Raw genomic sequence first — 64,408 nt, 5'->3', positions numbered from 1 at the left:
TCCACATACAAGGTATACTCTATATATATACTTGTTGAACAGTCCACATACAAGGTATACTCTGTACATTATATATATACTTGTTTAACAGTCCACATACAAGGTATACTCTGTACATTATATATATGCTTGTTGAACAGTCCACATACAAGGTATACTCTGTACATTATATATATTTTGTTTAACAGTCCACATACAAGGTATACTCTGTACATTATATATATATCTTGTTGAACAGTCCACATACAAGGTATACTCTGTACATTATATATAGTTTGTTTAACAGTCCTATACAAGGTATACTCTGTACATTATATATATGCTTGTTGAACAGTCCACATACAAGGTATACTCTGTACATTATATATATACTTGTTTAACAGTCCACATACAAGGTATACTCTGTACATTATATATATGCTTGTTGAACAGTCCACATACAAGGTATACTCTGTACATTATATATATACTTGTTGAACAGTCCTATACAAGGTATACTCTGTACATTATATATATGCTTGTTGAACAGTCCTATACAAGGTATACTCTGTACATTATATATATATGCTTGTTGAACAGTCCACATACAAGGTATACTCTATATATATGCTTGTTGAACAGTCCTATACAAGGTATACTCTGTAAAATTGAGGATAAATCTCTTTAATGGATTTTTCTTCAAACATGTCTTATTTTTGTGTTTTTTATTTGGCCAGGATCAAAGTTCGGGACTCTTCATCGAAGATCAGGATCTCCCTTAGAATGTCAAAGTTGCCGTTTCCCGTAAAATCTCAGTCACGTCTGCAGAACTGACGATCAAGGATCAAGGCATGTCTTTGGAACCAATTGGCGTCAATCATAATAAAGAGCATCAATTTCGCCATAGCTGTAATGAAGCAGCTCTGGATGATGGGCGGATACAAGCGTTTGGCTCTACAGACATTTTTCTCTCTCTCTTTATATATATAAATGTAATACGGACACAGTATTACAAATTATATATATTATATACAGAAAAAATGTCTAAAACCAAACACATGTGTTTGTTCGTTCTAGTTTCGTCGAAGTTCAGACAAGAAGATATTTGAAGCAACATCTTTATAAAACTTAAATTGTTTGTGATCAAGAGAAAATGAAAACGGGTTCACGTACGTCATCAATCGTCTTTTTTTATTCTGCATATTCACAGGAATATTTTCATTGTGGAACGAAAAGATGGAACGAAATAAATTTAATTTAAGGTTGGATACATTATGATTAACGTCCTATGTACAGCAAGGGTCATTTGAGGACGACTTCAACTCTTTTGTGTGGAATTTGTTGGTGTGTGAATGCCTATACTTTTGGAGGCTTATATGGCATTTCTGTGCTTTAGTGAAGCTCTTGCTCGTTTTATAATGCTATTTCACTGAACATGCCATGGAGACAGAGAACAAAACACACTGACGGACAAGGAGTAAAACAAAGACAATTTTCCCGTTGTAGGATAGTCCATGGTGTGCATCATAACTGCTCTTCACCTTGCTCTTGAATTAGATTTTAACACGTCGTCTCCCACTGTGTGGAAGGGATCGATTATGTGGCTGGATCAGTCGGGGGCGGAAAATTGATTGGGGTGAGTCAAGCCTTGAGGCCAACAGGATTTCAATATGACGTGCATCGATATCAGGGTGCAGTCAGGATAGAGCCTTCTCGTCTGATAGTAATGTACCGCTCTCACGCAAATAGCAGGGACTTCTACCGGGACCAAAATAATCGTAGATAAAAAGGTATACCTTACATACAAATTCATAAAATAGCTATTACTAAGCTACAAAATCACCGGATCTAAACAACACAACATTGTCTCAAAAATAGAACACACCACGTGCACAACATCGCCGGAATACTTAACCATAACATCGCCATAATACTTCACCACAACATCACCGGAATACTAAACAACAACACAATGTCGCCGGGATAATAAACCACAACATCATCGGAATACTAAACCACAGCATCGTCAGAATACCAAACCTTAACACAACATCACTGAAATACTAGACCACAACATCATCGGAATACTAAACCACAGCATCGTCAGAATACCAAACCTTAACACAACATCACTGAAATACTAGACCACAACATCGTCGGAATACTAAACCACAGCATCGTCAGAATACCTAACCTTAACACAACATCACTGAAATACTAGACCACAACATCATCGGAATACTAAACCACAGCATCGTTAGAATACCAAACCTTAACACAACATCACTGAAATACTAGACCACAACATCGTCGGAATACTAAACCACAGCATCGTCAGAATACCAAACCTTAACACAATATCACTGAAATACTAGACCAAAACATCGTCGGAATACTAAACTACAACACAAAATCGCCGGAATACAAAAGCACAACACAACATCGCCGGAACACTAAACCACAACACAAAATCGCCGGAATACTAAACCACAACACAGCATCACCGGAATGCTTATCAACAACACAACAACGCCGGAATACTAAACCACAACACAACATTCCCGGAATACTTAACCACAACACTACATCGCCGGAATACTAAACCATAACACAACATCACCGGAATGCTTATCCACAACACAAAATCGCTGGAATACTAAACCATAACACAACATTCCCGGAATTTTTAACCACAACACAGCATTCCCGGAACACTTAACCACAACACAACATCACCGGAATACTTAACCACAACACAACATCGCCGGAATACATCGCAGGAATACTAAACCACAACACGACATCATCGTCATACTGAACCAGAACACAACATCGCCAGAATATTAAACTGCAACACAACATCGCAGAAATACACAACTACAACACAACATCGCCGGAACACTAGACCACAACACAACATCGCCGGAATACTAAACCACAACATAACATTACTGGAATACTAAACCACAACATAACATTACTGGAATACTAAACCACGACACAATATCGCTGGAATACTAAACCACAACATAACATTACTGGAATACTAAACCACAACACAATATCGCCGGATAGTAGACCACAACACAACACCGCCGGCATACTTAATCACAACACAACATCATCGAAATATCAAACCACAACACAACACCACCAGAAAACTAAACAACAACACAACATCACAGAATTACTAAAACACAACACAATATCGCCAGAATATTAAACCAAAATACAACATCGCTGGAATACTAAACCACAACACAACACCACCAGAAAACTAAACCCCAACACAACATCACCAGAATACCAAAACACAACACAAAAAAGCCGGAAAAATAATCCACCATACAACATCGCCGGAATACTTAACCATAACACAATATCGCCGGAATACTAAACCACAACACAACATCATCGGAATACGAAACCACCACACAATGTCACCAGTAAACTTAATCACAATACAACATCCCCAGGATGCTGAACACAACATAACGTCGTCGGAATACTAAACCACAATACAGCATCACATGGATACTAAATCACAACACAACATCGCCAGGATACTAAACCACAATACAACATCGCCGGAATACTAAACCTGAACACAAAATCGCCGGAATACTAAACCTGAACACAAAATCGCCGGAATACTAAATCACAACACAACATCGCCGGAATACTAAACCACAACACAAAATCGCCGGAATACTAAACCACAACACAAAATCGCCGGAATACTAAACCACAACACAAAATCGCCGGAATATTAAACCACAACACAAAATCGCCGGAATACTAAACCACAAGATCGCCGGAATATTAATCCACAACACAACATCACCGTAATACTTATCCACAACACAACAACGCGGAATACTAAACCACAACACAACATCACATGGATACTAAACCACAACACAACATCACATGGATACTAAACCAAAATATCGCAGGAAAACTAAACCACAACACAACATAATCGGAATACTTAACCATAACACACCATCACATGGGTACTAAACCACAACTTCGCCGGAATACTTAACCATAACAAAACATCACATGGATACTAAACAACGACATCGACGGAATACTAAACCACAACACAACATCACCGTAATACTTATCCACAACACAACATCGCGGAATATTAAACCACAACACAACATCACCGTAATACTTATCCACAACACAACATCGCGGAATACTAAACCACAACACAACATCGCGGAATACTAAACCTGAACACAACATCGCCGGAACACTAATCCACAACAATACATCGCCGGAATACTAAACCACAACATCGCCGGAATACTAAACCACAACACAACATCACCGGAATACATAACCATAACACAACATCACCGGAATACTAAACCACAACACAACATCACCGGAATACTAAACCACAGCACAACATCACCGGAATACTAAACCACAACACAACATCACCGGAATACTAAACCACAAGATCGCCGAAACACTAAACCACAACACAACATCACCGGAATACTAAACCACAAGATCGCCGGAACACTAAACCACAACACAACATCACCGGAATACTAAACCACAACACAACATCGCCGGAATACTAAACCACAACACAACATTCCCGGAATACTAAACCACAACACAACATCACCGGAATACATAACCATAACACAACACCACATGGATACTAAACCACAACATCGCCGGAATACTTAACCACACCACAACATCACCGAATCGCCCAAAACCACAATTAAATATTTACATGTCAATCGCTTTATTACTTTACTTGCACTCTGGCGCTTCGAAGAGGAGAAATTGCCGCGCTCAAATTGTCATTCACTAATTTGGCACATCTTGCTTGGCGCTGTTTTTGATGAAACTACGTGTTAAGGAGTCAAAGCACGTAATGACTGAACTTTTCAGATACGAATTGCATTTGCCGACAAAAAATGAAAACCACGAATTCAATTGTAATTCGTATGAAATGTCAGATCCTCTACAGAGAGTGTTCGTACCAATTGCAATTGTTCAGTCACTGACGTCATGAAGGCCAAAAACTTCATAATTTTATTCCAAACAGGATTTGTGAATAGCAGGGCAAGTGTTTATTAACCATGAACCTTGCTACTCCTTTTATGTATCTCAAAAGATAAATTACCGGGAGCATCCCGTTAGAGTATATCGCCTACTACCTTGTAGTTTGGAAATGAACCATGGTAATGCAATATCTTCGTCTGCTTTGATAAAATCGGCCATTATAATTGAAAGTATCTTCACATTCACGGGTCTATATACATTAAAAAAGCCTCGCCGGTACAATAGTGTGTCTGCATATGAACCTAATGTTAACTATAAAATATTGCTCTCGGCTTTTATCCACACCGGAAACCAACAAAATAATATATCCGGTCTGATAAAGTAACTTATCCCGAGGTGTTACGATTAAACCCGTACCAGCCCCAACCGAACCTGTGCAGTACGGTCATCTGTATTCTAAGTGTGTACTTTTCGAATTCTAATTGTTTGTTTTTACTTGAGTAAACATTCATGTGATAGTGACACTTTAGTGGGTTTTTATCTATATATTACGATGTTCTCTCTTTTAAAGATGAAGATTCTCACAAAGATACATCAATCACGCGTCGTCACATTTTTTACTTCTAACGTTATGTCGCGAGTTTGATATGAAGAGCTGTTGTCAACAATATTACCTATCTATAGTCTGTGATTTTCTCGGGGATCTCAGTTTACCTCAACCCAAGCAAGACATTAAATAAAACCAAAGCAAACCAAACAACAATACTATGATAAATTGAGGCATCCATGTAACGAAACTCATGTGGAGCAGTTGCCAGATACAAACCCGTAAGTCGGTCGTTTTGTCTTTGGGTACTCCGGTTTTCGTCCACCTCCTCAACTCGTCCTTAAATGATATTGGATGTTAAGGGACGAAACAGAATCATATTGCCTTAAATGACTGAAAGACAGATGTTCTGCAGATAATAACGCTCTGTTACATACAGTAACACACAAACTTATCAATCTACGATCTGATTAATGTCTCTGTATTGCACGTCTGCTCTGTACACATATTCCCAAGCACGCCTTACAATGCCTCGTACTTATGAATATAAACAGAGTGCATGTAAATGTGGCGATGACCTTTCTCAACTGTCAGTTTCATTTGAAGAGATCTACCCAGTTTCACACCGTTTTTATCCTTCTCCGTTGACAGATATTGAGATGTAACAGCGACAATATGAATCTGGAATACGATACGCTTTACACCAACTTGTTTGTCGCTGGTGTCAGAAGTAATATATGACAATGTTTGTATATCGTTAGGATCCAGAAGTAAGGCGCAATAGTGCACCTTGGATCCCACGTGGCATGATTATCAGAGGTGACTGAATTGTATGTTATTATTTTGATCCTCTTTTCGAAGCGTTCAAAGTTACATAGTTTGGCACTTACTCACTGCTAGCCTTTCCTGAGCGTTCACCCTAACAAGAAAATCTTTATTTCTAATTTATCCAAATTTATCTTCATTTTGTCGCTAGTGAATCTGATTCCTCTCCTTCTGTCAGTTCAGTGTGCCAGCACTATACCATCTGTATCATTTCTATATAATCACAAGGAAACACGTGTACGTTTAGAAACCATTTACGCTTTTCTTATTAAAATTAGATAGCATCGGCCATGTCACGCTGTTGTAATGACGACGCCATGCAAAGAACCAGCGAAAATGCGTCGCAAATACGCATCAGACCCAGAGGGATCTTGGCGCCCACCTAAGAACGATCTTTGTCTGACAAAGGAAAGTAGGATCTTTTCTCTGCTTTTCAAGCTTTTACTACATATTACTACACATGAAATATGAGAAAGATCCTTTGACTACTTTCTGAGATATATAACAGTAACAAACTTCAATTATCAAAATCCAAGATGGCTACCTGCCACCATATGGTTCACTGATCTGTCCTAAAATGCAATATGCACAACTAGACCCCTAGAAGAACCTGCACATACAATTTGAGCCAGATCCCTTCAGTACATTCTTAGATATAGCGGAAAAAACTTCAATAGTCAAAATCCAAGATGGCGGCCTGTCGGCCATCGTGTTCACCGATCGGTACCAAAATGCAATATGCATAACCAGGGACCTTAGGGAACCTGCACATGAAATTTGAGACAGATCCCTTCAGTACTTTCTAAGAAATAGTGGTAACAAGCATTAACTATCAAAATCCAAGATGGCGTCTTGTTCACCGATCGGTCCGAAAATGCAATATGCACAACTAGACCCCTAGGGGAACATGCACATGCAATTTGAAGCAAATCCCTTGAGTACTTTCTGAGAAAAAGTGGTAACAAACTTTAACTATCAAAATCCGAGATGGCGTCCTGTCCGCCATCTTGTTCATCAATCGGTCCCAAAATGCAATATGCACAACTAAGCCCCTAGGGGAACCTGCACATGCAATTTGATACAGATCCCTTCAGTACTTTCTGAGAAATAGCTGTAACAATCTTCAATTGTCAAAATCCAAGATGGCGGCCTGTCGGCCATCTTGTTCACCGATCGGTCCCAAAATGCAATATGCACAACTAGGGCCCTAGGCAAACTTGTACATGAAATTTGAGACAAATTCTTTCGGTACTTTCTGAGAAATAGCGGTAACAAACTTTCAACTATCAAAATGGCGGCCTGTAGGCCATCTTGTTAACCGATTGGTCCCAAAATGCAATATGCACAACTAGGCCCCTAGGGGAACTTACATGTGAAATTTGAGAAAGATCCCTTCAGTACATTCTGAGAAATAGCGGTAACAAACTTTAACTATCAAAATCCAAGATGGCGGCCTGGCGGCTATTTTGTTGACCGATTGGTCCCAAAATGCAATACATGTATGCACAACTAGGGCCCGAGGGGAACCTACATATGAAATTTGAGAAACATCCCTTCAGTACTTTCTGAAAAATAGCGGTAACAAGAATTGTTAACGGACGGAAGGACGGAAGGACGGAAGGACGGACCACGGACAAAAAGCGATTTGAATAGCCCACCATCTGTTGATGGTGGGCTAAAAAAACACACACAAAAAACAGAACAACAAAACAATAATGTCGCTTTGAGTGGCAAAATTTTTGTCGCATGGGGCATTGCACCTTTTTGTTTTGCTCATTGGAACTCTGTCGCACTGTCTCTTCGCATAGCGACGTGAAGTCTAAATCATGAGATGTGCATGGCGCAAAACCGGAAATTATTTCAATGAGGTGCTCAAAAAAATTGGCGGCGGACAAAAGAGCACATTTTGGTTCAGTATGCGTAAATTCATAATGCATGTCGATAATGTGAATATAAATTGACAATTTAACATAAATAATTCTGTAGTGTTTTATTACATACGGTATACACGACAACACCGGTATATTTGTGTCAAATTACTCATTCAAGACGAATTCTGCGATTTCAGTGTAAAATGGTAATTTTAGAGCAATAAATTTAAAACTAATTTACAGACGAGACAGCATTGGCATGACGAGATACAACATGGAAGTAACAACGCCACAACATCATTATACATTGTGTATATGTATAATATATATTTTAATTTTGAATTCTATCTTTGAAGTTTGATTAGGTTTAAATATAACGTCCCAATAATTTGAGGACAACGGAAGTCCGTGTATGTAGTGTGTTGTGTGTGTCATGTGCGTGCGTGTTTTGGAAGGCTGCGGTATGTTCATGTTGTGTTCTTTGTAATTTTGAAACGTTTGTCCTTTTTATAGTGCTATCTCAATGAAGCATACCGCCAGAAATACAAGGTGTTAATAACTGTGCTAGGAAATTGTGATTCCTAATCAATCTGGCGTCACAAAATATCCTGCAGCATTTTCTCCGCAAATGACAGATTTAGATTGTGGCGACGAAATCACAATTGCGGAATTCTATTTCTCTTCTGCACAAAAATTGTCTACTCGCCATGAAAACTGTGCTTGCAGTAAGGAATGAATTTTTCTTTTTTCTTTGAAATACATTTTTATTAGTTTTCAACGATATATGATTTAACGAAAAGATTTTTTTTGTGTTGAGATATCTTGTTAAACCTTTTAAATGAACACAATTTAACTGATAGACGCTAACAAATTTTAATTCAAAGTCGACGTTTTGTTCTGTAAAATATCTTTATACATATCAGGATAGCTTATCCCTTTTCAACAAATACTTTCATTGATGGTTTCAATTGAAATTTCCCCGGTACGTCGCGATCAAGCATTTGATAAATTTATGCCCTGATGAAATCTTTAATCCCTAGTACAAATAGATGCGGTGTTCGACTATTAGATAGGGACGCAACTTTAAGAGACTCTTGTGTAGATTCTGTGGGTCAAGCGGTCAACGTCCGGATTTTCTGACCACAACGTTCTTGACCTAAATCGCCCCTGTCCCCTTTTTGATGTCACTCCTAGTGCATGCCATGGGAGATTATGCAAAGAGCCCCTAAATACATCTAATGTTAGCTTGAACGACCTTAAAGCTAAAATATGTATAGAGATTATGTTGTCGCAAAAATATTTTGAATTTGAATATCCTTGCTATGATACATGAAGATATACATGTAACTATATAGCTTTATCAAAAAAGTACTATTTGAAATAATAGTCAATGATCAGTTACTGCACTTGAGTATAACTCATCTTGAGTGACCAATGGCCTGAATTACTCCACGTGATTATGTGAACTCGTGTGACACCCCTCGGACACTGGTCAAGATTAAACTGGTGCTAAACATAATGGATATTGACACAAGATATTCCACAATAACAAAAGATCAATTTATTCCCCCCTGGCCTGAGTTCTGAGGCCGGACCGGAAGTCAATGTTATAAATCATCACAGGTAAGCGATCATATCCCTTCACGGTATGGGACCGGGTACTACGACTTGTCACAGTGTGAGACCGGGTACTACGACTTGTCACAGTGTGAGACCGGATACTATGACTTGTCACAGTGTGGGACCGGGTATTATGACTTGTCACAGTGGGGGACCGGGTACTACGACTTGTCACAGTGCGAGACCGGGTACAACGACGTGTCACAGTGTGAGACCGGGTACTATGACTTCTCACGGTGGGGGACCGGGTACTATGACTTGTCACAGTACGGCATCGGGTACTACGACTTGTTACAGTGTGGGGCCGGGTACTACGACTTGTCACAGTGTGGGGCCGGGTACTATATCTTGTCACAGTGTGAGACCGGGTACTATAACTTGTCACAGTGTGGGACCGGGTACTATGACTTGTCACAGTGTGGGACCGGGTACTACGACTTATCACAGTGTGGGGCCGGGTACTACGACTTGTCACAGTGTGGGACAAGGTACTACGACTTGTCACAGTGTGGGACAGGGTACTACGACTTGTCACAGTGCGAGACCGGTTACTACGACTTGTCATAGTGTATGACCGGGTACTACGACTTGTCACAGTACGAGACCGGATAGTATAGTGTGGGACAGGGTACTATGACTTGTCACAGTTTGGGACTTGGTACTACGACTTGTCACAGTGTGGAACTGGTTACTACGACTTGTCACAGTGTGGAACCGGTTACTACGACTTGTCACAGTGTGGGACCGGGTACTACGACTTCGCAAAGTGCGGGACAGGGTACTACGACTTGTCACAGTGTTAGACCGGGTATTATAGTGTGGGACAGGGTACTATGACTTGTCACCGTGTGGGACAGGGTACTACGACTTGTCACAGTGTGGGACCGGGTACTACGACTTGTCACAGTATGGGATCGGGTACTTCGACTTTGCACAGTGCGGGACAGGGTACTACGACTTGTCACAGTGTTAGACCGGGTAGTATAGTGTGGGACAGGGTACTACGACTTGTCACAGTGTGGGACCGGGTACTACGACTTGTCATAGTGTATGACCGGGTACTACGACTTGTCACAGTGTAGGACCGGGTACTACGACTTGTCACAGTGTGGGACCGGGTACTACGACTTGTCACAGTGTGGGACCGGGCACTATGACTTGTCACAGTGTGGGGGCAGAGTACTATGACTTGTCACAGTGTGCGACCGGGTACTACGACTTGTCACAGTGAGGGACCGGGTACTACGACTTGTCACAGTGTAGGACCGGGTACTACGACTTGTCACAGTGTGGGACAGGGTAGTACGACTTGTCACAGTGTGGGACCGGGCACTATGACTTGTCACAGTGTGAGACCTGGTACTATGACTTGTCACAGTGTAGGACAACACACTATGACTTGTCACAGTGTAGGACCGGGTACTACGACTTGTCACAGTATGGGACCGGGTAGTATAGTGTGGGACAGGGTACTACGACTTGACACAGTGTGGGACAAGGTACTACGACTTGTCACAGTGTGGGATTGGGTACTATGACTTGTCACAGTGTGGGACCGGTTACTACGACTCGTCACAGTGTGGGACAGGGTACTACGACTTGTCACAGTGTGGGACCGGGTACTACGACTTGTCATAGTGTTTGACCAGGTACTACGACTTGTCACAGTGTGAGACCGGGCACTACGACTTGTCACAGTGTTGGACCGGGTAGTATAGTGTGGGACAGGACACTATGACTTGTCACAGTGTCAGACCTGCTACTATGACTTGTAACAGTATAGGACCGGGTACTATGACTTGTCACAGTGTGGGACAGGGTACTACGACTTGTCACGGTGTGGGACCGGGTACAACGACTTGTGACAGTGTGGGGGCAGGGTACTATGACTTGTGACAGTGTGGGGGCAGGGTACTATGACTTGTCACAGTGTGGGACAGGGTACTACGACTTTACAAAGTGCGGGACAGGGTACTACGACTTGTCACAGTGTTAGACCGGGTATTATAGTGTGGGAAAGGGTACTACGACTTGTCACAGTGTTAGACCGGGTATTATAGTGTGGGAAAGGGTACTACGACTTGTCACAGTGGGGCCCGGTACTACGACTTGTCACAGTGTGGGATTGGGTACTATGACTTGTCACAGTGTGGAATCGGGTACTACGACTTGTCACAGTGTGGGACCGGTTACTACGACTCGTCACAGTGTGGGACAGGGTTCTACGACTTGTCACAGTGTGGGACCGGGTACTACGACTTGTCATAGTGTATGACCGGGTACTACGACTTGTCACAGTGCGAGACCGGTTACTACGACTTGTCATAGTGTGAGACCGGGTACTACGACTTGTCACAGTACGAGACCGGATAGTATAGTGTGGAACAGGGTACTATGACTTGTCACAGTTTGGGACTGGGTACTAGGACTTGTCACAGTGTGGAACTGGTTACTACGACTTGTCACAGTGTGGAACCGGTTACTACGACTTGTCACAGTGTGGAACCGGGTACTACGACTTCGCAAAGTGCGAGACAGGGTACTACGACTTGTCAAAGTGTTAGACCGGGTATTATAGTGTAGGACAGGGTACTATGACTTGTCACCGTGTGGGACAGGGTACTACGACTTGTCACAGTGTGGGACCGGGTACTACGACTTGTCACAGTATGGGACCGGGTACTTCGACTTTGCACAGTGCGGGACAGGGTACTACGACTTGTCACAGTGTTAGACCGGGTAGTATAGTGTGGGACAGGGTACTACGACTTGTCACAGTGTAGGACCGGGTACTACGACTTGTCACAGTGTGGGACCGGGCACTATGACTTGTCACAGTGTAGGACCGGGTACTACGACTTGTCACAGTGTGGGACCGGGTACTACGACTTGTCACAGTGTGGGACCGGGCACTATGACTTGTCACAGTGTGGGGGCAGGGTACTATGACTTGTCACAGTGTGCGACCGGGTACTACGACTAATCACAGTGTGGGACCGGGTATTATAACTTGTCACAGTGTGGGACCGGGTACTACGACTTGTCACAGTGTGAGACCGGATACTATGACTTGTCACAGTGTAGGACCGGGTACTACGACTTGTCACAGTATGGGACAGGGTACTACGACTTGTCACAGTGTGGGACCTGGTACTATGACTTGTCACAGTGTAGGACCGGGTACTACGACTTGTCACAGTGTAGGACCGGGTACTACGACTTGTCACAGTGTGAGACCTGGTACTACGACTTGTCACATTGTGTGACCGGGTACTACGACTTGTCACAGTGTGGGATCTGGTAGTATAGTGTGGGACATGGCACTATGACTTGTCACAGTGTGAGACCGGGCACTACGACTTGTCACAGTGTTGGACCGGGTAGTATAGTGTGGGACAGGGCACTATGACTTGTCACAGTGTGAATCCTGGTATTATGACTTGTCACAGTGTAGGACCGGGTACTATGACTTGTCACAGTGTGGGACCGTTTACTACGACTTGTCACAGTGTGGGACCTGGCCCTATGACTTGTCACAGTGTGAGACCTGCTACTATGACTTGTCACAGTGTAGGACCGGGTACTATGACTTGTCACAGTGTGGGACAGGGTACTATGACTTGTCACAGTGTACGACCGGGTACTACGACTTGTGACAGTGTGGGGGCAGGGTACTATGACTTGTGACATTGTGGGGGCAGGGTACTATGACTTGTCACAGTGTGGGACAGGGTACTACGACTTGTCACAGTGTGGGACCGGGTACTACAACTTGTCACAGTGTGGGACCGGGTACTACGACTTGTCACAGTGTGCGACCGGGTACTACGACTTGTCACAGTGTAGGACCGGGTACTACGACTTGTCTCAGTGTGGGACAGGGTAGTACGACTTGTCACAGTGTGGGACCGGGCACTATGACTTGTCACAGTGTGAGACCTGTGTAACGTTTCTTCTACCCGGTATAATAATAATCGTGTCCGAGTTTCGGGTGAGGACCGTTAACATAAAGTAAAGGTTCGTTCCCAGCCTAGCACTGTGACCAAAAGAAAACCAGAGACAGAAAATACAGTTTACAATTTATTATAAAAACAACATTTACGAAATTCACAATCCTTATTGGTTCCAGCTCACAGTCCGTATGGATCCAGAGATAGAGAATGCTATGCTATGTACAACATTGTATATATTTACCCATATTTGGGTACGGAACTTTTATCAATATTTGATTGAGAAACTTTGTTCATTATTTGATAAAATAATTCAGATATGAAAATGTACCCAGAAATAATTATTGGGTATTACTTTACAAATTTACATTTAACCAAGAAATCTCTAATATTTCCTGCTAGAGCATACTGGGGTATTATCGACCATTTAAGTATTAATTCACAATAATGAAACGATGTACTTCAGCACCACAAAACAAACATTGCTGATCCGATAAATTCATTTAAGATGCATCGTTTTACATCAGTTCCATGCATACAAATATTATGACTTTGAGAAAATCTTCAAGGTCACACAGATTTATCAACTGTATATTATCGACCACATCCGGGTATTATCGACCAACTATAAAGATGCTCCAATAACCTTTATTATTTTTGAAAATATCTATTTTACAAAAACAACTCAATTCAAAATTAACAAATTTATTTAGATCTACTGTTCATAAAATAAATTCTTGAATAATCAACACAAACTGAGGAGCGAAAGAACTGGTATTTTCGGCATTTCAAGTAGGCCTGGTGAAGAACCTGCCGAATTTGTCCGACCTTAAGGTCTTATTTGCAGAAGTCGCATGTAAACCTGTACGCCTCGATATCAGCCTCCCGATGGAGATTGATCAAGGTTATATCGGAGCTGCACAGAATATGCCACCACAAACTACATGTAACACATGCAACCCATTCAGACACTCTTCCACCGGTCGACTGACAGCCAGGGCAGAAATGTGAATCGGCGTCGGACTCGAAGTCTTCAAGAAACTCCTCCTCACTATCCGTGTCGAACAGCTTCTTGCACGATCGCTTTAATGCTCTTTTGCTTTTGTTCCTTTTCTTCTCTAATTCGTTTTCGTTCCTCTGCACGTTCTTGCTTAGCTTTTCTTTCTTCTTCCTTTTTTTGCTTGTTTTCAATTCTCTTTTCAGCCCTTTCTTTCTTTTTGCGTTCCTCCTCAATTTTCTCTTCCTCTTTCTGCTTGAACATTTCAAGTGCCTCATGTCCGGATAAAGCCTTTGGCAGTTTTTTCCGCTTTGACTTGTTTTTTCCTGTTTTAATTTCTGGAATCACAAGCGTTTGGAACGCTGCAGATACGGCATGCTCATTGCGTGTCATATTCCCAACGACGGCTGAAACATGCACATCTGCAATAACACGTTGAACAATAACGTTCTCTTTGTCACAATCCTTGTCGTTTGTGGTTTCTGGCAATATCACGTTGAACAATAACGTTCTCTTTGTCACAGTCCTTGTCGTTTGTGGTTGAGTGTTTTGCCTGACAAGACAAGGCAACAGCGTCAGGCCTATCATCACTCAAATTGATGTCATTGGCACCTGCATCCCCGTTATCAGTTTCTTCTGCTTCTCTTTCTGTGGTTTCTAATTTTTCTTTGGAGATAAGTTTGCAAGGACCCAATTTGCTTTGGTCTATGCCTTCTGGTGTTAAGGGAAATAATCCTGAACGCTTAAACGCATGGGCGGCGTTAGAAAGTGTGGCACATGTCTCCCAAGATTGCTTGAAGACTTTTGGGAAGTCATACTTTGTGAAAGCCTTTCCAAGATTATCCATTTGCCATTGCTTGACATTTCCTCTCCATGCTGATTTCATTGGTGAGAAAAAGCCGACGTCACACGCCTGCATTACATGGGTAGCGTTTGGCAAAAGGCAGTACAGAATAATATGATTTTCAGCACAAAATCTGGCTGCTTCCGCCGTCATATGAGTACTGTGGCCGTCCACAAACAGAATCACAGGCTTTTCAATGGTCTTTTCCTCAACGAAACTGTTGAACACGGCCAGAAAGCTCAGGAAAAGTTCCTTGTCCATCCACCCATTTTCAGAGTGAGCATATATTGCTTCGGGAAACTCTTTTATCCCCGTATCTCTAAATCGTTGTCCCGGGTATACAATTAACGGAGCGACGTAATCCCCGAGAGCATTGAAACATGCCATAACAGTAATTTGTTGTTTGCTGTTAGACACGACTTGGTAAACATGTTTTGCGCCTGTTTGAGATAAAACCTTGCCCGACTTCATGCATAAAGGAAAACCGGACTCGTCGGCGTTGAATAACCGTCTTGGGTTCTTAATAAGAAGTTCCCAGTTTTGAATTTCTTTTTCCAAAAAGGCAAAAAGGCCATCATACCATGCCTGTACCATTGGCATTGAAATTGCAGCGCGCTCGTGTCCAAGTGCCTGTGGAATTCTTTCCGACAGCTCGGAGTGGCGTTTCATGAATGCCGTGTACCAGTCATACCCAGGCAAGTTGTCTTTGAATGGTGTTTTCCTTCCATCCAGATCCATAATTCGTTTAACCTCAAAGCACAGTTCTTTCCTGGTTATAGGATACCCTATTTCCGCCATGAGGTTGGCGTAATTTACCAGAGTGCTCTCTTCTGCCTTCGTTAACACAGGCTTCGGGCCAGGTTTTGTTGGTTCCAAAGGGACCCTGTTTGCCAGCTTGTCTAGAAGGGTTGTTTTAGGAACAGAGTATGTCCTAGATGCCATTGATTTCCCCATCCCGTTTCTTACAGCTTCAATTGCTAAGGCCATATTTTCAGGCGAGTATTGAACCCGTTTCTTCTTCACAGAGAGTTGAGATGCCATTTCTAAGAGAAAGAGAAAATAAAGTTGAAAAGTAAAATTTAAACTAAAACGTTGAATATTTTTATCAGTAAAACACATGCACAAAATCTCTTTGTCTTAATTCGCTCAACACCAGTCAAACTATCCGAACAAATTCACAGATTTAAACATATTTCGTATACTGGTACATGTACATGTACATGCAGACATGTCAGAGGTCACCTGTCCGATCACGTGGGTTTCCCTAGGTACTCTTGTTTCCTAGCACAGTAAAACCACTCGCGCTCTTCCATCCGATCCAAATAGAGTGATTTATTTAAGCTGTATAGCTTGTTTCGCAATTGTTGTAAAATAAATATTTTATATTATACATGCAGACAAAGTTCTTGATAAATATGTAACACGAAGGCAAAACAACAGTTTGGAATTATTAAAATTATTTTTGGAACGTTCAGTATCAAATTATTATACTAACTGTACTAAAGGAAAATTTTAATTAAACGAATATATTCTTTATCTTAAATTTCTATAGCTGTAACGGTTTTCACATATATCAATAAATCAAAGGCCACCTTGTGATGAGCCCCGTTTCAAAAAAAAAGAGGTTTTTTTTTTAAATGTTTACTCATGTCCTTTTCATTAAGGACGTGCCAGTTTGTCGGAAGCCGGAGTATCCAGGGAAAACCACCGCACAACAAGTCTTTATAAACGATATTAAGACAATAAAATATAAATTGATGGGCTAGCATGAGGTTACAACACGGAAAAATGCCCCCTAATGTAATCTATGTTAACAGTGTTCAACTTAATGTCGCTAGTTATCCGTCTGGTGCAGTGATCGTCAACTGTCCTTATAAATATAATTTATTAGGTCGATGCTGGAATCATAATTATGACCCGAATTATTAAAAAAATAAGATTGTTTAATTAAATGAAAAGGATGGTAATAAGTGTATTATTAAACTGAAGCTAAAATATATACATTGTAGTTTACGTCTCTGCAAAATTAGCAATCTCAATTTCCATTTTAAAACTAAAAATTTGTTTCGGATTTGTAGTGGACCTTTACTTGAGAAAAAAAAATGAAGAAAATTAAAAACAAAATTTAACCGGCGTGATTTGAACCCTCCGTGAGACCTACTAAAACTATTCCCTGCTAACCATTACACCAATGTTCACCGGATACTAACTGTAAAGTAAATACATTGTATATATATGTTGCGCAGTACAATCTGAGTCACTAGCCAACGGTCGATAATACACGGAGATTGTGATTTCGTCAGGGTATTATCGACCCTTCTATTTTTTGGTATCTGAGCTACCTGCCCATGTTTTCTTTGAATATTTCAAAAATACCTGTCAGTTATCACTGATTGAACACAAAATTGAAGCTGTAAACGATTATACAGTTTGAAACAAGCATATTTGATTTTATCTTACCTCTTAAATTCTCCTATAACGGTTCGTTATTTTGAATATTGCGCTGCAAGTCACTTCGATCAATCGGACCTCATCGTAGTTTCAAGACTCCCAGGAATGTAAGGGAAAAAGCATGATATTCCGAAAGGAATGGTCTACGTGATGAAAATGATTGAATGACAAGATAACGCTCATTAAGACTTAAATCAAGTTTTAATCAGAAAAATGGTCGATAATACACGGAGGTCGATAATACCCCAGTATGCTCTACTGTCATTTTACCAGACATTGGGTAAACACAATGTCAGAATATCCCGGTAAAATATTAATAAGTAGCTTACAATCCAGTTTTGGGTAAAATATCCAGTTTTTGGGTAAAATATCCTGTTTTGGGTAAAACTTATACATTTAGAAAAATGTACCCAAAACTTACCAATTCCATGTCCATGTTCGGACGAGGGTCAACGCTGGTTTCGGAGGCTGGAGGTAAGCAGACGATGACAACTAATGAGCGGCGAACTCGCCTTTTATACCCTTTTGGAGTAGTTGCACGCGACAACTCCAACCAATTTCTCAAATCCTGATTTGTGATTGGTCCGTATCCGTTACCGGGTCTACACATTGCAATACACTTTCCTCCTCCGACGCTAAAGAGTTCCAAAGCATCAGCGTTGGGCGGCATGACCGTTTCAGAAGTTATTCGGCTAAACTGGCCGTTTATTGACAAAATACGACTTTATTCATTTAATTTATATGAAGTTTCAAGACTCCGGTAACTATTCATAACGTTAATATTCCCGGTTAACCATTTTTACATGTCATTTTAGAATCCCGAGTCATTTTATGCCTGTGTAAACCAGTCGTGAGACTCGTCAATATGGCGATCATCTTCGTCATGGAAATGTCAGTTAATTATCTACGATCTTCTCCAGCATAACATTTATTCATTTCCTGTCAGCTAATCATGTGATTATGTTGTAAATTCGGGCATCCAATATTCGTAACATACTATGACTTGTCACAGTGTAGGACAACACACTATGACTTGTCACAGTATGGGACCGGGTACTTCGACTTTGCACAGTGCGGGACAGGGTACTACGACTTGTCACAGTGTTAGACCGGGTAGTATAGTGTGGGACAGGACACTATGACTTGTCACAGTGTCAGACCTGCTACTATGACTTGTAACAGTATAGGACCGGGTACTATGACTTGTCACAGTGTGGGACAGGGTACTACGACTTGTCACGGTGTGGGACCGGGTACAACGACTTGTGACAGTGTGGGGGCAGGGTACTATGACTTGTGACAGTGTGGGGGCAGGGTACTATGACTTGTCACAGTGTGGGACAGGGTACTACGACTTTGCAAAGTGCGGGACAGGGTACTACGACTTGTCACAGTGTTAGACCGGGTATTATAGTTTGGGAAAGGGTACTACGACTTGTCACAGTGTTAGACCGGGTATTATAGTGTGGGAAAGGGTACTACGACTTGTCACAGTGGGGCCCGGTACTACGACTTGTCACAGTGTGGGATTGGGTACTATGACTTGTCACAGTGTGGAATCGGGTACTACGACTTGTCACAGTGTGGGACCGGTTACTACGACTCGTCACAGTGTGGGACAGGGTACTACGACTTGTCACAGTGTGGGACCGGGTACTACGACTTGTCATAGTGTATGACCGGGTACTACGACTTGTCACAGTGCGAGACCGGTTACTACGACTTGTCATAGTGTGAGACCGGGTACTACGACTTGTCACAGTACGAGACCGGATAGTATAGTGTGGAACAGGGTACTATGACTTGTCACAGTTTGGGACTGGGTACTAGGACTTGTCACAGTGTGGAACTGGTTACTACGACTTGTCACAGTGTGGAACCGGTTACTACGACTTGTCACAGTGTGGAACCGGGTACTACGACTTCGCAAAGTGCGAGACAGGGTACTACGACTTGTCAAAGTGTTAGACCGGGTATTATAGTGTAGGACAGGGTACTATGACTTATCACCGTGTGGGACAGGGTACTACGACTTGTCACAGTGTGGGACCGGGTACTACGACTTGTCACAGTATGGGACCGGGTACTTCGACTTTGCACAGTGCGGGACAAGGTACTACGACTTGTCACAGTGTTAGACCGGGTAGTATAGTGTGGGACAGGGTACTACGACTTGTCATAGTGTAGGACCGGGTACTACGACTTGTCACAGTGTGGGACCGGGTACTACGACTTGTCACAGTGTGGGACCGGGCACTATGACTTGTCACAGTGTAGGACCGGGTACTACGACTTGTCACAGTGTGGGACGGGGTACTACGACTTGTCACAGTGTGGGACCGGGCACTATGACTTGTCACAGTGTGGGGGCAGGGCACTATGACTTGTCACAGTGTGCGACCGGGTACTACGACTAATCACAGTGTGGGACCGGGTATTATAACTTGTCACAGTGTGGGACCGGGTACTACGACTTGTCACAGTGTGAGACCGGATACTATGACTTGTCACAGTGTAGGACCGGGTACTACGACTTGTCACAGTATGGGACAGGGTACTACGACTTGTCACAGTGTGGGACCTGGTACTATGACTTGTCACAGTGTAGGACCGGGTACTACGACTTGTCACAGTGTAGGACCGTAACTACGACTTGTCACAGTGTGAGACCTGGTACTACGACTTGTCACATTGTGTGACCGGGTACTACGACTTGTCACAGTGTGGGATCTGGTAGTATAGTGTGGGACATGGCACTATGACTTGTCACAGTGTGAGACCGGGCACTACGACTTGTTACAGTGTTGGACCGGGTAGTATAGTGTGGGACAGGGCACTATGACTTGTCACAGTGTGAGACCTGGTATTATGACTTGTCACAGTGTAGGACCGGGTACTATGACTTGTCACAGTGTGGGACCGTTTACTACGACTTGTCACAGTGTGGGACCTGGCCCTATGACTTGTCACAGTGTGAGACCTGCTACTATGACTTGTCACAGTGTAGGACCGGGTACTATGACTTGTCACAGTGTGGGACAGGGTACTATGACTTGTCAAAGTGTGTGACCGGGTACTACGACTTGTGACAGTGTGGGGGCAGGGTACTATGACTTGTGACAGTGTGGGGGCAGGGTACTATGACTTGTCACAGTGTGGGACAGGGTACTACGACTTTTCACAGTGTGGGACCGGGTACTACAACTTGTCACAGTGTGGGACCGGGTACTACGACTTGTCACAGTGTGCGACCGGGTACTACGACTTGTCACAGTGTAGGACCGGGTACTACGACTTGTCACAGTGTGGGACAGGGTAGTACGACTTGTCACAGTGTGGGACCGGGCACTATGACTTGTCACAGTGTGAGACCTGGTACTATGACTTGTCACAGTGTAGGACAACACACTATGACTTGTCACAGTGTAGGACCGGGTACTACGACTTGTCACAGTATGGGACCGGGTAGTATAGTGTGGGACAGGGTACTACGACTTGACACAGTGTGGAACAAGGTACTACGACTTGTCACAGTGTGGGACCGGGCACTATGACTTGTCACAGTGTAGGACCGGGTACTACGACTTGTCACAGTCTGAGATCTGGTATTACGACTTGTCACAGTGTGGGACAGGGTACTACGACTTGTCACATTGTGGGACCGGGTACTACGACTTGTCACAGTGTGGGACTTGGTAGTATAGTGTGGGACAGGGCACTATGACTTGTCACAGTGTGAGACCGGGCACTACGACTTGTCACAGTGTTGGACCGGGTAGTATAGTGTGGGGACAGGGCACTATGACTTGTCACAGTGTGAGACCTGGTACTATGACTTGTCACAATGTGAGACCGGATACTATGACTTGTCACAGTGTGAGACCGGGCACTACGACTTGTCACAGTGTTGGATCGGGTAGTATAGTGTGGGAAAGGGCACTATGACTTGTCACAGTATGAAACCTGGTACTATGACTTGTCACAGTGTGAGACCGGATACTACGACTTGTCACAGTGTGGGACCGGGTACTATGACTTGTCACAGTGTGGGACAGGGTACTATGACTTGTGACAGTGTGGGACCGGGTACTACGACTTGTGACAGTGTGGGGGCAGGGTACAATGACTTGTGACAGTGTGGGGGCAGGGTACTATGACTTGTCACAGTGTGGGATAGGGTACTACGACTTGTCACAGTGTGGGACCGGGTACTACAACTTTGCAAAGTGCGGGACAGGGTACTACGACTTGTCACAGTGTTAGACCGGGTATTATAGTGTGGGAAAGGGTACTACGACTTGTCACAGTGGGGCCCGGTACTACGACTTGTCACAGTGTGGGATTGGGTACTATGACTTGTCACAGTGTGGGACTGGGTACTACGACTTGTCACAGTGGGGCCCGGTACTACGATTTATCACAGTGTGGAATCGGGTACTACGACTTGTCACAGTGTGGGACAGGGTACTACGACTTGTCACAGTGTGGGACCGGGTACTACGACTTGTCATAGTGTATGACCGGGTACTACGACTTGTCACAGTGCGAGACCGGTTACTACGACTTGTCATAGTGTGAGACCGGGTACTACGACTTGTCACAGTACGAGACCGGATAGTATAGTGTGGGACAGGGTACTATGACTTGTCACAGTTTGGGACTTGGTACTACGACTTGTCACAGTGTGGAACTGGTTACTACGACTTGTCACAGTGTGGAACGGTACTAGACTTGTCACAGTGTGGGGAACCGGGTCTACGACTTGCACAGTGGGGACAGGGTACTACGACTTGTCACAGTGTTAGACCGGGTACTAGACGAGTGTGGGACAGGGTACTATGACTTGTCACAGTGTGGGACAGGGTACTACGACTTGTCACAGTGTGGGACCGGGTACTACAACTTGTCACAGTATGGGACCGGGTACTACGACTTTGCACAGTGCGGGACAGGGTACTACGACTTGTCACAGTGTTAGACCGGGTAGTATAGTGTGGGACTGGGTACTACGACTTGTCACAGTGTGGGACCGGGCACTATGACTTGTCACAGTGTAGGACCGGGTACTACGACTTGTCACAGTGTGGGACCGGGTACTACGACTTGTCACAGTGTGGGACCGGGCACTATGACTTGTCACAGTGTGGGGGCAGGGTACTATGACTTGTCACAGTGTGCGGACCGGGTACTACGACTTGTCACAGTGTGGGACCGGGTACTATAACTTGTCACAGTGTGGGACCCGGGTACTACGACTTGTCACAGTGTGCGACTGGGTACTACGACTTGTTACAGTGTAGGACCGGGTACTACGACTTGTCACAGTGTGGGACAGGGTAGTACGACCTTGTCACAGTGTGGGACCGGGCACTATGACTTGTCACAGTGTGAGACCTGGTACTATACTTGTCACAGTGTAGGACAACACACTATGACTTGTCACAGTGTAGGACCGGGTACTACGACTTGTCACAGTATGGGACTGGGTAGTATAGTGTGGGACAGGGTACTATGACTTGTCACAGTGTGGGACAAGGTACTAGACTTGTCACAGTGTAGGACCGGGTACTATGACTTGTCACAGTGTGGGACCGTTTACTACGACTTGTCACAGTGTGGGACCTGGCCCTATGACTTGTCACAGTGTGAGACCTGCTACTATGACTTGTCACAGTGTAGGACCGGGTACTATGACTTGTCACAGTGTGGGACAGGGTACTATGACTTGTCAAAGTGTGTGACCGGGTACTACGACTTGTGACAGTGTGGGGGCAGGGTACTATGACTTGTGACAGTGTGGGGGCAGGGTACTATGACTTGTCACAGTGTGGGACAGGGTACTACGACTTTTCACAGTGTGGGACCGGGTACTACAACTTGTCACAGTGTGGGACCGGGTACTACGACTTGTCACAGTGTGCGACCGGGTACTACGACTTGTCACAGTGTAGGACCGGGTACTACGACTTGTCACAGTGTGGGACAGGGTAGTACGACTTGTCACAGTGTGGGACCGGGCACTATGACTTGTCACAGTGTGAGACCTGGTACTATGACTTGTCACAGTGTAGGACAACACACTATGACTTGTCACAGTGTAGGACCGGGTACTACGACTTGTCACAGTATGGGACCGGGTAGTATAGTGTGGGACAGGGTACTACGACTTGACACAGTGTGGAACAAGGTACTACGACTTGTCACAGTGTGGGACCGGGCACTATGACTTGTCACAGTGTAGGACCGGGTACTACGACTTGTCACAGTCTGAGATCTGGTATTACGACTTGTCACAGTGTGGGACAGGGTACTACGACTTGTCACATTGTGGGACCGGGTACTACGACTTGTCACAGTGTGGGACTTGGTAGTATAGTGTGGGACAGGGCACTATGACTTGTCACAGTGTGAGACCGGGCACTACGACTTGTCACAGTGTTGGACCGGGTAGTATAGTGTGGGACAGGGCACTATGACTTGTCACAGTGTGAGACCTGGTACTATGACTTGTCACAATGTGAGACCGGATACTATGACTTGTCACAGTGTGAGACCGGGCACTACGACTTGTCACAGTGTTGGATCGGGTAGTATAGTGTGGGAAAGGGCACTATGACTTGTCACAGTATGAAACCTGGTACTATGACTTGTCACAGTGTGAGACCGGATACTACGACTTGTCACAGTGTGGGACCGGGTACTATGACTTGTCACAGTGTGGGACAGGGTACTATGACTTGTGACAGTGTGGGACCGGGTACTACGACTTGTGACAGTGTGGGGGCAGGGTACAATGACTTGTGACAGTGTGGGGGCAGGGTACTATGACTTGTCACAGTGTGGGATAGGGTACTACGACTTGTCACAGTGTACTATGACTTGTCACAGTGTGGGACAGGGTACTACGACTTGTCACAGTGTTAGACCGGGTATTATAGTGTGGGAAAGGGTACTACGACTTGTCACAGTGGGGCCCGGTACTACGACTTGTCACAGTGTGGGATTGGGTACTATGACTTGTCACAGTGTGGGACTGGGTACTACGACTTGTCACAGTGGGGCCCGGTACTACGATTTATCACAGTGTGGAATCGGGTACTACGACTTGTCACAGTGTGGGACAGGGTACTACGACTTGTCACAGTGTGGGACCGGGTACTACGACTTGTCATAGTGTATGACCGGGTACTACGACTTGTCACAGTGCGAGACCGGTTACTACGACTTGTCATAGTGTGAGACCGGGTACTACGACTTGTCACAGTACGAGACCGGATAGTATAGTGTGGGACAGGGTACTATGACTTGTCACAGTTTGGGACTTGGTACTACGACTTGTCACAGTGTGGAACTGGTTACTACGACTTGTCACAGTGTGGAACCGGTTACTACGACTTGTCACAGTGTGGGACCGGGTGCTACGACTTCGCAAAGTGCGGGACAGGGTACTACGACTTGTCACAGTGTTAGACCGGGTATTATAGTGTGGGACAGGGTACTATGACTTGTCACCGTGTGGGACAGGGTACTACGACTTGTCACAGTGTGGGACCGGGTACTACAACTTGTCACAGTATGGGACCGGGTACGTCGACTTTGCACAGTGCGGGACAGGGTACTACGACTTGTCACAGTGTTAGACCGGGTAGTATAGTGTGGGACCGGGTACTACGACTTGTCACAGTGTGGGACCGGGCACTATGACTTGTCACAGTGTAGGACCGGGTACTACGACTTGTCACAGTGTGGGACCGGGTACTACGACTTGTCACAGTGTGGGACCGGGCACTATGACTTGTCACAGTGTGGGGGCAGAGTACTATGACTTGTCACAGTGTGCGACCGGGTACTACGACTTGTCACAGTGTGGGACCGGGTACTATAACTTGTCACAGTGTGGGACCGGGTACTACGACTTGTCACAGTGTGCGACCGGGTACTACGACTTGTTACAGTGTAGGACCGGGTACTACGACTTGTCACAGTGTGGGACAGGGTAGTACGACCTTTCACAGTGTGGGACCGGGCACTATGACTTGTCACAGTGTGAGACCTGGTACTATATCTTGTCACAGTGTAGGACAACACACTATGACTTGTCACAGTGTAGGACCGGGTACTACGACTTGTCACAGTATGGGACTGGGTAGTATAGTGTGGGACAGGGTACTACGACTTGACACAGTGTGGGACAAGGTACTACGACTTGTCACAGTGTGGGACCGGGCACTATGACTAGTCACAGTGTAGGACCGGGTACTACGACTTGTCACAGTGTGAGACCTGGTACTACGACTTGTCACAGTGTGGGACAGGGTACTACGACTTGTCACATTGTGGGACCGGGTACTACGACTTGTCACAGTGTGGGACTTGGTAGTATAGTGTGGGACAGGGCACTATGACTTGTCACAGTGTGAGACCGGGCACTACGACTTGTCACAGTGTTGGAATGGGTAGTATAGTGTGGGACAGGGCACTATGACTTGTCACAGTGTGAGACCTGGTACTATGACTTGTCACAGTGTGAGACCGGATACTATGACTTGTCACAGTGTGAGACCGGGCACTACGACTTGTCACAGTGTTGGACCGGGTAGTATAGTGTGGGACAGGGCACTATGACTTGTCACAGTTTGAGACCAGGTACTATGACTTGTCACAGTGTGCGACCGGGTACTACGACTTGTCACAGTGTAGGACCGGGTACTACGACTTGTCACAGTGTGGGACAGGGTACTACGACTTGTCACAGTGTGGGACCGGGCACTATGACTTGTCACAGTGTGAGACCTGGTACTATGACTTGTCACAGTGTAGGACAACACACTATGACTTGTCACAGTGTAGGACCGGGTACTACGACTTGTCACAGTATGGGACCGGGTAGTATAGTGTGGGACAGGGTACTACGACTTGACACAGTGTGGGACCAGGTACTACGACTTGTCACAGTGTGGGACCGGGCACTATGACTTGTCACAGTGTAGGACCGGGTACTATGACTTGTCACAGTGTAAGACCTGGTACTACGACTTGTCACAGTGTGGGATAGGGTACTACGACTTGTCACATTGTGGGACCGGGTACTACGACTTGTCACAGTGTGGGACTTGGTAGTATAGTGTGGGACAGGGCACTATGACTTGTCACAGTGTGAGACCGGGCACTACGACTTGTCACAGTGTTGGACCGGGTAGTATAGTGTGCGACAGGGCACTATGACTTGTCACAGTGTGAGACCTGGTACTATGACTTGTCACAGTGTAGGACCGGGCACTATGACTTGTTACAGTGTGGGGCCGGGTTCTAGACTTGTTACAGTGTGGGACCGGGTAGTATAGTGTGGGACCGGGCACTATGACTTGTCACAGTGTGCGACCGGGTACTACGACTTTTAACAGTGTTGGACCGGGTACTACTACTTGTCATAGTGTGGGACCGGGTACTATGACTTGTCACAGTGTGGGACCGGGTACTACGACTTGTCACAGTGTGGGACCGGGTACTATGACTTGTAACAGTGTGGGCCGGGTTCTAGACTTGTCACAGTGTGGGGCCGGGTTCTAGACTTGTCACGGTGTGGGGCCGGGTTCTAGATCGGGTAATTAGTCGCAGTGTAATACAGCTAACACGTAAAGGTCTTGCGTTACAAGAATACACACTCCCAATGTGTGACTTTTATACATTGGAAGAAAGCCAGTTTGGTCAAAAATTTAAATTTAAATTTTAATCTGTTATGAACATAAGCCAAGTAGTCGTATTCCTTTTAGATAATACCCTTTTTGCTCAAGAGTAATGGATTAGGAAATTATATATTTTTTGGCAGAAGGGAAACTTTGCAGCTTTCAATGTGTTTATGAATGGAAATGTTTCTCCCTCATACACTGAGAAAACATAATCCGCTATATCCCTATATTCACGTTTAATTCTTTAGACATAGCCGCGATAACGTATTTATATTTACGTAAGAATTTTAACATGTTAACGTTATGGCATTTGACAGTTTATCCTAGAGCTTCAAGCACTATGGTCTAAATCGGTGACCTTTTAATCGTTATATGATGTTTAATGTACCGTAAATGACTTTGTAAGCATGGGCAAGGATGGTCGATGTGGCATTTTGACAATATTAGGCCAAGGTGCAAGTGATCAAAAGATGAAATATCTAGATTGATTATTTGCCGCTGACCGTGTTGTATTCCGAATGCCTGTTAATTTGACGTCAGAAGACCCTTATAAAAGTACGATAACAGCGAAATAGAATTTTATAATTAAATCCCGATATTACATGTAACTGATTGATTGACTCTAATGAATTGATTGTTGAGGAAATGATTTTAAACTCAAATACAAAATGATTTGCAGGACACGTTTTAGATAGGAATTTGACGAAAAATCAATCGCAATTTGTAAACAAAATAAAAAATAAATATATTGCGAGCACATAAGACTGTTTTCTACTGGTAAGTGCAGTTTTCTGATTTTGGTTGGATTAAAAAAAGCGCGTCAGGTTTTGTAGAAAAACCACCGCCTATAAATCTCTGATAGATAGATATCGCACGTTTCCTTTAGCTGCGGTGACGTAGCTCTGAATGACGGATGGAAGATTTTTTAGAGATGGTCGTCGGGAACGGAGTGGAGGCAGGGTATGGTTATTCGTTCTAGTTTCCTTGGGCTCGCAATTCAGTGGATGTAAGACCTACTTAGCCGGTGTAACGTTGAAAATGGACCTCCGTTGAAAATTGACCTCGGGTCAGTTTTCAACGTTGAAAACGGACCCCGAATGCCGTTGAAAATTGAACATGCCGTTGAAAATTGACGGTGTCTAGGGTCAATTCTCAACGTCAGGTCTGTTGAAAAATGACCGTTGAAAAATGACCTCGGCAAACTATCAACGGATGGTCTGTTGAAATATGACCCTAGTACATTCACATATATAACTGTTGCACAAACCAGAAACATATATACATAATTCTCGAATTCTGTTATCGCCATTCCTAATATAAGCGACCCTTCTGTGCTGGTATTTAAATTACGTAATCACCTCGATTTGAATTGAAATTTGGTATTGTTATCATCGTATCAAATACCTCATTTAAATATTTTGTATGTTTATTATGGAGAATACAAAAAATTCATTTTTTCTTTAGTTATTTTGTTCGCCCGTGTAGATAATGTTAATTTAATTGTTCTCAGACTGAGGAATTGCTATATAACACTGAGGTAACGTAGTTAATAAAAAGGAATTGTTATGTGGTGTTCACTTCCGAGTACCAGTGGATAGTGTTACAAAACTATAATTATGGGATATTATTAATTTGTTTCTTAATGATTTTTTATGATTATGTTTTCGACGATTTTACGTTTGTCAGATATTCCCTGCAATACAAGAATGCATGTTTTATATATCTGCGTATGGATCACTTATATTGTGTTCTGCGTATGGTTGTGTTTTGTTGTTTTGTGGTTGTGTGTTTTTGTGTTGTGTGTTGTTTGTTTGTGGTGTTGTTGTGTGTTGTTTTGTTGTTGTGTGATGTTGTGTTGTTATGTTATGTGGTGTTGTTGTGTTGTTATGTGTGGTTGTGTCATGTTATTGTGTTGTGTGTCATTGGTGTGTTGCTGTGTGCTGTGTGGCTGTGTTTTGTGTTGTGTTGTTGTGTGTTGTGTTGTTGTTCCGTGTTTGTGTAAAGTTGTGTTGTTAGGTGTTGTTGTATTGTTGTTGTATGTTGTATTGTGGTTGTGTTGTGTGTTGTGTGTTGCGTTTGTTGTGTTGTTGTGTGATGTTGTTGTGTTGGTGTGTTGTTGTGTTGCGTATGTGTTGTTGTGTGTGTTTTGTGGTGATGTGTTGTGAGGTGTGTTGTGTTTTTGTGTGTGTGTGTGTTGTTGTTGGGTATTGTTGTGTGTTGTTGTTGCGTATTTGCGTGACGTGTATTTGTGTTGTGTTGTGTGATGTTGTGTTGTGTGATGTTGTGTTGTGTGATGTTGTGTTGTGTGATGCTGTGTTGTGTGATGTTGTTTTGTGTAGTGTTGTTGTTGGATGTTGTTGTATTGTTGTTGCGTGTTGTGTGGTGTTGTTGTGTTGTGTGATGTTTTGTTGTGATGTTGTGTCGTATTGTTGTGTAATGCTGTCTTGTGTTGTGTGTTTTGTGGTGTTGTGTTTAGTGTGATGCGTTGTTGCGTTGTGTGATGTTATGTTGTGTGATGTTATGTTGTTTGATGTTTTGTTGTGTGATGTTATGTTATTTTGTTGTGTTTTGTTGTGTGATGTGATGTGTTGTTGTGTGGTGTTGTATTGTGTAGTGTTGTTGTGTTGTTGGTGTGTAGCTGTGCTGTGTAATGCTGTGTGGTTTCGTGGTGTTGTGGTGTCGTGTTGTGTTGTTGTGTAAAAACGAGTTCTTTTGGGGTCACTTCAATGGGGTCTATTTTCAATGGGTCGGTGTAAAAAGTGCGCTGAAAGTCCAGTTTTCAACGGTTTTCGGGGCCCGAGGTCAGTTTTCAACGGGGGTCCATTTTCAACGTTACACCGGCGTTGTCCCAGGTTTATTGAGAAATTGTTAAACGGTACTTTTGATTACTTTCACATTAAAATTCGCTAACAATCGTCCCCGGAGATAAAAAAGGAATACTTTACTTTACGATTAGATTAAATTCTGTCGATGCTGTGAAACGAATCAAATACGTGTACAAGTGTGGAACTAATTTACGTGTACGTATTCTTTAACAAGTTATCAGTTTCACAGTATAACAATGTAACCCTGATCGATACTAGCCGCAATATATCGCTCTGCTACAGAGAACTTCTCTTTACCTCGAGCGTCAGACTAGTAATCCTGGGGTTTCGAGTTCGATCCCTGGCAGAGGCAGGTAATAAATTTGTTGTAAATCCTGCACCATGTTAAAACAATATATCATATATGAGTATTAGTTCAAGATTGCACGTGATATCACAACGCGATGATTGCTATTTCTACGATGTTTAATCATCACGTTCATTACACACGAGTACATACTGTGGCATATTTCCGATAATGTTGTGACTATATTTGTCAGTAATCGCCGATAATATGAGTGGAATATTGTATAACAGCTACTAAAATATCTGTATTCCCCTCCTTTTTTATCTATTAAATCAGGAAAATCAAGCGCCCACATGACCCCGATTCATCATCACGATCAATGAGATGCTTGAGAAGCATTTGTAGCTGATGCCTTTTTTTTTATTTAAAGATATTTTATTTGCAATTCTAATAATACAAAAAGGATTGGGCACAAGTTAAAAAACTTATATTAAGCCCGTTCCAGTTATTTTTTAAGCTAATATCGTTATCTCGAGAGGATGATTTTCCATGGCTTTTGACCACGTTTTGGACCTTAAAGATCAAAACCAGGCACCGTTTTAACAGAGTCGTAGGGATTAAAAAGACTCAAGGGCATTGCTGTGTTTGATTTAATGATGGTTTTATTCATAGGTATATAGTTCTTTTTCGCTTTTTGACCTTCATACGTTTTATCTATATTGCCATATAACTCATGTGTTATAACTTGAGAAACATAAAATCTGATATATGTAAGGTTGTGTGCAAATTCCAAACTGACTGCATGCATTTATAAAACACTTTACCTTCCGTAAGGCACGTATTGTATGACAAATGTGCACAACAAATACCGCAGCTTCCAAAAACCATACTTCCAAACCAAATGGGAATCCTCGGCACTTTCGTACCGGAAAGTGCCGAAGGTTCCGAAGGGCATTCAAAGTCATGGAAAGGTGTGACTTAAGTTTGAACATAATATACTAAGGATTTGGCACAAGTTATCAAACCTATAGGAAGCCTTCTTCAAGGTGTGCGTATGTACAATTTATACATGGCGTGTCTTGACAAGAGATTCTCACAAGTTGAAGTGTCTTCAACTTGTGAGAATCTCTTGTCAAGACAATGTTCTATTTTGTCTTATATTGGCGTGACATTTAAGGGATAATTCAGTCTAAATGTACATTAAAATTGCACATATTTCTGAAACAAACCAGTTCTTATAGAAATTTGGTTAGTTGGTTTTACTGTGATATACCAGAAAAGCCCACTGTAGTTCAATGTATGTGAAATGTTCAAACTCGCTTACTATCCGCCATTACAAATAGTGGTCGGATGTCTTGTATGCCGAACCATGGCCCTTGCCAGTGTAGTAAAGATTTTTTGTCTATACTTATATAACTCTTACAGTATTGTGTTTACCTTATTAGATGCATGTTCTTGTCTAAAACTAATTCCATCAACTCCTCAGTGGTTAAATATTGCATTTTACTTTGGCTCGGGTATGGGTACAGCGTACATGTTGTACCTGCTAATATTATTGATCAACGATTTGGAATTTCAACGGTATCAAACAAAATACTTTACACTCACACGACTTTTTATTTATATTTTATGCAATAAAATCGTCATTTGAAAGTGACGTAATTATTCAATAAAAGTCGGTCAAAAGTGGGAGGAGCTTACTCATTTGAACAGCGAATGGTGACGCTTCACGTAAGGTAGAATTATTCATCCGCGACGACAAAAAAGTTCAATATTTTAGTGTAAAATAAACATGACAAACAAAGTAAATTTCAGAGATAATTTTATTTAATCAGATCAGAACTTTAAATATATATTCAATTTTGCTAAAAGTTAATATATAGCGTAATAACATAAAGAATTTGTACACGGCCACATGTGTGAACTCGGTGACCGTTATTGTGCAGCGAGGCGAAGCTGACGCACGCTTACACACTGTAGTTTGTCGAAGTTGGCAAAACACCGATTTTCAAGTAGCTGAAATGTGTTTGTGGTGTCGTCTGACTTGACGGTATTACATCCTTGGGAGCCATGTGATTATATAATCTACGCTTAGATCCATATCGCCATCGATAGATGAAACAAATTCACTTGTGTTCGATGGATACAATGTATTTGTGGTGACGCGGAACTGTCAACACGTGGATTATTAGCGGTGCATGTTTTATAATACACATGATTAAATACTCAAAGAACAAAGACAAGAGGATATGTTTATAACTGAACTCTATCAGAGGGTCTCACACCCGTCCACCCTAAAGGCTCGATCGTAGGACGAACATAGGCACAGAGGTAATGTTTACATTTGACACCCATCATTTTTAACAAAAATGAAAGCACGTCGCCCCGGTCGGGATATTTTTCCGTTTCTTTATACAATTGTAAATTTAAAAATTGTTTGAATCATATATAAGTATAAAACATGTATATCTTGTTTACATTTTTTCGAAATTCTATGAAAAACAACAATATACACGTAATGTTGCGTCAAAATGTAAACAAAGCCATGTGTTTCTTTTTTTTAAAAAAGTAGTCCTTTTACGTTGCACAGAACATTTCCTTACGCAAGTTCAAAGTTCAATGTTACCATGCAGTTATGGTAAACAAAATCGGCTAGTATTAGCGTATAGTGACCAAGCCTAGCAAGTGTAAATATAACCTCGTGAAATTTGTCAAGAGTTCTTTTTATATGTTTCATGAGGAATGTAGAACAATACATTTATGTCATATTTTGCTCCGTTGTCATGTAACAGAATTAGCCTCACTGAATTTTCCCTTTAATTGAAAAAAACTTAACACAAAGACTAATCATTCCTGTCAAGAAATTAACATACAATCCGTGTTTCCTCTAGCCATGGCACCAAACTTAGAAGAGATATAATTTTTCGTGTCGTAGCCTGGTGTTGTGACAAGAAAAAATGTTTCTACGATTTGATTGTAGATATCTTCGTATGCAATCCAGACCATCGCAACTTTCCGTAATTTAAGAAATTTAGTGCCAACGGTTCCCATTCAATCGGAAAACCTCGGACTTTTTCCGCAAGCTTTGTTAGAATACATGAAGTACCAGTTGGTGTCTGTTATACCTGTATACGTTGTACCAAACACGAAAGTCTAAATTTAGGGGACACAAACAACAGTATGAAATGATCGCGTCAGACAATCATACCATGGGACAGAAGAAGGTCATTCTTTTACGCTTTACTATAAATCAAGAATTATCATATTATTTGCTATCAAAAAGAATGTATGTCAGTAAGTTATTTCTGCTACACTTCTACAGCGAAAAAAAATCAGTTTGCTTCAACAGATGAAACATGGTAAATACAGACCTCTTGGTAACCATAGTAACATTATTTGCAGAAGGCGGTTATAAATAGCGTATGTAAATAATATGCCAGCTTTCGAGAACGCTATTCTCTATCCGTGTCTGCTGTTCACCCCATGGGAACCTGTGGCAATTTATTTTGCATTCATACATGTTTAGATTACCCTAACCACTAACATATACCTACAGTGTTACAATTCTTTCATCAAAAGTTTGAGACTTTTTCCACTATACTGTTCAATTAGGCAAGTTGCGTAATTAATCGACGTCTACTCGACCAATGAATGTTGCCAATCAGAAGCGCCCCTGAAGTGACAGTTCATCCTCCTGAACACGTTTTCGTATTTTGGGTGATTATAATAAACACACCGGGTCAGGGGTGCTGTCCGGAATGAATCCGTTTTATGAATGATGGGAAGTAGCGGAAGTTGTAAGTAGTAGCTAGTCTAAAAGGAAATGTTTTGATCAAAACTTATGGAATTTGCTTGTAGGCAAAACAGAATGCGTCAGAGGTTTCTCCAAAATTACTGGAAAATAATTTGAGAGTAAATTAATTATGAAGAATAATAAAAGGGTTTTCAAGAAAACAAATTTCTTTAAAAATCACATAAATTAATATTTCATATCTTAGTGCTTTGTAACAATGATATCAACATTTTGAGAAATAAATGACTTTGTTACTTCCTAACGGACAAATCGCAATACCTCGGAGAAATATTAGAAATATGACATATTTGATATATATGATATATTCCGAAGATTGCCGGAAATTTCTCCGCGATGGTAACGTTGCGATTGTTTAACAGACAATATAGACCAAGGAAATAGTTTCCCCGACAACCAATAGGTCACAGTTTCATCAAAGCTCCATGACAAACGTAGCTTACAACGTCTTCTTCGGAAGTGTGACATAGGTTAAACGCCTTTAAACTTATGCATTCTACGAAAAATATATATATACAATGTATAAATATGAAATAAATAAAGAACCAGACTATCCGCCTATCGTTGGTGGTCGGGTGATATAGTGGTTAAGCCACTTGCCTCTCACCTAGTCGGCCGTGGTTCGATCCCCGGCACGGATATGAAAACACATGGGTTGCTTGCGTGGTCATATGTGTTTCTCTGGGCACTCCGGTTTCCTCCCACATTTAGAGTGTCCGGGCACTTGCATCAGATCCGCCGAAAGTGCAAGTCGTAAAAAAGATAGCTTGTTTCGCAATCGATATAAAGTAAATAAAGATTTTTTTATTAAGTTTGCTCAACTTTCAAATAAAATATGCAATAAACTAAAAAAAAAAAAATCAAAAAAAAATCGGAACATTTGCAATAAGCCATCATGGAAGCATAACGTGCCTTTATCTTTAATGAGGGTTGATTGTCTCCCCTTATCTTTATATATCAAAATAACGCGAGGAGCGTGAACATCTCCTATCTCATAATGATAACACTAAACAATATCCCAACACAAAAAAAACTATCTCCATTTCCGGCAAACCAAAAACCATGTCCGTCCGTTTACGATTTTATCTTCTCAATTAGACTTCCTGTTGACCTTAGATCACCGGAAGTCACATGATTGCCATATTGTATTACCGACAATGATATTGTACATGTTAACACGTGAGATGGCTCCGACGGCGAATTAATCTAAGCAGAACTGGTGTAATATCTGGAGCCTACGGTGCACAATCGACCTATTGTATCTCGGACCGAAATGCCACCAACGCACATACGTAATAAAGATTCCTTAAAGATGCTCCACCGCCGACAGAGCATAAATGATATTCATCATTTGAACAATAATTGGTGTTTAATCTTGTATATATATGTCTAATTAACACAGAAAATAATATAAAATAATTTATTTTGCCTTTGGTGCATGCGCAATCAGTACTTCATTCCATATAGGATATAGTGCCACGGATTTTTTTCGGGATGCAAATATTTATGTTTAACTTGAAGTAAAATTAGAAGCTCGACCTTTTCAATGGTGATAATGGTGTAAAGTAAGTATTTTTTGTAACCGAAGAAAATTACTAAATCGTCTGCTCCTGTTTTAGATAGTGAAAAAACACCATTTGTCAGCGGTGGAGCATCTTTAAAAGCGTTTGTACATGGTAGAAACCTTTTTAGTATAACACGAATAAAAATGAAGCAAAAAGGCCATTTGATAGACGGTCACTCAGTTGAACAGTTACGGTTGTTCAAAATTCCGTAACATATTTGACTGGTGTTTATGCAATTGTAACATACGCAAGTTTTATGTATCTCATATTGTCTGGTTATTTTTTTCCTTGGCCTCATATGACCAATTTGTTGGTGTCCTTGACCTTGTATTACCTTGATTGTTGGTGTCCTTGATCCCATACGACCTCAGTTGTCAATAGGAAAACCACTCCTGCCTTTTCGTCATATCTTCGGAAAACACATGATTTTCCGAAGACATGACGGAAAGGCCCAAGTGATTTTCCGATTGCTTTTAAAAGTTTTCGGTTTGTTTGACCATATGATCATGCATGGTTCTTTGTGTGTCCTTGACCTTTTTAAGAATGATAAACTCACAAACAAGACAAGCTATCTGTTCTGTTCTTAAAATAGTTAGATGTATAGATAACATCATTAACATCTGCAGTATTTTCTTTGATTCAATTTGCCGTTTACATATATTATGACTTCTAAAAAATAAATCTATAGATGTAAATGTAATTTAAAAGAATGCTTGTTAAAGACAATCTTTTATATTGCAACTTCGGAAAGCTATCATGATGTTCTTACTAAGTGTGTTTTGGCGTTGCATGCTTCCGGTCATAACTAACCGCAGTTTTAATATACCCAATACATGCTTTGATGCGGAGAGATAAGATAACGTATTCTGGGTTATCACGCACGAGACGGTGACGTCAATGCGCGCCCGTTTCATAAACATCGAGGCAGGGTTGGTTGCAAGCGTATTTATTTATAATGTTCGTTCCGTATAATGTAATTAACAGAGGATTACGATACCGCACAGACCTGCATCACGATATAAACATTCATAAAACTAATTAGATCATTTTCCCACGCACGCGCCTCTATACTTTGTGACCGACATTTTGTAAACACGTAATACGTTTTATAATTACTAATTATTGGCCAGGGTGAATGAGGGCTTTTTGTAATACTTAGAAAATGGTATTCCGTCTTATCATATTACAACAGTTGTTTTCTGCATCCTCGATACTCCAGGGATTACTATCACTGGAGTTATATAACGTCAGTGATAGTAACCCCTGGAGTTTCAAGAGTCCTAGGTATTTATCGCTCCATCTTCAGATTGTTTTTTAAAGGTCGAATCGTTTTCTTTCGAAACCATGGCGTTGTGTTTTTTAATATAAACATTGAATGACCACCAGACCCTACAAGTTATTGAAAAGATGCTCTTTGCAGGATTGGGATATACGAAGTTGTCTGCTCCTAGTTTGAAACTTTGGGTCTGGTCAACTCTAGATATCACTCCCTGGAATAATAGACAGTACAGAAAGGTTAAAAATCTCTTACATTTAATACCATGACTGTGTTTAGTTGATCTAGTGATTACGCTATTGTAATAAAATGCCAACTATTTGTGATGTTTTAATGCTAGGCTGTTGACCACCATGGTGCGGGGAGTAGAGTGGTTTAGTTCATTGTGGTTCCGCGATAGTGAATATGGGAACCGCAATGAACCCTTGTCAAGAAAGACATGGGTTCCGAGATAGTGAATATGGGAACCGCAATGAACCCTTGTCAAGAAAGACGATTGCACTATACAACAGTGTCTATTGATTTTTATAAGATTGACATGACTTTGTAGCTAACTTAAAATATGTTGGTGGCGATTCAGAATTCTACATTTAGAGACTGTTGGCCGTAGGTCGGTGGTTTTCCTCCGGGACAACGATACCGAAACCTGACGTGCGCGTTTATTTTAACGACTATAGCCGTTGACAGGACTACGCGGAAACCAGCTAACCAACCAATTTAACAGGATCCGAATTAAAGAGTTCATTTCCTGGAGCACTGCATGCTTCTTCTACCTATTCCGTTTCTGACAAGCTGCTGTCATCAAAATGCTCTTTGACTCTTCGAAGTCTTTTTGGATCAGCGCTCCAATGATACTGATTTATTGAAATTTAATTATTTTTACATCCTTGTTTAAACCATGAAATTTACATGCCGATGACGTTTCCTTTTCAAATCTATTTACGTGATGCTTTCAACTGAATTTTAATTTTCACAACTGGAATGTTTTATGTACAATGTATACAGTGTCAAACCGCTATCTGAGTGCAGAATGTTTCTGTCTGGAGATTTTTTTTTCTGAACGGATTTCGCAATTTCATTCATATCTAGTATAGTAGCGTCTGCTGTGACAACATAAGTAATCATCGATATATTAAAGGTCTTTTTAACAACTATTAGCTTTTAGCCACAATCCGACAGCGGGAAATCATTCATTGTATCATTCATCATAATTCATAATTAATAACGAATGAAAACGTCGCGCAGACAGACACGAGCTATGTATGGGCCGCTCATTGACCACAAGTGCTTCATGTTTACATTGGCAGAGCCAACCGAAAGCCGGATGGTATTCATTCATAAAAGATGTGTTGTTTGTATCTCTTAGGCTAGAACAGTGATGCACACCCTTTAACACTAACAAACAGGACCGGCCACCAGAAGGCACGCACTAAAACTAGGCATGTTTACTAACCCAACCGAAGGAAGGGACATGAATTTAACAATTAGTTACAGTTGATATATAGACCTTGACCTTATATGACCTTGTCTGTTAATGTATCCTTGACCTTATACGGCCTTGTCTGTTGATGTCACTTTGACTCTATACGATTCTAGCTATTAGTGTGATCTTGACCTTACATGACCTTGTCTGTCGGTGTGTCCTTGATCTTACACAACATTGTCTGTCGATTTCTCCTTGATCTTATACAACCCTGGCTGTCGGCGTGTCCTTGACCTTAAATGACCTTGTCTGTCGGTGTGTCCTTGATCTTACACAACATTGTCTGTCGATTTCTCCTTGATCTTATACAACCCTGGCTGTCGGCGTGTCCTTGACCTTACATGACCTCGGTTGTTGGTGCGTCTTTGACCTTACACGACCTTGTCTGTTGATGTCGCCTTGACTTTATACGACTCAGGCTGTAGGTGTGTTCTTGACCTACAAGCCTGATTGGCACTAAAACAAAATATGGAATAAAGGTCATTTATGCCGAATATAATATTAAATTGAATACAAAGTTTTAAAATTTAACACACAAATGCAAGTTCATTTACCAATACACTTATTCTCGCTAATTCTTAATCACATAAAGGCAATCTGAACTGAACATCTATTTGTTCGAGAAAGTCTAGTACCATGTCAACTACTTTTAACATCAGTAAAACCTACCATGTCCCACATAATCATAGATCGCACTATGGCACGAGGCATGATAAAACTTCACAATAATAATGAACCTGCAGACTAAAGCCGTATTTCGGATAAATTGCGCGGAGCGGGCTAAGTACATATCCAGAAAATTATAAGGATTCTGGAAGACTGTCGTCTGCGTGGGCGTAATGGCTTTCCCGCCATTTACTGCTTGCCGTTTCCAATATGCATTATCTTTCCGACTTCGGTAAACACAGGCTGGGAAATCAATACCTGTCTGGTAATCTCCATTCATTTCGTTGGCGTTCATTCACAATTTACAAATCGAACACTCACTTCCGCTCTGGGGCGCCAATGGGGAAATCAGTTGAATGCGGGATGGGCTCAGATATACCAGACGAATGTACTCTCCTAAGATGATTATGTGATGGAAGGCAATACACAATAGCAAGTTCAACAAAATAATCTATGACGTATAAAAATGCTGCGGAGATTTGAATCAAATTTTTAATATCATTTAATTTGTATTTTTAGAGATTTAATTGTCGGATCATTGTTTTAATTAAGCTAACAATTCATATCATTAAGCAATCTCCCACAGGGTTCATTAATTATTGCGGACCGCGGTGACCGAGTGGTTATAGATGCACAGACATATTACCACAAGCCCTTCATATCTGGGTCGCGAGTTCGAATCCCGTGTGGAGCAGTAGCCAAGTACTGACCGTTTAGTATGTGGTTTTTCTTTGGATACTCCGGTATCCCCCTAATATCAAACCTGGCACGTCCTTACATGAGCTGCTGTTAATAGGACACAAACTAACAAATATTTGCGGTCCCCACATTCAATCAGAAGACATCAATCATCGGAAATATTGGTCATGTCGGTCTTGTCTTCACGGTATGTGATATGTTCGATCAATGTGTATTTTGGAAATCTATGCCTTCTAATGAAAATGTCCAGTACTATTGATTTTTGTAGTGTTACCTTACTGAAGCACTCCAAGCCGCACACCCCGTCCGATCACATTATATAATTCTGAAGGGCAGTCATACGATCTATCATTGAATTTTAATTTAAATATGAGATAAAGAGATAATTTGCATCAATAATGACATGTAATGTGTATTTCTAAATATAAATCCACCATGACAATAGTGACACCGTCTAATAAAGCAAATGATAAAATAGTTTTCACATGTACAACCCCATGGTGGACCCCACTATACCCGAGCTGCCCATTGACCCATATATCAATACAATTTCAAAATTGAACCATTTCCACAGCAAAATCAATCACAGATGGATGGGGATTGAAGTGGGTAAACAAAAGCCTCATACAATTGTAACATGTACACATTAGTATTGTAAATATGGCATACAGCCAAACTTTGCTATTTCAATTTAGGATAGCTCGAAATTAATGCTTAAATGACAGGAAAAGGTGGTCTCCATTGAAGACAATAGTCGTATATAAAGTAGTTTCAACAATTTTAAACAATAGAATTGTCAACAAGTTTTTTTAATTGTCTGTTTGATGTTAAGAGGGAATACGAAGCTGCCGTATGAGGTTAGGACTCCAGGGTCATATGAGGTTAAGGAGATACCAACAACCAGGGTCATGTGAGGTCAAGGACACACTTACAGATAGAGTCATGTGAGGTCAAACGATGTCAACGGCAAGGCCATAAGAGGTCAATGAGAGGTCAAAAGCAAAGTAAGAGTCAAATTAGGTCAACCTGCGTCATCTGAGGTCAAGGAGGTGTCAATATCCAAGATGACGTCAGATGATACATATCAACAGATATGGTTATATGAGAATGGCTTCCAAGACTTAAGACACCACCAATCAGGATAATATAAAAAAAAAACATTTGAAATGATACGTCCCGGGGAATATGACACGCCTTGGGTCAAATCTTCATGCCTCTCCAAATATCTCCTCTCTACCGGGTAGAGTTCCTCAAATGTTTGGATAGAATTGTCGTTAATGAACACAACACTGACTTTTCGAGGTATTTCGATAAACAAACAAAATGGATGGAACAGCATATTCATGAAAAAGTCATTCACCAATTGTCAGCCATCAATTAGTAAATCCTAACTGAACATCCATTTCGAAGGTACCATTATATCTCGAAAGTTTCACGAAATGACAAAGAAGTAAACAAATTGTCAATGTCACTATACATCACCACAAACGGGTGACCTTGACGGGGAAAATAAAGCTAGACACATGTCCGGAAGCCCATTGGTGCCAAATTAGATATGAAAGGTAAAAAAAAATATTACGAATAAGCACAATACTTTTTGCGAATAAATAAAATACTTTTTGCGAATAAACACAATACTTTTTGCAAATAAACGCAATATTGTTATCTTTTGTGAAGAAGAGTTCTACATTGAAAAGGGATTAGCGTGTATTCGTTATAATCATTGAGTTTATTCGCAAACTTATTGCGTTTATTCGCAACAGAATATCTTTTATTCGCAAACGTATTGCGTTTATTCTCAAAACTATTGGGCTTATTCGAAATAATATTGTGTTTATATGCAAACGTATTGCGTTTAGATGCAATATTTATTTTCATATCTTATTTGGCACCAATTGGCTTCCATATGATAGTTAAAAGGGTAAAAATAACGGATAATAATATTGTGAAATGAAAAGAAATTGAGCAGTTTGTCGTCGATGCAGATAAAATATGTCGCAATAAAAAAATTCGTTAAATATAATGAGATTTTGTTATTTCTAATATAATTAATGTATGCAGGACATTTCGCCTTACATGTGTCACTAGTAATACATTTCAGTGTTGTTTACGTAGTAGCGACGAGAGGTGACCCGGTGCAGTCTGCAGAAAGCATGTGTCACGCCACCTCTCGCGTGTCACGTGACTCAATTTTTACTAATGCATTCATAAAAGTAGTGAAAAAACTGGTGCAACACATGGAAAAGTCACACAATGCTCATGTTTAGCCTTGTTCAGGAGGGACATGAGTTGGCCTACTTTTTAACTCCAATGGCCAATTAGAACAACGGTATGACGTTATCGCTATATGTTTGAAGCGTCATATATATTTAGTTAAACTTTTGAACTTTGGCTTTGATGATTAATTTTGGAAAAACATCTCTGATGCAAACAACGATTGATTTATTTATTATTACTGTACATACAATAACGAACAAAACATTTTTCCGAATTAGGTAACACACAATTAAGACTTTTAGACGATTCCCTCCCTTTCCATAATTTCTATTCCTTTTAACGGCATATCCGATCAGATCACAATGTGCAGGCGTTCCATCCTCCCAGGACGTGCCAATTCAAATGCGAGCACACTAAAATATAGAAAATTGGAGTTTGATTTAAGATGCTCCACCGCCGACAGAGCATAAATGATATTCGTCATTTGAACAATAATTGGTGTTTAATCGTGTATATATATGTCTAATTAACACAAAAAATAATATAAAATAATTCATTTCGCCTTTGGTGCATGCGCAATCAGTGCTTCATTCCATATAGGATATAGTGACACGGATTTTGTTCGGGATGCAATTAATTATTTTTCATATTTTTAACTTGAAGTAAAATTAGAAGCTCAAACTTTTCAATGGTGGTAATGGTGTAAAGTAAGTAAATTTTTTAACTGAAGAAAAATACTAAATCGTCTGCTACTGTTTTTGATAGTGAAAAAATACCATTTGTCAGCGGTGGAGCATCTTTAAACAAATTACTCGAGGTTCAAAACATCCTTACTCGTATAATTCGGACAAAATTCCGCTCAATTAAGCTATTTTTAGGAAATATTTTCGAAAAGTAAAAAATTGAAATCCACGTGTGTGTAATGTAAACTTATTTTTTAGACGATTGATTTTGCGTTATTCCAATACTGCGTCTCGAAAAGAGGATGACAGAGTAACATTTGTCTGGACATTGTGAGATTTTCTCAATGAATGTATTAAGGATGTACTCCTCTGAGAAGTCAAAATTTTCTTGTATTAAACTTTTTTTCTCATAATGATTTTGGGAATAAGGAGTTCATACCATAAAAGAAAACGGAAGAAAAAACAGTATCCGTGTGTTCGTTTTTGAGCTATTGTCACTCAAAGATACCTAATTGACAGAATCTTTGATTTTGCCGTTTTGACCACATGCTCGAGAGATTAAAGCCATAAATTCCTAATGAGGTGTTTGATATCTATGGATGCTTGTAGAATTTATTTTCTTTAAACGTATACAAGTTACGATTAATATAACTCATATTTTTTCTCAGAACAACATATGCTACCCCTATCCCTTGATTTCGAGCTAGAAAATGTACCCTTTTACGGCAATTTTGCAAAATTTAACCTTTTATAGAAAAAGTTCTGGTATTAAACTTTTGTCAATAATTTGCATATCAAAAGGGTTGTTCTTTCTAAATCAGGCAGAAAAATTGAGGGTCCGTGTGCTTAATTTTTTGCCCCATTTAAATATTTGTTATATGTCAATATTTTAGAGTAAAAAATAAAAGTGTTCAAATTACCATTAAACGTAAAAATAAAGTGACAAAAGCGTATCATTTCACGCATTAATGCTCAATATTTTAATTACCACGAACCTAGTAAAGATTCACAGCAAAAAAAATTAGCTCGATATAGCTAAAAATGTTGGCACAGTGATGATTTAAATAAAAAAATTTAAGCAAAAAATGGTAAAACTGTGGCTCTACTCAACGCAAAAAAAGACACAATTCCAAAATGGCCGCCAAATGAGCCATTTCTTAAAGTGACAATTCGCTCAGGCTAATTCTTTTACATAACCAAGAAGCAAAATATGGCATAAATGTATTGTTCTACATTTCTTATGAAACATATAACATAAAATATTGACAAATTCCACGTCATTGTTAAGTATTTCAATTATTATCGTTGAAATATCAAATCGTTGATCAAAACGATTAAGTAGGTACAATATGGCCGCTGTACCCATGCATGAGCCAAAGTCACGCACGTTAAGCAAATAAACTACTTAACCACTGAGAAGGTGATGAAATGGTTTTTAGGCAAGACAATTCACCTAATAAGGTAAACACACTACTGTCAGAGCGATTTGAGCAGTTCTAGACAAAAGTTGCATTACTCTACGAGCAAGGGACAGGGTTCGGCATACAAGAAGTTCGACCACAATGTGTAATGGCGGACAGCGAGCGAGTTTGAACATCTACACACATGTCACAACATGGGCTTTTCAGGCATATCTCAGTAAAACCGAATAATCTAATTTCCATTAGAACTGTTTTTTTCCGAAATATTTACAAATTTTAATGTTCTCTTAGACTGAATTGTCCCTTTAAAATCCCTGTATAAGAAAATCTACTAAGAAGAGAAATGTAATTTTTTGACAAAATTTACAACTAGCAAATGCTACAGATATAGATGAATCATATTTGATTTTTTTTTTAACTTTGTCGAAACGAGACTTCAACGGGACTGAAACCTGAGAAGAATACATCCTGAACAGGTGAACATGGGTTAGATTCCAGCGGGAAAACATCCCCAGCGTTGGCCACTTGGAAAATGAGTCGGGCTCAGTTTTTATTGACTTGAAATAAAGACTTCATGTATTATTATCAGGGGCGGATTTAGGTTTTGAGGTTAGAGGGGGCGTGGGACAAAGCAAATCAGGCGAGGGGTCTGGGGGCCGCCTAGGCCCCCAGAAGCTCTCGAATAAATGGTGCAAAATCCTGCATTCTGAGGATTTCATGAACACATTTTCCAGAAAATAATTGAAGCCATTTAAGGATGTTTATTTATGGTTTTCGTGTCAAGTGTCATATTTTTTATTTGAAGTTTGATTTATTTATTTTTTTACTTACAGAATTGCAATATCAAAATCTTAATATTTATATGGACATAAAGCGAAGAAGGGCGGGGGTCTGGGGGCCGCCTAGGCCCCAGAAGCCCTCGAATAAATGTACACTTTTTCCAAAAAATAATTGAAGCCATGTAAAAATGTTCGTTTATTATTTTTGATGTCTAATGTCATATTTTGAATACAAAGTTACAGAATTGCACTGCCTAAAATCTGAATATCTATTCATAGAGGCACGAAGCAAAGAAAAGGATGGGGGTCTGGGGGCCGCCTAGAACGAATATACGTACCCGGCCTACTATGTCTTTAGGCCGGGTACGAATTGGACCCTATGTATCGTAGTGGAGCACTGCCTCCGAAAATCACTCGGGCACAGTTTTTCATACTTTTTTGAAGTTTTGAAGTAATAGGGAACAATTGTAGCTCTAAAGAAGACACCATTTTCAGTCTAAAAGTCTTTTGAGCTACAATATTGCAGCTAGGGGTCGCCTATCGAAGGTTTTTATAGGACTAATGAAAGTGTATGTGAACTTTTTTTTAACGATATAAGCTTTTACTTTTATACATTATCTCTCAGATTAGATAATTCATTTTCCCTAACTTACACAATCTTCATAATTCGTGTATTGGACAATGAAAGAAAAGAAGGCTAGTGGTCTTGTCTATGGCCATACGGTGCCAGGAACCATTACTATCATCCTGTTTTCTAATAGGGAGCCTTTTGTCATGTGCATTAATTTTTTAACATCGTTTGCCTATCTTATAACATTATCATTAAGATATGTTTTTATTGAAACAAAAAAGGAAGGCATCTGGCCATGGGGTGCACCTAGACCCTAGAAGCTCTCATTCTCTGTCGCATTCCACTTTTTTCTTTACAAACATTTTCTTAGGACAAATAAAAGGCTTCTAGAAGCATTCGGCGTTAGTAGTGATCTTGTAACTGGCGTTTTGAAAGTACGCACACATTTGTGAATTGATAGTAGGATTTAATACAGGACTTTAATGCTGATTCAAAAATGTGTAATATATCATTTACAACCTGGAAAACGAAGGGCATGACATATAGTCAACCAACGAAGACTCATGGCCAGCTACAATTCCTTCCACCCACCCCCACCCCATTTTCTTTTATTGCTAAGGATATCGAGATATAACCTGTCAATATTGAATATTAATGACAATATCATTATCATTCAACGATATTATTTTATCGTTTTTTTTTTTTTTTTTTTTTTTTTTTTAAAGTAAATACTTGAAGGGATTTACATTGTACCTTTTAAGCGATGGAGATAAAACCTTAACTTACACGAAAAAAAATATATAATTATTCCATTGCGCCTGGATACAAGTATGTTCATGCATGTATGTACCACAAAGTCGAATACATTTAGATTTTAAAATGATAACATCAAACGGTAAAGGTAGGATATGGAGCTTTCTGTCTAATTCCCACTCTATATCTAATTCCTTAATTTTTTCCCTTTCTCCCTCTTTTTTTTTCTTTCTTCCTTCTTTTTTTCCTTCCTTCCCCTCTTTCTTTTCCCTTCTTTTTCCTTTTTCTTTTTTTTTCTCTCTCCTATTTTAGGGGGGGCGTACGCCGGGTCCGCCCCCCCTTGGATCCGCGCATTATTATTATTATTATAATTATTACAAGCTAACCGATACTTACATTATATATATCATTGGCTTCTTAGGTAAAATATATGTTTTCGTTTAAATATCACATACAGTGTATATAACAATAATGACAATAAAAAAGCTAACCGAGTTTTATAATTTGCGTGCTCCTGTGTTTTGGCTGAGGTGACCAAGATTGTGTTTTATGGTCTCGGAATAGCAGTTCCGACTGCTTGTTTTACACATGTTCATAGAAATTTAACTGTTGAAAACAGATATATCTAGATTTAATATCCCATAAAAAGTTACATAATATAAGACCACGATCGAGAGCATCGTGGGTAGCGATAGGCCAAGGACATCTCCTTGCAGGCGGTGTATGGGATTTGCAAATTATTTAGTCTAGATGAAATAAATGTTTATTCTTATTACTGGTTTATGTAAATAATGAATGTTCTTGCAATATTTCAAACGTTGGACATTTTTATTTTGCTAAAATTAATATCGATGCTGCTATCGTTTATGCGAGGAGATGAGATGAAGAGGTTTTCCCTGTCGACACCAAAATAAAACTTGTATTGTAAGATAGTGACTGTGTATTCTGTTTATCCTGCAACTTTTTCATTATATATACAGAAGATGGTATTCAAAACGAAAGCAAATTGTCTGTTATTTCCACGATTTCACTCAAAGCGAAACGCTTCTTTGATGATCAAGAAAAGATGCATTCACTAAACCAAATGAGTGTGTACTCCTTTTGACTACCGTGGGAAATATGTAAGCGACGTCATTCCGGTGATTGTGACGTCACTGTTTGGCGGGACTGACTGCCGTTTCATTCACTCCTACTAAAAGTGACGTCACTGGAATGTTCGGGATCAAGTCATCAAATTTAGAAATTGGATCAAACGAAAGAAATTAAACATTTATTTACTGACATCGTAAGATTTTCCTATTGCATATATTACAGTAAATTCTTATAATCCGGTATCGAGTTCTGTGCCCGACTAATGTCGATATTAGTGCTGAAAATGCATTGTTTCTTGATATTGTTCCGCTTCTTTTGTTGACTTTAAATTCGTAAAATGGACTTAACCCACGAAGGGCGTCAGAACGCTTGTTTTTAACGGGAATAAACACCGTAGTGATAAAGACCTTCCAAGTATGGTAAAACTGAATATATGGATCGGGGAAATAGGGACACAAAAAGTCGATTTTCTCCAAAAGTAAGTAAGTTACACTACATTGATTTTGCTGGAACACTTAAAAAATCGTTCTGATTTCAGAACAATTGGAATTATGAAGAAACCTCTTACAGTATTTTCATCATTATTATTATATATAATGTAAGTTAATTAAATTTAATCTTTGGGCCCAGTCCTGAAGAAGCCATTTCAAAACTGACCGATGTGTACATCCAAATTTATTTGTTTTCGAAAGATGCATTTTACTTGTTAAGTATACTGGAAACGAGGCTGCAGTTTATATGAACTTGCACCTTGAAACATGGTGTGTTTTTCTGTTACATAACTGTTCGTGTGTACCGGACACAGGTGGAAATATACCAGGTGTAACACAGTCCTAGTACCCTAATTATTTTGAGAAAAGCGACAATTTATCAAAATGTAGGTCCTTGACGACGAGAGCACATTTAGCGGTGTAATAATAAAGTGTCAATGGTGTTTATGCTATGATAAATCACAAAAATGTCGGATGAAATGAATGGCAGAGAACGAAAACTTGAGTTCTTTATTATAAAAAACGTCACGAACATTAGATTAATCTGCGGGAAAATTTTGTAATTCGAATGATATATCTGACAGTGTAAAATACAGTCATTGGGGTAAATTAATTATGTTTAACAAACTTAAACCCATTTATAACTACGTCGTGTTGAGTCGACTGCAGACGCAGTTTTTCATGCTGCAATATCAAGTTTATGTTTACTCCTTTTAAAAATTGCGTAGCAGCAGGCGATAAATCTAACAAACTTGACGGGGCATGCGCAAAGATTTATAGGTCTTCGTGGACCGATATCACGTAAGCGTAGATGTAAGTAATTTACCTGTACACTTGACAATTGGACTAAAATAGTATTTAAACAAACTGTCGCCTTCAGAGCTAGTTTAAAACTACGCATTGAATTATGAGAATTGGGATTATTTCCAGCTAACAGAATTGTTAAAATTGGTGAAAATGGGCTTTATGGCACAAAAATTTTCACGAGTTTCGTTTCTAGTAACGCTAACTTTGACTAACAAGGCAATAAATTCAAACTCCCATTCATCGCGATACCACAGGGGTTACTATCACAGTCGTTATATCGTGGATAATACGACAGCGATAGTAACTCCTGCAGTATTGGGGATAACTTCAAGGACATCTACTTCGGGAAATGCTTGCTCGAGATTGTTTTTCAGAGCCCAAGTTCAAGATCATTAGCGAATCTTAAAGGATATCCGCATCACCAAAAAGTCGGTGTTCCGTACACTCTCTAAACTGCTACCGATGGGTTTCACGCAACTTCCTATTTTGTTTAAATGTAGGGAATACGATAGGGGATCTCGTGGCTATCCTCTTTATACTATTTCCGACTAACCAATATTGAAGGTGTTTGACATCTTTTCAGACCGGAAACATTGGTTCGAGTCTCGTGTACAGAATTTCCCATGATTAAATATAGGTTGTTGATTTTTCTCTGTATACTCCGATATTGTCCCATATCAATAATACGTTTTAATTGTTGAAACAGGAGATATAAATTGCATTCCTTTCCACACTTTATCCCAGAGTTGACATTCTTTAAACTCATAACAACAATCGGGAACCTTCGGCACTTTCCGTTTACGAGAAACCGGAAAGTGCCGAAGGTTCCCGATTGTAAGAACACTACTGAATGTAACCTATGAACGATCCCCCTCCCCAACAAACCTATAGACGCCCCCCTCCTACCCCTCTACCACTTCCCAAAGTTCGCCAATCTTGGCGAGTTGCTTAGCTATATATCGGTATTTGATTGTGGTATATCGCTCTTGTATTTCGACTACTTTCAAAATCAAAGGCTTCCACTACTTTCACTTCCCAGCACAGACCAAGTGTGTCGTTTGTACGAGGGAAGTGGCGATATTAAGACACAGATTTCCTTGGGAGGGTAACCGAACATTCCTCTGGTATCGTACTTTGAGCGGGAGATCAGACATTTTCTGTATTTTATTATTTGATGTTGAAAACAATTTGCCCCTCTTTGATGTTTCTCTTGGTGATTAGTAAAGCACCGACATCTCCCCATCAATATAGGTTCTAGCTATCTGTTTCAGTGAAAACAGCCCAATTCTACATAAAGCGAATATGAACCATACATACAATCGTTTTTCTACGTATTCGTATCACTCACCATACCCACAACATACTGCTCTCTATATTGACTTGTGGAGGGTAAGAGGGGTTGGAAGGAGGAGTGGGAGAGGGGGTTAAGTGAAAGAAGGTCAAAATCTAGGGAAGGACCAATAATTACAATCAAAATTCAAAAAAGCACATCATACAATCATTATCAAAAATGTGAAATATGTATAACACGATTGCGTTTCGGATATTTAGTAAGTTTATACGAAGGAGAAGAAAGATAATTACCAATAATACATACCAAAGCCTATCCTTCATTTCTGATTACAAATAAGCTACGCCATATTTTGTTTGGTCACTTAACCAAAATGTAAGGAGCATCGATGAGGACTATAGATATATATAAGAGTGCAATTTTCAGCAACGTTTCGTAGGCGAACGTCAATAAAACAAACTTTCTGATTGGACAATAAAAACGCTTCTTTGTTTCCCTTTGCTGTTAGAAGCAAGACAAAACGTATCATCTTCTGAAAAAAAACCACCCGTACGTATACGATCCCCTGGTGTGATCGGTATCATTCAGCGGCTACCGGAAGGGAGTTAAAGGTCATGTGACATACGTCTGGGCCAGATTAGCGGAGATTAGTAAATCCGTTCACGTGATAAAAAACACTGGTATCACTCAACGCTATGGCAACACTCAAACTCGACCGCCTCGAGCAGTACTGCAGTAAAAAAAACATGGATAATTGATGCGGCGCTTAGCCTAGAATGCACAAAAACTTTATTTCATTTCAGCAATATGATAAAAAAAACTTTGTGCAAACAAATAGTTGTACGTTTGCACTACACAGATATGACAATCATATGTAAGAAATGCTTAAGTATCTTGAAACATTTATTATCTGAAAAAAGAAGAACACCGCTGGTGACAGCTAGACTTAACTTCATACGCCTTTAAAAATTTAGCTGAAAGCAAAATTTGAGAAATGTCACAAAGCAACATATCAAAATGTTATTTTAATTGCAGCAAGCGACTGCTCTGAGTATGTTGGAACTTCTAGATAATTTAGTGTGGAAGCAGAAATGATGTACACAAAATCAACAAATTCACATTTATCTGCTCTCAGAATGTTAAAATACGACAGAAACAACTTCGGTATATTGAAATTAAAGATAACTTAACATTGAAATCAATTAAGACCATGTTGCGCGGTTGTTTAGAGGTCAAGGTGCGCTGTATACCGGAAGTACATTTTATTTTACAGTTTGCCACAAGTGGTCGTTGTGACGCGTTTTTAATATTCGGCCAATTTCAAAGATAGCAAGTCCTCAAAACGGGGTAGTACAAGGATCTTTTATGACATAATTCATCAGTCGCGGAAATAGTCTCTTGTGTGTTTTTATGACGTAACTGTGAAATTATTTGCACACAATAGATAGTATTGCTATGTTACGTACGCTGATTAATAATTAACATATTTAAACATGAAAGTTCAAATCAATCTTTTATGGATAATCTCGAAAGATATTAAAAATCGTCAGAATTAGTAAATTTTGGGATTGTTTCATTGTTTTGAAATATACATGTATGTCGTTTTTCTTTTAAAACGGATACAAAGTTTTGAGGAAGCTTTTAAAACTCTCCGTCAAATACATATCTATTACCAAATAATTGTATACAGTAGTATATTTTCAATGACCGAGTTTATGCATTTGCACTTTCAAATTTATCTATATACGAACATTAATAAAAACACGTTTTCATGTATTCTCTGTCGCATGACTCCCATTATTAGGCCTACACACCTTAGACACAATTTCCCTTTCTTAACACAATAAAACCTGATGCGCATGTATCCTCCCACCTTCTCTCACGAGACAGATGCCAGCTTTTGACACTGATAAATGTACAAACTATTAAGAATATCTTTCGTTTTGTGGAGGTAAATCGGTCCCCACGGCTCACAGTCCTCAGCTTATTGTGTATTTACGCCCTAGGATCCCAAACAAGGACACTTCAGCGATATGTCACTTTCAAGTGGTACTCCAAAACGCTCATCCCTGTTGGACAACGCCTCCGTATCGCTTGAACAGGAATTTTATACATATGTATACACATCAATATACGCATATATGAAACAAGTATAGGAATTTTATCCATAGAATTGGCTGATATTTCATGAATACGGTTATGGAATCGGACGATTTAGAACAGATTCAGTGTAAAGCAGATGACAAATTTTAGGACAGTGCAGTTGAGAGTAGCCAATTTCATGGACATGTACGGAAAACGATGAGGGACGACTGTTTTCTCATTTAGTTCTATTCTTTATGCCAGGCCGCGCTCTGTAAAAAGCCTCTGTTTACCAAGCGTATCCTCGACAACCATAAATTGCTGGACTTCCTTCAGATAATCTCAAGGAAGTCCAGTAATCTATGATTTCCGAAAATCGCAAGGCAGGCAACTGATGAGGGAGCTAGGCTTGTTCCATTCCTTATTGTATACTTTCCGACAGGCAAGGGAGATAACTGAGTTGGGAACAAAGATGGAAACAGTGAATGATAGTTCATTACCCTTCATCAGCGTGCGTAATTAAATCTGTTAATCTAGTCATGATAATAATAGTGTTACAAACCCTAGGTCGTTGGTTGTTTTCTGGGTACTCTCACTTTTCTCCACCACCAATCCTGGGCACGTTTTCTATACCACTTCAAGTCCTGAAACAATAAGTTGTGAAACAATTGGAGACCTATTTATAAATATCCAAATAAAAATCATAACAAGTTCGTATTGATATACATATAATCGATTTCGAGAAATTTGAAGTATCAATTGAAATTCCTCACGAATTGCCGCTAAAATATATTCACCACGTGAAAAACGTGATTTACAGTACGCACCACTTTTTACAACACAGTTACTGCGTCCCGTATTCCAGTAAGTGTTTCCTTATTGCAAATGGTGCTTGACCTCGACCTTATGCCAGGATGATAGGTTCAGTATACCAAACAGATGTATGTATTATGAGTAGAATTTGAAACTTAATATTTATATATTGAACATGACATGCAAAGAATCTGATCACCCAAACAATACAAGATGAAAATTATAATGAAATATAGATCTATAATAGAAACCGAACCGATGATTTGTCAGTTGATCGACGGTTAGAAACAAAAAAATAAAGATGTCCTGCTAGCTTTCATTAGGTTATAAAATTATAAATACTGAATGAAGTATACTTGCTGTGATGAATCGGTTGTTTCATCTGTACATAACGGTGAAGAAAGTACTACAATATTCATTAAACTTTCAAACCATTTCCAGTTCTGAATAGGATACACAGTTATTAATTGTGTATTCTAAATAAACCGTTTGAATCAAGAAGAATAGCAATGGATAAGATAATAGTTTTAAAAAATGAGAGGGAAATACCAAATTTCTTTGATGAATCGTTGTCTTGCTTTGAAAATTTTATTGATAATTCAGTATTGGATTACAATTTTAGATTAAAACGACAAAACAAAACCAATTCAACTCTGTGAAATTCATTATCTCGTGTAAATTAGCTTTCGAATGGAAACTCATGGAAAGGTTTTTAAAGTCAAGGATAATCAAGACAACGTTGCCGTCCCTGGCTGCTCAAAAACTACAGAGAAACTAGCGTTTATAATATTTATTTCCTAATCACTATAGTCATAATTGGCATAGAAAGGAGACGATTAAGAAACATTGGATGTTTATGTTTGATTTATGTGGGTTTGATTAAATAAACATCACCCATTTTTCGAAAGTCGGTCAAGTGCAAAAATGTCAGCTAATTGCCGTTTTTCTTTAGTCAGATTGAGAATTTCTCTATCCAAATTTCGATTTCTCGAATCCGTCCTTGCAGCATGCCAAAGAGGTGTATCGCAATATTTCAAGAAGTATTACATAGTATACTTCTATTAAATAAGTACAAAAAAAACACAAACATTCTTGGATCACCTGGTGCTGAGGAACACACGGAGGATGCCGGCACATGGCAGGAAAACGAAGTCCCCCTCCCATCTCAAGATCGCCTCGACCTTTTCTGGGAGGGAGTTCTGAAGTACGATCAAATCGAGGTTAATCTTGCCCATCAAGACTTTGCTGGTTTCATCTTTCTTATCGTTTCCAGAAATAACATCCAGATTAGCGTACACACGCCAAGAGCGGGAAATGGCAAATACCGCCGACTTCCGGTGGGTAAGTTGGTATTAGTGATGGGTAGACTGGCTTTATCTAACTCGATCATTGGGCGGATGGGAAAACAGCTTGCTTATTATATATGTTAAATGTAGGATAGAGTCTTGAAAACAACAAGATGATTTTCACGATGACAGAAATCACGAAGAGCTGATATAAAAATACCATATTGTTTTCATTTCATTCTTTACCGTTATCTGAAAAAACTTCCAGGAGGACTGACATTAAACCTCATTGTTTTAATTAAAAGAATGCCACGCCGTTATTTATATATGCCAGCATATTTTTGAGAAAAAATCCCAAATATATGTTTTACAGCATTTTTTTTATATCTTATTGTCAATGTTAGTGTGAGCCAGGATAAGCAGGCAAAAGGTTTCATCATTATGAAATAAAGCGTCAACCGGATGACGTCAAGCCACGACTAAGGCATCGAACCTATGTCTCCCTAATGAAGAGAGAGAAAGCGCCCAATTGCGTTACAAGGCTACATATCTTTTGGAACTCTAGTGATTTCACTGTAGGCACCAATGTTCTCCTCTCTTTGTAATTATTGTTTAGTTGGTTCTAAGTGGCTTTTTTTTTCTAAGCTACAATCACTTGTCTTCGATACAGGTTAAGTTATAACGTTAATGATAGTAATAATAAAAAACAAGATACAAATGGGTTGTTCATTTTTCAAGCGTATTATCAGTTTTTTTTCAAAGTATCCCGTTATGATCATGTGTTGGAAATAAGTATTATTTTTTTAGCAATGCTATCAGGAAAAAAAAAGATTTAACAAATGAAATAAAAACCTACATAATTATAAATAATTTGCAACTTATTATAACTGGAAAAATGGTTCTGTACACAAATAAAAAACAAATGCATCGAATTTATGAAAACGATCATTTGGTTGATTACGAAACGGATGAACAGATATATTTCTCGGCAACGTCAGCCTTGATTGCAGGGGATGTCTATTTCGCATACCATCATGTATGTACCAAATGTTTGTTTCCAAATAGCTCCCTCTGTTGTTTTGTGAATGAGCAAAAGTTTAGCGGTGTATCGGAAGAGAGGAGAGGAAAGGGGAGGGGAGGGAAAGGCATGTGACGGATGTAGGTAGACAGAAAATACGCGAGGCGGGGGCGAGTGTGGGGGTGGGGCGGTGCACATACACGTTCTGGTGAAGGGACGTTATGAGGTACACGCCAATCGAAAGTGACAAGGCGGGAAATTTGTCGGCGATACGAGGAAACGACGAATTATGGATGAAAAAGAGTTATTGGAATAAAACTGCACAAGTTACGGTTGGCGCATTCGATTTGAGTACGTGGTATTACAGTTTCGGAATCAAAGAAAACTGGCATATTTTGGATTTTTGGAGCAGAACTTGTCGAAATCACTGCTTTCTGAGCTGAAACTAGCATGAAATACTGGTTAAAGAGGCTAATTTGTCATTTATATAGATTTGTTGACCCAACTTTTGCACTTCAAAGAACGACTAGAACGGCCGAAACAGTGAAACTAATGAATCACCATGGATGTGGCTTCGCCTTAGTGGTTCTCTACATATTTGTCACATATTCTTGTCACCTTCAACCAGAACATTATAAGAACATTCGTCCTTTTCTTAAAAGTGCCATGTAACTTTTCAGAATTTATTAAAAAAACAACAACAAAAAACAGCTGCAATATGGCATCGGTATGTCAAACAGTTATCTCCCTTGTGTACTCGCAGCTTGGCGGGAAGTGGTATGAGGTCGGGGAATTAATGTATGTCACGTATCCATATAATTTTCAAGTCACGTACTGAAATATTCCCAGAAAGAGTTTTTTCGCTAAACATTATATTGCCACGTATCTCCAAATATTCTATTCTAATATTTGTATCAAGAATTTCTAGGAGTGTTTCATTTCCCGGAAGAGTTTATCCGCTCCATAAGTAGTACTACTCCGTTGGTAGCCAGAATCCCCGGGAGTGGCCCCATCACTTCGTAGTAAAGCTCCCCGGGTGTGATGCCACACGTACACCATACTCTCCATCAGTAGGTTGTGTATCCCGCTGTAACCGTAGGATCGTACCACATCCGACAGTCTGGCGGGAAGGCAGGATACAGCGGCCAGGATATGTATGTGGACCGTGACAGGTGGTTGTCACTGCCTGGGATATTCTCAACAAAAATATTCGCTTGCTGAGAAAATACTTAGTCGAATACGTTTGTGTTAATTTGTTATGCAAGCTGTAGAAGGCGGGTAAAAACCGAAGTACCAAGAGAAAAATACGTCGACCAGTACACGGCTTGGCCGAGTTTTCGTTGCCTCGGATATCCATGCTCGATAGTGCAGGGGCTACTATCACTGTCGTGATATCCACCCTTGGAATACTGTGAAACTAAGACATTTCAGGAGCAAAACTCACAGATCAATCTCAGTTTTGTAGAGATAACTTTGAGCGACGCCTAACTTCAAAGCCATATTCGCTTCTTTTGATGTATATCAAAGGACCAAACTACCTGTATCATCTGTTGTCCCACATAGAGCCGTCAATTTATATACCACTGTACACAGGGACCTGGCACAATTTTTTTAAAACTAACAGTATACATATATATATTATAGTATCAAGGGTATGAACTAGGCGGTCGAGAAAAACGGACCTATTTTTTAAAAAACATGATTATTTTAATAAATGGGTTCTATGCAACATTGACGGATATCTTACCTTAAAGAGAAATAATTTATCTTTCCATTGAGTGCTTGATGAACAAAATTGGCCAAGTATTGACGAAGTTATGGCTTGATGAATCGGGAAATTTACGAAAAATATCCTAGGTAGACATTTCCCTGTCCGGTCGAAATGTCGTCTCGGCTCTAATGGGTACCTCAAAAACCAAGCCAAAATCACAAAATCTACGTATACGCTTGTGGTGGTAAACAGTACCCATAACTGTGTTCATCCACAATCTCCTTTGAAGGTGTCATTACCTGTACTTTGTAGAAACACGATATGTAAAGTCGAGAAGCGTTCCGAGAGAAAAATTAACATGGCGGTGACGGTTAAAGTAAGTGAGCTACACGATGTTTAAATGGAGTTTCTGCAAAGTACGGGTCATGACACCTGCAAAGGAGATTGTGGATGAACACAGTTATGGGTACTGTTTACCACCACAAGCGTAGATTTTGTGAGTTTGGCTTGGTTTTTGAGGTACACATTAGAGCCGAGACGACATTTCGACCGGACAGGGAAATGTCTACCTAGCATATTTGTCGTAAATTTCCATATTCATCAAGCCATAACTTCGTCAATACTTGGTCAATTTTGTTCATCAAGCACTCAATGGAAAGATAAATTATTTCTCTTTAATGTATGATATCCGTCAATGTTGTATAGAACCTTTTTATTAAAATAATCACGGTTTTTAAAAAATAGGTCCGTTTTTCTCGACCGCCGAGTTCATGCCCTTGATACTATAATATATATATGTATACTATTGGTTAAAAATTTTCATGCCAGGTCCATGTGCCACTGTATGATCGAGTATTCCGGATATCAGACCTGGTCATTCTGTCTGGTTCGACTTTTTATACTTAATCAGACACCTATCAACCAGAATGCCAAACACTAGTATCAGGGCAAGAGAGAACTCGGGTACATAGACATCAGAATGTCCTGTTCTGTCACTAAGGTCAAAGAAAACTAGAGCTACAAAACATATCTGTCAAATATCCAAGTCAGTTTTTATGACGCGACTACTGCCTTGAATCTCGTCAAAAGATATAGAACTTCCTAGACTATAATAAGATCAACCTTAATCATGTCGGCCAAACGGCAAGTAGTCCCATTGTCGACGATACCACCGGAAATAGCTACTTAACTAGAGAACGAAATATAAGCATCGACACAAATTGTATGCGTTCACTATATTATCATTATAATTGCGGTCGACTTCTTTTTCAAAGGTCGGGGAAATCCGTCATCCTTTTGTCAAACCGAACCTTAAGTAAATTGGGCACAAATGAGCCTCCAATATTCGGCTATCGGCTTTGGTATCAGAAGTGGTTAGCGTTTGAATGATGAAATGACTGGGTCAGTTTAGAACATTTCGTTTTAAAGTCAAGACGCACCAAGTGATTCAGCCAAATGAATGTTTCTTTTGATGGAATGAAATTGACTAGCTACATATTCGCTTTTTGTGTGAATTATTTTTATAAGTTGGACCATCGACAGACTGTTACACACAGCTACCATTAATGTTGTTCATTTTCAGCATGCCGTGTATTTTTTTAAAGGACGATTGGTGAAGTATAGTTGAACACACCTTTTACAAAGATGGCCGGTGTTCGATTCCTGGTCGTACTTTAACAAGTAAGGTTGAGCCCTGGTCGAACACGTGAATTTTCGCCGGGTACTCCGGTTTCCTCACATGTTAAGATCCTTTGCACGTCGCCGTCATGACCAACAAGCATGATAGAAATTATTTCAAAATTGTAAATAAGTTCTTTTTCATAACTTTGAGATAAGGAAATTGTTAAAATACATTACTTTAGTCAATTTCAGTAAGAAAAGAAGACATAATCAATGTCAAATATGGTATTGTAGGTCAGCTGCAATGTAAGTAAACTGCAATATAATATATATATATAGGACATATGAGTTTTTTGAATACTTCATCTTTAACAGCAGAGAAATTATCCCAAACAAATAAAACCTGGTTTTGAGGAAGTTTCATTGTATTTCGATCAAGATATATCTACAATCTATAAAAATTTACACCAATTACATTTTTCTTCCAAAGGTGTTTTTAAGGTCTACATGTGTTCTCACTTATCAACAGATAGGACGTCTGCACTTATCATTTTATACTCATTTTTATCAGTTTGATATGCATGTTCATATCTTGGATAATATGATTATAAATGTTTGTAGCAATGATGCATATGATTGTTCGTAAGCACTAAGAAAGCGAAGAAACTTGCAATGAAAGTACCCCTCAATTATCTAACTGCCATCTGACGGTGTTAAAGTATAGTAGAGAAGGGGGTAGTGAGGAAGGGGATGTGTGGTGAGGAAGGGGATGTGTGTGTTTGGGGTGGGGGTGGGTTCTTGGTTACGGAAATTTTAGTTTTAACACCAAAAATGAATGTTAGTTTTTGGCGCCAATCATTGTCCTAATTTCTTTCTTAATCGAGACTCCTTCAAAAATCTACTATGTAACCTAAACTATAGCTTGCCAACATCCCTATTTACTGAGGTCATCCGTCAACAGGGATTAGTGCCTAAACTTATGTCGGTTTCCTTCGCTGCATTTTATGCGCAAGAATGCATGTCAGTCATGCAAAATATTTCTCAAACATTCCATTAATTTCTCCGACAACAACAAGGTACACACAATGGCTTTGTTGCTATGGTTACTAGTGCCGTTTATATTCGGTGGGAAAATTCAGATTGTGATTTTGCAATTGTCGTTCTCTGGTCGTCTTTTCACGGTGAAAGGTAATGGAATGATCGTCTAAGACAAAGAGAGATAATTTCAAAGTTAGAACAATATACTTGTGTTGCATTGCCTTGACGAAGTGGAACTATTGTGCAATGTACAGTTCTATCTCACTGAAGCACACTAACCGCAGACACCGAATACTGCATCCCAAATTTAGTCGCCTTTACAACCTCTACATCACCGTATCTGCAGACTATCTAATTTTCGGAAAATGTCAATTTTAGATTTGCCTCAAACATCGAACCACTTATTAGATTTTCATTAAAAGATACAATTTGTAAGATCAAAATCTAAAGAAGGAAAAAATATGTGCTAAAATACATTTTTATTAGACTGTAAAACTAAAGCGAGGCTTTGTTTTTATGAGAATTTCTCAGTTGATCATATTTTTCTTATATAGTATGTGACCAAATGATGAAGGAGAAACAGACAAATGATGACCAGTACAGCAGAGCTCCGCAGCTAATAACCGAACAAAAAAAAAATAAAGATGTGTATGCCTGTATTCATTATCTCTAAGTCTTCCTGATACATGTATTTCGAATAGATCTTGTGGTTTCTAATGTAATGAGAACAATTATTCTATCTTTGCCGACATTCATAACAGAAAATTAATTGTTTGAGAATTAGGAATTCAGTTTGTGATTCACATGTTAAAGGTACTCTATTCATCTTACACGAATAAATCGCGGCTCCGTCCCTAATACATATCTCCAGCATATGTACAACGTATGCAGATAACACTTATGGCTTTAATTATGTACTGCGTCGACGGGCGCTTTGTGTATTCACCGGAGTCGGTCATGCGGAACCGTTATATGGTTCATTCATAAAACCTAATGCGGAGATAGTCTCACACTCTGGGATACACACATACATTGTTAATTGGTGAAGATGTCACTCAATCAAAAGTACTGACTTTTACAATAAACGTAATATTTCGCGAGGTTTAGATTCCCAATTTCAGATTTCGGCAGGATAACTGTAAGTGCATATATTACAGTGTATTTCCAAGGTAATATACTTAACTCCCATTTCGTTATCTTCGATACTCCAGGGGCTCGTATCTCGTAGTAATAACCCCTTGAGTATCGAGGATGCTATTTCGTTCGACTTGTGAATACTGATCTCTACTGGCAGTAGTTCGGCGTTTTTCACCAAGGAACTTTGGTTTTCCACCACCAACAACACATGACACAAAGCAGAGTGATGACAGATTGTCAAAAATAATCAAACCTTTTGAGTATCGAAGTCCTAACAGATCTAACTGGGGCAGTGAATCTAGATCATCCTCGATACTCCTGGGGTTATTATCACTGACGTTATACCCACTTCTAGACTATCTCATAGGAAAACTGGAGGCAGTTCAGGAGAAAAAAACCTTACTTATCACAGGCCTGCAAAGACTTTCTTTGAAGACTACAGAGGGGTGAATATAACGCCAGTGATAATAACCCCTGAAGTATCGAGGAGGACTCTAGATCCGCAGTCTTATAAACTCCTAGTTTTAAAGCAGGTTTTTGTTTCCTGATCAGTTCCCACCTCATTCCATAACGTTAATTCAATGACACGAATTGCCAGAAGACATACAGCGAAATTTGAATAGATCTATTACTCAAACGTAAAGTGCTATTTTAAACAAATTACGCTTGGCAGTTAAGAAAGAAGATTGCTTCTTTGCGGTTTACAGGGGGAAAAAACCTTGACACCATATTATGATATCTAAAAGAAATGACTTATGACGTCACGATTGAAATGTCGATTACCATTAATCAATTTCGAAATGATGTCATGACCCTTGACCTCTATTGTCCGTATGAATACATATTACAGCGTATCACAGGCCTGAGAAAAGCGTTCATCATTTTGAGAGATAAATGAGAAAATAAATTTCTTTTTAAATCACTTATCTTGTTGCATAATGTGACTTTCTTTCATAAAATGTATTAAGATTTGTATTACAATTGCACGTACACACGAGGCGAACTTGATAAACTATATCAGGATTTTTTTCATCGTATAGGTGTGAATTATATACATTTATATTCATAACGATGGAGGTGATTATCAAACTGTAGCAAAATAAAATATTTACGTTCATATTGCAAAATCTGATATTGTATTATAGACCGCTCATTTGAGATCGAATTAAGATCGTTTGGTATCAAACTATACTTGATTTGGTTCAAATAGATACGGGTCACCAATTTGGTCCAGATATTTTGTTCCCTCCCACATTGCACCCTTATGCACTGCCAACCAGACCACTAAATGTATTTATCAATCATGGACCTTTATTGACGTTAATATGATATTAAACATCTCGGTTGAATCAAATGATAACAGAAGGCAAGGTTCGAGGCCAGAACCATTTTAGATTCCACTAAGTTGAAATAACGCTATAATAACATTAATACATGTACCTTTTTGTAGGTTAAAATGAGGAACATTAATGGCGGGAAATCAAGATATGATTTATATATTATACATTGATATAACTTGTTTTGCGTATTTTCATTCAATCTAGTAAATAATCATTTAATATCATTGTTTATTAAGATGATAACCTGGCCTATTTACCAGACAACATGTATTTTTCTTGAATTTCTTTAAAGAAATGCCATTTAAATGCAGAAACATCCTTGATTCAATACGCTATGGGTGTAATAAATTAACTTATATTTTATTTTTTGTATTCAATATTCTGCATTTTGATATCAATGTAACTGCATATTACATTCAATATTTTGTACGTTATTGTAAAAGAAATAGTCTTTGACTGATATCGTAAAAAATATATATATTGTTTCATTCAAGAGAAAATATCGTTTAATTTGATATGCGTGTTAAGCCAAGTAAGCTTCGGTGATATAACGTATCAATATATGTTTTATAAGTGTGTCAAAATATCAATTGGGTCTCTTTTGAATTGAAACCACGACTTTGATAACGGACTATCAAATAACATTTAGAACGGGCCTACATTTAACCAGAGATATGCCATGATGATATACAACATTGATTTCCATTTTAAAAACACGTGCTAGATCTATTTACTGAATGAAAATGACCATCCTCATTTAAAATCAACAAACAAGTATAATCGAGGCGAAGAAATTCTCGCATGCAAGATGTCAATTTCTTTGAAACTTACAACAGATGTTGTTTTCGATAGCGTTAATTTCACCGCAAAACAAAGTGGTGTCGAAAAGACCAAGTCACGACCGGGTTATCACTGAAAAGATTTTGTTTCATATTTAAAACGAAAAGAAAGCGTTCAAAAGGATTTCATTCAATATGTTAAAGTAGTTATAGCTACCAGTCACGACATTTTGACTATAGAAATGTTGTGTATAATTTTACGGGCTTGTGTCTTCGTGAACTTCGGAGTTTTCAATAAAAAACAAACGATATTTATGTTGATTTTCTTCTCTGACACACAGCAAAAAATCAACAACAAATGCGCAATAGCTACAATGATAAATTGAAAGTTTGACCATGCACGACGTCCATGGACTATTTCTTTTATTTTCTATTTGCAAGATTAATTATTATATCGCCCGAAGCAGGGCACTGATGGAAGCAAATTTATATGCTATATAACAATAAAAAGAATTTATTAAAATTCAAAATTAGTCTTTTCTTTTCACTAAAAAGAGACACGTAAATATTGCCACCTGTTTTCATTAAACTATTTGCCCTGACAAACGGCTCTAATTTATGTAAATGATTTTAAATTAAAAAAAAAAAAACAACAAAAAAAAAAAACCAAAAAAAAAAAAAACAGTAGCTTAGGAGAGGACAAAAGATATCACCTTGGCGCACGCCATTGATAATCTCAATTCAGAGTTGTCGTTCCTGGTATACACCTGCACAGCAAAACAACATTATTGAACTTCGACATGTTGGTCAACGCCAAACACCAAAACAATATGTCATTATGATTTTAAACGGACATCATCTAAGGTTGGTTTAAAGCTATCAATACATCTAAATTGATTTATACAGTTTAAAGTGAATAGTCGGGCAAAGAAAACCAGTCTAAATGCGTTCATTGGCCTTCCAAAAGTTCTCACATATTAATACGACGGCCAAGTTCTGCTTACGTTTCCCAGTTCTGACCATTAAAGTAAAGGAAAGTTGAAAGCATTGAAAGC

The 64,408-nt window shown here is 39.8% G+C and overlaps 2 protein-coding genes and 1 long non-coding RNA gene across 3 annotated transcripts; 1 reads left to right on the top strand and 2 right to left on the bottom strand.

The window, feature by feature from the left end:
• The first annotated feature begins 8,536 nt into the window (after positions 1-8,536).
• On the top strand, positions 8,537-10,449 carry LOC138327264 (uncharacterized PPE family protein PPE40-like). The gene is made up of 2 exons (XM_069273242.1): positions 8,537-8,542; positions 9,886-10,449. The coding sequence occupies exons 1-2, from the start codon at positions 8,537-8,539 to the stop codon at positions 10,447-10,449; spliced, it is 570 nt and encodes a 189-aa protein (XP_069129343.1).
• Positions 10,450-15,286: 4,837 nt separating this feature from the next.
• LOC138327263 (tigger transposable element-derived protein 6-like) lies at positions 15,287-16,714 on the bottom strand. Its single transcript, XM_069273241.1, has one exon. The coding sequence runs from the start codon at positions 16,712-16,714 to the stop codon at positions 15,287-15,289; it is 1,428 nt and encodes a 475-aa protein (XP_069129342.1).
• A 25,777-nt stretch (positions 16,715-42,491) lies between these two features.
• Positions 42,492-55,342, bottom strand: LOC138326695 (uncharacterized). The gene is made up of 3 exons (XR_011208936.1): positions 54,513-55,342; positions 53,174-53,255; positions 42,492-43,054 (listed from the first exon to the last, which is right to left on the bottom strand). It is a non-coding gene; the product is annotated as an uncharacterized lncRNA (long non-coding RNA).
• Positions 55,343-64,408: the final 9,066 nt, after the last annotated feature.

The sequence above is a fragment of the Argopecten irradians genome, chromosome 7 (assembly GCF_041381155.1).
Source record: "Argopecten irradians isolate NY chromosome 7, Ai_NY, whole genome shotgun sequence".
Lineage (NCBI taxonomy): Eukaryota > Metazoa > Mollusca > Bivalvia > Pectinida > Pectinidae > Argopecten > Argopecten irradians.
The sequence above is the reverse complement of the archived record's forward strand: the minus strand, read 5'-3'. Positions and strand labels throughout refer to the sequence as shown.

Bases quoted from the DNA above. Each gene is read 5' to 3' on its own strand.
- LOC138327263 (XM_069273241.1), bottom strand. From the start codon at position 16,714: ATGGCATCTCAACTCTCTGTGAAGAAGAAACGGGTTCAATACTCGCCT.